General features: G+C 30.0%; 1 protein-coding gene across 1 annotated transcript in view; it reads left to right on the forward strand.

Annotated features, from left to right (window-relative positions):
* The first annotated feature begins 70,893 nt into the window (after positions 1-70,893).
* Positions 70,894-72,089, forward strand: part of LOC121113736 (A-type potassium channel modulatory protein KCNIP1-like) — a 201,907-nt gene continuing 200,711 nt past the window's right edge. The window contains exon 1 of the mRNA XM_071886821.1: positions 70,894-71,166. The gene's annotated coding sequence lies outside the window, so the exon portion shown is untranslated. The remainder of the gene's footprint in view (positions 71,167-72,089) is intronic.

Here is a 72,089-nt window from a genome sequence, read left to right on the forward strand (position 1 = left end):
TTGGGTGACCATATTGATTTTCGTTTTATTTGATTTTAACAGGATTCCACTGGATTTTCACCTTTCTAATAGATATTCTGGTAACCAAGGTTGATCGAATACAATGTTAAACTATAACGCGGATACGACTGATGTTTGACTTCCACCATACTTTTTAACATTGACGTCATGATGTATTAGTGTTGCGTGTTTTCTCAAAATCTGTTTTCTTACCCAGCATCCAGTACGACACATTAAATTGAAAATTCTAGCAATAGTGACGTCATATATAAGTCCTTGTGTGTTCTGTCAAAATCTTTCTATCTTGCCCAGTAGTCGGTACGATGCATCCAATTGGAAATTCTAGTAAGCCCGATTACATGATGGTCTAACCTTCTATTTCTATTACCAGTGTTGGTAACATAAACTAGGGGGAGTATGGGATAGTTCTAGAGTGGACGAGATATGTATTTATATAAATATATTTCTACGACACAAAAATCATTGTGATTACAAAATGACTTGGTCTGACATCAAATTTTTGTTCGATTCGGTATTAAGTTATTTCTTCTAGAACAATCTGAACCAATATATTTTTTTTCTAAAACGCTGTTTGGAACCATGCACAGTAAACAAGTAGATATAAAAATATAAACTAAATTATTTTTTGATAGATTGTAAAACCACTAATCCGCTCCCAAAGGAGGTTCATGATTTATATATTACCAATAAAAATAACTTAATAAATTTTATGTCTCCTTTTGCTGCACAAAAGCTTGATAGAAATGTTTTTAAGACCATAAATAATATTAAAAGAACCCTAATAATAAATATTTCTTTATTGTCAGTGTGCAATATCAGCTATATATTAAAGAACACGAAAAATTAATCGATGATTTATCTGGACTAGTACTGAATAATGTTCAATAATTACTTTTCCTATATTTATTAAAAAATTATCTAGATCATTCAAAGCCTGATTGAACATTCTTAACGGAGAGTAATCTTTACGATTTGTTGCGGAGTCAGTCTTCATTGGACTCAGAGCAAAATTGAGGATCAATATCGGAGTAATTCTTGCCCGTATCCTTGTCCCTTCTTCCCTTGTCACAGCTGATTGTAGCTTAACTATTGAGATGTCAACCATCTAAACTGCTCTCCTTCAAAAGATTCTTCACATGGTCAAAGTTACCGCGCTGATTTTCGGTTTCTTCTTTTTTAACATGACCTAAATAAAGGGTTTTTCATTAAACGCGCTCACATTTAAAAAAATAAAAAATTAAACGAAAACAGTAAAGATATTGACAATTTCTTTATTTGCCGTTAAAATACATTTAAGTTAATTTATGAATGAAATTCGATGTCTTTTGAATGACCACCACGAGCACGTTTTACGAAGTCTAATCGTTGAACTCAATTTTCGACTACTTTTCCGCATAAATTGGATGAAACTGCAGCAATTTTGCGTTGAATATTTGATATGAGCTCTTCTAACGTCAATAGATTATTGGCGTAGACCAGGGCATTCACGTGACCCCAAAGAAAATAGTCTAGAGGCGTTAAATCGCACGAGCGAGGCGGCCAATTGACTGGTCCATTTCTGGAGATAAGACGCTCACCAAACTTACTCTTCAATAAATCGATTGTAACATTTGCTGTGTGTGAAGTGTGTCTTGTTGAAACCACATATCGTCCAAGTTCATATCTTCCCATTCAGTCCAAAAAAATCGGTTATCATGGCGCAGTAACGATTTCCATTTACAGTAGCGTGGCGATTGTCATCGTCGACGAAAAAGTACGGCCAGCATACAATCCACACCAAACAGTAATTTTTTGGGGATGTAATGGCGCCTCAGGAATCACGTGTGGGGTTTTTTCTGGCCCAATAGCGCATATTTTGCTTGTTAACAAAGCCATTGAGCCAAAAATGTGACTCATCGCTGAAGATGACTTTACGTTGAAAATCAGGATCATTTTCGAATTTTCCTTCAGCCCATTTACAAATTCCCGACGTTTGAAGTGGTCAAGCGGCTTCAGTTCTTGTGTCAACTTGATCTTATACGGGTGTAGGCCAAGATCTTTTCGCAAAATTTCCCACAACAATGTCACAGATTTGCCCAACGATTGAGAACAGCGCGTAAGAGACAAATTTGGGTCATCTTGAATTGATGCACTTGCGGCAGCAGTATTTTTACACTTCGTGCATTTCTTTGTCTCACTGGCACAGGAACATTATGTAGCGTGTATGTGGACTCAAATTTTTTCGCCAAACGTTGAATTGTTGATTTTGCAGGTCGATTACGTAGACCATACTTTGGTGTTAACGCTCTTAAAGTTTGGATCAAAGACTCACCACTTTTGTAATAAATTTTAATAATTTGCAAGCGTTGCTCGAGTGTGTACTGCTCTATGATGAAACTACATTTATTTTTGAGCACAGCTGTCCAATAAACAATAACAACTATGACGTCGTTTTCGAAACGTAAACGTCAACGTAAAATAAGTCGTCCTTATTGAAAAACCCTATACAAACTATTTTCATCACTTTTACTAAAGCATTTTCTACCAATGGCGGGTAAAAAATATTTTCACATTCTTTTGGCTACACAAATCAAGGTTTTTGTGAATGCGATAAAATTGTTCCGGTCAAATACTAAAAAAACAAAAACAACAAAAACTAGATCTTCTTAAGTGTCTTAGAAGCTGAGAAAATACCTTCTGAACGTAACCAACGAATTTTGGTTCGTGCACTTTTGGATGCTGGAAAGAAACCAACAGAAATTGCAAAGCAGTTGGGAAGATTGAGGAGTATTTCTGGATTCTCACTACCACAAAGCACCCTGTATCTGTCATGTCCCTTGGATCTGTAGCATCAGATGGCAAGGCTATTCGTCCTATCTGGTTCCTGGTTGGATACAGGCTCACAAGGGCCGAATACGTGCAGGCCTTGGAGGAAAAGTTGTTACCAAGGGTCCAGACCAACTACCCGGACATGAACGTGGTGTTCAAGTAGGATGGTGCTCCTACACACACGTCCAAAAAGGCCCAGAAGTGGTTGGAGGACAGCTTGCCTTTCTTGGCTTTGAAAATGTTGCACCCTAACTCACCGGATGCCCAACCATTGGACTTCACTTTTTGTGTGCATGTTGAGTCCAAGTCTAAAAAGACAGTGAAAAAATATAAAATACAATAATTTTATAATATCTGGAGTAAAATTTACCCATGGGCACAAATATAGAGTTAATAACATATTTATACAAATTCAAACACAGTTTATTGGCTTTGATTTGATACCCATATCGGTGCTATACGATAAGCCATTGCGAAGCTATAGTCAAAATAATAAAAACAATCACATTTTTTTCTGCCTTTTTTTAGAACCACCAACAATAAATTTTCAAGGGCCATGGGGGTGGCTAAGTGCAGTCCAAAATCCAAATGACTGGGATGTTTTATTTCTATTCACCGTCGAAAAACGGTGAAAAAGTCAATTTTAAAAGGTTTGAAAAAAAAGTTAAAATTTGAACAGGTCTAAATTGTTCACTCTTTCCCTTGTGTCCTTTCCTATGTGTATTATAATTTGTCCAAATGTTTCGCCTACACACACTGCCATTATATAAGTTGGAATAATCATAAATCATACAATATAAAAAAAAAAGATTTATAGTGGATCATATATATACATATCTATGTCATTGAAAACTATGCAGTGAAACTATGCAAACGTAAGCTTTTCTTTTCTTTTTAAAGTAAACGTTGAAAGATATTCATTTTACAATATATTTACATACGCATGTGATATGTATATTAGAGAGTATCATAATTACAAAAGTTCGTGATTTAACGTTCTTAAAAATAGTATATTTTTTAGAATTTAAAAAAAGGTTTTTGTTGTCGTCTAAAAGGATCAATAGGCATACGAGGGTTTCTTATTTGGCATTAATTAACTCTGAAAGTATATTTTATAATAATGTATATGATACTTGGTATCAAAAAACAAGATCTGAGTAGAAAAAATTAAAAAAAAAACCATCGAAATATCTACGTGTAATACGCGATACCAAAAGATTATATTTATTACTTGTGACATCTTTAAGACTAAAACACTAATGCCTTGAGGCAAATTAAAGCCATCTCGTCAAAATATTATTTAAAGACATACTCTTACTTTACAATACTCAATTTTATAAAAATTATGTATCTCGATATAACTCGATAGTTTTAAAGAATCAACATGAGAAAATCATTTTTTTTTTGTTGATATTTTACAGATTTTCAAACCCAAATGTGTCCATAATGGACCTTTTTTTCCAAGGATATAAAGTTATTTTCTTGTTTATATGAATAAAATACAAAATATCCTGCGATACGAGTTCCGTAGTTTTGTCGTTAGGATACACTCTAATGCGCATGCATAATATATTGACCATCAATTGATTACTTTCTTCATATCCCCCTAAATGACTAATACTAGGCTATATACAAGATTCACAAGATGATTATCTCTGTAGAGATCAATTAACCCTGTGTTATCCAACCTTAGGCTCTGTACACATGTCAACGTTGCCTTTTTAAAGGAAAACGCAGTTTATTTTTCCGTTTTGCGTGTGCACCCACACAGGGGCGGTGCTCCGTTTGATCTTAAATAATATTATATAGGTTAAAAAATCGTACTTTTTTGTAATTGCAATATAAATAGTTTTCTTTATTTTCCAAGCTGTGATCAACATTATTTTCTTCTTGGAGAGGGAACATACTCCCAGAGAAATGAATTCGGTACAGGTTGGTGACATCTTCGATATATACCAACAAGTCAAATAAACCAATTTTTTACTTTTTTTCTACCAAGAAGCTGTGGAATATTCATTCAACATACTGTATCGAGTGAGACCTCTAATATCTATGGTGGAAAGTATAATAGCCGATTGGATTTGATATAAGTATCAAGGCGTCAGAATGGTTAATTTATCTCACAATGAAATGATAACATGGCTTTAAAGTGGAGGCGATGATATAAATTACTCTTAAGATAATATATGCCTGCAATTCAAAGAGGACTCCTCTTTCTGTAGATCTAAACAAAACATTCGTGAGATTAATGTATTTTTAAATTTTAGTACCGAGTGGTCCATTAAAATCGTAAAACTTTGAATTTTAAACTTCCACAAGATATAATATAGAATATTTTAAATGTGTGATGTGTGTCTGAGCTCTCTTAATCATTCATGTAGCCGCCCTTTACGGCAATGATGGCATCCAAGTAGAGGCAGAAGGCCTGGGACACGCTGCGGATGTAGTAATCTGTCATGGCGTCCCAGTTGCGGCTGACAATGGCTTTGAGGGCCTCTTTCCGTTACATGACAGACACTGCACCCAAAAGGTCAAGGGGGTTGGAATCAGGGGTATAGGGGGGGGGGAAGTTTCAAAAATGAGTTCAAAGGACTCATTTAAAAAAGTCTTGCAATGGAAAAGATGTTTTTCTTTCATTGATGGTGTCAAAAGTGGCTTATTCAAGGCCCTTCCCACCCACTTATTGGATAGCTTGCTGGACAGTGTGGTGTGAAATCACGAGCTCTGTTGTATGAGCCTTCATGGACTTGAGGAGATTTGCTTGGGCTATTTTCTTTAATTTCTCCGAGTCCGGTTTGGCCCTTTTGATATAGCCTTCTTCCTCTCGAACGTTTCGGACTTGTTGATGGCGTAGACGGTTGTTCTGGAGACGCCCAACTGCTTTTAGTGCGCTAATAGAAATTCGTGATTCACGTTCATGTGTCATTTTCTCGACTTGTATGTAGGCTAAAGAAAACAACTTTATTTTGTTTTCTAACTAATTGCGTATGGTTTAATTTATTGAAATATGAATAAATTTGAATCACTCAACCTTCATTAATTATTGAACTAGTAGGTGTTCAGATTTCAATGGACCACCTTGTACATAATATAAAGGAGATCACTGCCCAATTTTTAATATTTATATTAATATTTTAAATGATTTATAATAACTTGAGAAAAATCAAATATTTTTTAGCTTTTTTAATTGTAATTTTAAGCAATTATACATTTATATGTATACATTCACCCCATTTAATTATGTGAGCAGAAAGTAATGCCAATATTACATTAGGAAATAACTCTTATGATCATAAAGTAATCAGTAGGCGTGAAAGGCATAGGCTAACCTTGAGGGTTTGTTGCAGAGTTATAAGTATAAGTCAATGTTGGACTTGGAGTAATTCCTGCTGATTTCATTGTTAGATACGTAGCGGGATTTGGGTTTATTTCTCTCATCTCATAGCTGCTCGTAGCAAATCTAATTAAACGGAGTGACAGCTAAAGGGTGGCCATGTGAATTTTAATTATTTTTTTTAAATATACCCGTGGATTATATTTTAAAAATCTATTTGTATATATCCTGTTGCAACTTGTACAAGCAAATGTTGCAAATTATAACCAAAAAATGGGATGAATAATTTTAAATGAAGGATTTGTAGTACTTGGAAACTGGATAATGCAACAATTGAATGTACTATGGATGGCCCATTTATTAACGAATTAATTTTTGACAATTTTAATAAATACAATTGACTAAAATATCAGTACTATGTAGCACATTATTAAGTTCAAATGTCTACATTTATATCACTCATAAATACATAAGAACTATGTAATTTTAATAGATCAAAATAAAATGATAGGATCATTTAATAGTTGGTAATTAGAATGACCAATGTTGTAATTAAAAATCGCATTCTAAAACGAATATATTGGAACTTGTACAATGGGCTTATACAAGTTGCAACTCGTACATACATTGCAAATTGTACCCATTTATATATATATATAGTTTTTTTGTTTTTTTTTTACTGTTAAGCTTTCTTTTACAGTCAATGTGTTTCTTATCACAGAGTCATTTTATACACATTAAGTCCAGGATCTTCTTTAATGAAATTGTTCATGATGATCCTGCTCAAATCAAGCTCCTTGGTAAGGTCTTTGAGAGTCACATTCACTGTTTTCTTGTTAATAGTCTTCTTGACAATGTTCACTGTCTCCAAATACAATTTGATGGTATATCATGCATATGTGATGAAAACTATTCAAATACATATATGTAATTTTCATCTTAATTATGGTATACTGGGACATATAAATCGTAATAGACAATCATGACAAAATATGATTGTCTAAGTTCATTATCTAGTAATAATACATTTTTTTTTGTATTATGTGAAGAGAAATGTACTCTTTTTATACAGTATCAATACTTTTGATTTGTTGGGAATGAATGAATGTAGTGTCTGAATGAGGTTTGTGTATTTGTTTCTCAACTAGGATGAATGGTTGATATAATTTTTTTAAGCTCTGATAAGGACCGTAATATCTTCTCGTCTATCCTTTCAAGGCTCTTGAGTCTCCTCCCTCCAATTGAAACCACTTTTTCAGGGACCATAATATCCGTAACTAGAGATGAAGAGCAAAATAAATTTTTCGTTGTCCTCATAATGGTGATTATTTTAATTTTTGAGTTGTTCTTTATCAATAATATCTCCATAATGTCTCACTGTGCAATATAAATTGTATTCCACTTACAACTAGTGTTGGTCGGTTTATAGATACTATAGCACGACCACCGGATTACTGAATAATTTAAAACGGTACTTTACTCTATTGGTATTGGAATAGATACCCGCAGCGCCATTGTATCCTCAAAATTGTCTGGTCGATAATCTCCAACTTCCGATCACCCTTAGACTCATGAAGATAAACATTTTATCCTTTGTTCTAGGGATCCTACTTTGTATAGTGTTACAATAATTATTTAACTTGAATCCCAAAGTCTTTAATTTGTTTCTTGGATAAAAGGGGCCATTAGATAATATATAAATATGAACTGCTTTAATAAAACAAGATTGCTTCAAACCACTCACATATGCAAATATTTGAAGTATATGTATGTAATTCAAATTTGACTCTTAATGCCTTAAGTAGATGACTTTCTACTTTTTTTTCATATCAAAGAAATAGTTGTAGAGTCCTTGATTTTATATAATGAGATTCTGCCATATAATTTGATAAATTCATACTTCATAAGTACATTTTCTTATATTCTTTTTACCCAATAATGCTTATTCCATATATTTTCTATAAGGTCAGCAAAAACAACGACGTAATCTAAATACTACCGAGATCTGCTACTTAAAGAACACATGGCAGAGCAATGCAAATTTTATATAGAATGAAAACTTTTCCGAACTACCTATAATCAAAATTCAAAAAAAGTTGAATAATAATCCACCCTAATGTGGTATACAGGGTGAGGACTCAAAAATTAGACTTTTCTTCGAGGCCTTAAACCCTCAGTTCTAAAAATCTGACAATTTTGTACTTAGTTCATTCAAAAGAACAAGTTCATTAAATCTTGGTAACTAGTTAGACGTAAATTTAAAAATTCATTTATCGGAAAAAATAGTCTGATTTGACTTTTTTGTCTTCTTTTACGATCTTCTAAGATGATGTAGAATGTTTTGTTTTGCCCTATAGTTTGAATCAACCAAGACTCTTATAATGAAATTTTCTAGATGTGCAAAGCAGGGGTTTATCTTGAATAAAACCGATTTTTTCATTTTTTTCTTCAAAGTTGAGATGCTGGTTTGCTTGATTTATTGAAAATAAAAATTGTTTCGATCCGCGTTTGATGGAAGGAAATCTTTTATATGAAGGAAAGTAGGACCATAGACATTTACAATAATTATAACAAGTCTTTTAAGCTCAACTGATGGATTTTTTGAATATATATAATCTTAAAATGGTAGAAGCATCTCGTATCTTGCACTGTTCCAGGATGTTTTTCAAAAAAAAAAAAAAATTAGGTACATAATGTGGCCCCTTTTGTAAAATCTGACAAATCTGGACAAAATACTATTGATCACTTCTCAAACAAAATGCCATTGGAGAAACAGACTCCGAATGGCTAGTTCGGGAGATATGTTCCTGAATATAGTAATAAATTGATATTGACAGTTGTTCTCTTTTCCGTTATGATTTCAAAGCCATTGCAGGGCTTTATATGAACACTTGTCCGAACGTTTGGGACAGGTAAATTCTTCTATCTGATAGGTTAATAAAGTGTATATTTTTTTGGAACGGACAGGTGGTCTTAATTCATGCAAACTCAGTTCATTTTGACATGCGACACATTTGTGTTATCGTATAAAGTCATTTAATTCTGCTTTATTTTAACTAATTTACATTGACAACGATTATTTCCTGCATATAACTTATGTGTGTGGGTAAAGAAAAACTTTTTAAACTGCAGGTCAGTCAAAAAAAAAATAATGTAAAATAATTCAAGGCATGAAATTTCGTATCAGATCAGGGTACATTATATATGTTTTCCCGCATGTAATTTCTATCTCGAAATTGGAGACATCGACAGTAGATAGTTGAGATTCAAATATCAAAACCTAATTATATAACTTTGCTAAGAACAAAATATATAATTGGAAGACGAGGAGAAAGATCTCGAATTTTTTGAGATATTCGGACTATTAGCTATGTTGGAGTATCATGAAAGTAAATGAAAGGTCTCATTATATGGAGAAGGCTGTGAGTTTGTCTCTTATGAAGTATTCCAGGGGGTAAGGGGACTCGGAGTCGATCTGTGGACTCAGGAATGAAGCTGGAAGTGATCTCATCTCAATATGTAAATCACTACCACTTTTTCTTGTATCTAATACCGTTATAGTATAATTATAATATAAACAGAAAATTACCCAAATAGAAATATAGAATACAAACTCTAACTATGTCTAAACCTACGTGGAAACTTATTCAAACAATTGTGATGGATTAAGTCGAGATTCCTCTCCACCTACTCTAATAGTATCCTTAGATTTAGATATTCTTTCCTGATTGCTTTTACCTTAAGAAATATGAAAATAACCTTAAAGTCCAAAAACTATATTTTGGTGGTCTACAGACAGCAACATTTTATATCTCATCACTAAGTATTAGTAGCTTAATTTATATACAAAAATATTTTTCGAGAAACATATTTTAAATAACTATTAAAAATCAAATTATTTTAGCTACTTTCTTTTTTTAATTAGGAATTTGTACTTTTTCACTTTACAACCAATTATAATTTTTGTCATTGTGGTAAAAAATAAAAGAATTTATTTAATTGCCAAGGAAAGGGTGCATTTTTTTTCTACTTATAAGTACAAAATATAATTAAAATATATTTTTTGAATATAGAAACATGTACCACCAAACTCTATGTTATGACTTTTTCTTTTATTTTGATCTTCCAATGTGTAAAAGAACCAGTAAATTGTATTCGAAAAAATGTTCTTCAAAGAAGGACTATGTAATCCACAATAATATACATTTTGAGTTGAAAAGGTCATTTCCATGTTTCTCGGGGTAAAAACAATCAGGATCACAGCATGTCAATTACTTTTTTTCTTTTGTTATTCAACAAATACGAGACATGTGATCCCATTGAAACTAATTATAAACCTTGAACCTTCATATCCGACTATTTTTGACTAATTTAACTAATATACTTTCACAGCTTTAAGGCAAACTGATCTGTTCAATTATTTATTTATTTTAAATACTCTTATCAGATTCCTCAAATAATTTGAACAGATCCATTAGTCGTTGTGAACTATCAGAAAAAAGTACAATGGAAATATAAAAAACAAAGCAATAGGGAACATTTTGACGTGCTGCGTTGAGAATATTTGTATTGATCGGGATTTAATATAAAAAAAATAAAAACAAAATAACACAGTATTTAATTGATGAATGCTAAATAATGGATTTGTGATGTAAAACGCTCAATTCGTCTGGTATAAATGCCTTTTTTCATAAGTATTTATTCATTTTGTTTGATAAGACAAGGAATAAAGGATTATACTCAAAGCAAGAAAGGCACTGAGATTATTGCTCTATGTCTTTTATATGATTTTGGAAGGAGAAAAAGTATAAATTCTATAGAGAGCAAAACCTTTAAAATTTATAATGGCATTAGTCCAATTAAAATATTATATTAATATTTAAATACATTTATTAATATATTATGCATTAAAAAATTTAACAAAAATTGGCGAAAATTCATTATTCCGAGTAACGAGAACGGTATATTTAAAAAAAAGAACATAGTACCTACAGTTTTTCTATTTCTATTCTTAAAACTGTTATTATTCTCTACATTTTACCCATTGCTAATGACTAAGTGCAGCTTACAAATTTGACAGTCTATCAAACATCCTTTTTCTATCATGAGTAGTGTCTTGTCAGTCCTTATTTAGAAGCACGGTCCTGCTTAGTAGATCCTTTAATAAAAGTAACATATTCGGTAGGGTTAAAAGTTCGTAGGATGGCACATAAATGGCGACACTAGAATTAAAACACATGACTTTTAGTTAGTATCAATCTTCCATTGATACGTATTGAGTTTGTCAGCTCTTAGACATTTGGTTCGTGAGATATAGTATTATTATATACATACATGCCACATCCAGCCTCTTAATTTAGTTCAATTACAATTTTCCTCTATAGTAACTATATTAACAATCTGCTAATTAATACATTTTCTGTTTTTTTATAACTTTTTTTGCCATTTACTGAACCTGTAGTTGAATTGTTATCTAGATAACTTGGAAGAATATAGATAAATACATTTTACTCTAGCTTTTAATAATAATTATCGATTAGTTTATAATTTATCTTATAAGTTAATTTTTTTATTTACTAATGCACATACATCAAAATTATATTTTATCTCAATCTGAAAACTGGACAATGGATAACATTGTTTAAAAATTGATTTTGATGAAATTATATTGATTTTGGGTATTTTTCTTTAGGTGCATGTTAAAGAATATGACAATACTAGTGAGGAAATTGAAATAATTGAAGGTGAGATTTTAAAGCCACACTATCCATGGCAAATGTCTTTGTAATTTTTATTTAAATATATACCTATAAAGTTTATAATACAATGTGTAATTGAAAGTATGGTGAAATTGAAGTTTTTTGAGATTATTTTCAGCCAATGGGTTTGGAATTAGAAATAAAGGACATATTGTCCATCTAGTTCAAATATTCAAAGATAAAATTTTCTGGACAATTCAAGTTGCAGATGTTGAGAAGCTTATCCTAGGATTATATTTCCTCAAAAGAAACAATATAAACCTCGATATTTCACGAAGTCATACCATAATTCAAGACAAGAGAATACCTCATAAAGCATACGGAGAAAAATGTAGTCAAATATCCTCGATCTATTTAAATAAAAGTTTAATAAGAGAAGAGTTCCCCAAGCTGTATAGAAACTTTGCCACATTTATTAAGTTTAACATTGACAAGAATATATATCGCTGGATTGTAACTACTGGAATACCTTTACGATGTAAATCTCGAAGATTGAATAAAGAAAAATGTGATGCAGCCAAAGCAGAGTTTGATAAGTTACTCACTACAAAAATAATTGAAATATCAGATATCCCATGGAGTTCACTTATTCACATGATAAAATAGTGTCTGACAGATCATAGAGAATATACAAAGATTATAGACTTTTAAATAATCGAACAATCCACGACAGCTATGCACCTCCTCACATTCATGATCTTGCAAACTCTCTAGCTGAGTGAGTACTGTTTTTTCTAAGCTGGACCTCGCAAAAACATACCCTCAAGCTTCCATACTTCCTGAAGATAGAGATACACCTACAGTTTCGACCCCTTTCGGTTCATTTCGATATTTTAGAATGTCTTTTGAACTAAATAATTTCAAAGCAAGGTTTCAAAGATAATGCAAGGGTTGGACGATTTATTAATATCTAGTTAAGCAGTAAATCATCAACAATTGCTTGGACTGGTATGCAAGCCCCTAAAACAAAACAATCTAATAGTGAACATTAACAGGTGCGAAATTGGAAAGGGACAATATAATATTTGGGATACAATATCAACAGATTTGAATAGCTTCATCAGGTGAATAAATAAAGATATCAGTAAGTTAATAGGACTAATTAATTATTATAATCGTTCACCCTTATGAAAAGATGAAATGGGATAGGTTCCTTTCAGTTCAATGATTGTACTGATTGATTATAAGTAAACATTATATTACGAGTATTACAATTACTCCATCAGTCCTAAGAATTGTCTTTTAAGTCCATATACAGAGATTCAAATAATATTAAAGGCCGGTATGTTTATAAAAAGAAACCGAAAATTAACATGGTCACCCTAGCAATTTGAAGAATGTTTGGGAGTAGAGTAGCTTTGCTTTCATGACGTTTCATAAAATTAGCTACGAACAGTTATAAAATGAAGGCAAAGACACAAATCCCACTCCGTATTTAGCAATGATATAGGCAGGAATTACAATGATAGCTTAGTAAAAAATAAATATATTTATCTAGCTAGTAATTTCAAAAAGAGCGCGATCTTCAAATTTGATATACATACATATAAAATATATATTTCCTTCTCTAGGATCAACCGGGAAGATAAACTACGCACATTGAGCTCCAAATAATAATTTCCGGCGATAATAGCTACGCGGCATCATAATTCTAATTCTTGCATTGTTTCGTAACGTGATTTGAATGTGATAGGAATAGTTCCCCTTCTTGGATTAGACGTAAAATGGAGGATAAAGGGAACTTAAAAAATGATGCACATTCCAGAGATTCTCAATAATCTCCCCTATCTCAAATAAAAGGTCTTTTATTTGTTCTTTCTATTTCTTTCGTAAATAGATCTTATTGTTTGTGAGAATCCTTATTACAAGTAATAAATTATAAAAGCACGTTTTGACGATCTAATTTATAAAAGTGTATTCTTATATCTATTTATATTACAGCATTAATGTTAAGTATATATCATATAGTTATTGTCTCTTATATATATAAGGAAAATAAAGGCTTTTCTGAAACAAATATATATATTAATTATTATTTAAAATATGGCGTGCATTCATTGAGCGAGGTTATTTTCAGCGAGTGTCATTTAAGCGACCTTTCAGTTCAGGGAGAGTTTATTTGGGCGAGTTTCTTTTCAGGCGCATTTTTAAATAATATAAATTATAAAATGAAAGTCGTCATAAAGAGCTCAAACCCTGCCCCTAAAATCAAATTGAGTGATACATTTTAATTTGTTCCAAAATTATGGCCAATAATACATTTTTTACGTTTTGTGTTAGCTTGACCTCTCAGAATTTAATGACCTCTTACAGTGACCATATATAATCTTCATACCAAGTTTGATCATAATCGATCTGTAACTTTTGATGTGAAATCTAACAAGAGCCTTAGTTGCTCCTTCTAGACTTCTTCTATTCAATTTTAAACATATCACTAGTGATTAACGCCGCATAGAGGTGTATAAAAAATGTCCTAGGATGCAAGAGCCGTTCTTGTTAGTTGGTAATCGGAACATATTTTTTTATTTTCCAAAGATGTTGTCATTATTATTTAATTTTTGAAGACAGTACATCCAAATATACAGTGACGAAGAGTAACAATGAGGGTTTGCTCGGAAGTTATTTGTGTAAGTCCTTTTTAGTCTCAGAGTAGAATTGAGTGTCGGCATTGGAGTCATTTCATCTTATATGTCCTTGCTTATATATGGTGTGGGATTTGTGTTTATTTTCTTCCTCTCACATCAGCTTGAGCTGATTTAAAAACGTCATGACAGCTAACCTCCTCTCCTCCCAAAATTTTTCAAACTGTCAGGGTGACGATGATAAATGTAAAATGTACATTTAAATGCTAAATGTACGAATAATTCCTAAACAAAGCTTTATCAAGATAAATCAAAAATCTGTTTTAAAGTTGAAGTATGGGCGATAAAATGTAGATTCTAAGGAATAAAAATCATTTTGATATCAATCTTGAGGTGCATAATATCCAAGTTCTTTGACTAAGGGGTAAAAAAGGAATAAATATTGACATATGATCATTTATGTTTAGTAATAACAATGTTATTTAGAGAGTTGCTAATCCTAAGCACTTTTTAGCATATCGGTTTTGTTGTTGTTGGCAACTGAAAAGGTGAACAGTGTTTTTTTTCTAAAGTAGTTATGACTTGTCGTGACCAATGCAAATCCAGTGTGCTTTTTTAGCTGGCCTGGTTTTTTTTTTCGGAATTGGTATCATAAAGAAGGAATTTTCTTTTGCATAGCAGTTGTCATTATTGTTTAATTCCTGAGTAGTGAACATCCTTTCCTATATACACTTAATTACATTCAAAACCTGATTGAACATTTGTGTGTACCATACAAGATTGATTGCATAATTATAATTGTTTGCCCTTGTTGGACTACAAGTAGAATTGAGGATCGAATTAATTCTTGGCATCTGAGAAATACTCGCCAATGTCTTTGTATTTCCTTCTCCCCCCTCCTTGTCACAGCTTACTGTAGCGGATGACGATTATTCTTTATCTACTTCAAGACATTCTTCAAATTGTCAGGATAACCATGACGATTTTGGGTTTCTTTTGTTTTAACATGCCCATTCTATACTGGATTGTCATAATTGATTATCATTATTCTTCAACTTTTGAGGAAAGAGCGTATACCGTTTAACAACAAGTGTGTGTACTCATGAGGATTTTTTAAGGAGCCATCTGTGTAAGCCCTTGCTCGACTTAGAGAAGAATTGAAGATGGACATTTACGCAATTCAGAGTGTCAGAGGTATTTTGTGGTTCCTTTTTTTTAGATATAAAAAATGCTTGAATTTTAAAACTCTATTTGTACATCTCCTTTAATGATACAGATTGGTATTTTTAACACCCTTCATATAATATTGCTAAGAAGGGAGCATAATTATAAGACATTCAGAATATACTTATGTACATTAAAAAATATTATTATTATACATAAATATTAAAGCAACTGTCAAAGGGGAAAAGGAAGACTTTGATGAAATATATGGTATCATGTTTCTTCAAAATTCTAATAATTCCTTCAGCATTCCAATACTAAAATTAGAGTGTCAATACTTTCATTTTTTGTCAAAAAGTAAAAATATAGAGGCTTAAATGTGTTCATTTTTATAAAAAAAATATCATTAACAAAGTTTGAAATATGAATCTTTAGAGATAATTTTCAGGGTTTAAATTTTTTGAAATATTATATTTAAACGTGATTTGGACTACAACAACTTAAATACAAATAGATTTTAATAATAAATCGAAGGCATTCATTTGCATTCAAAATCTTGAGTAACAGTTAATTTTTATGTTCATAATTATTGGTTTTTTCTAATTTATTCTGACATTCCCAGCACCAAACTATGAATACTTGTTATTTTTTCAGCATATCCAACTAAATATTAATATTTTAAATTACAAAAAAATAATTTAATAAAAACGAAGTCTTCTCCAGATATTTAAAAACGCAGGAAAGACTTCCAAGTTATTAAATATGGTGTGAAAGTCCCCTTTATAAATTGAGTAACAGTTTAAAAGTCAATGGAGTCCATACATCTCAAAACTGTTGTGTTAGAACCTCCAAGACATGAAATTCTTTTTGATTTGCACGCATACATTATCGTGAGAGTCTTTGCTATAATAGCATCCACTTGTAAGTAATTTTTTTACTCATTGTACATAGGAGCAATGAGCCAATCTGACGCCTTGAGATATATGCCAGAACTAGCCGTAATGATATTCTCCACCGTAGATAATAAAACATTCTACCGCTTCATTGCAGAAGAAACATCCAAAGTCGGTTTTATTCGTATTTTCATAAGGATTTCATATTTATATATTTTTTTCTTATGGCTAAGCAAATATGTAGAAATGGCTATTGTATTATTATTAACATTTTCTTCTTTGTGTGAGGCTACAATCATCAATCGTCTTTAATCCTTTTATGTAGAATATATTGCAGTTGTGCTTCGTAACTCGGTATTAGGGTGAATCAGAAGCCCCAAGTAAAAACCATTTGTTTGGCAGTATGTGTTACATATAATAAAATCTCACCGTATGGAATATTTTTAAATTTGAATAAATTTTACCCGCTCCACATTAAGAATATTCAATGAGAACATTATTATATATGGTTATATTACTATGGGAAGCAATACTAAACATTCCTTTTTGCTTTTTTCAATAATTATGTGCTCATATTATTATTGTTAACTTGCAATTTTTCAAAAATATGCTGTTTTAATTTCAGTTAATAAGAAATACATCGTTACTAATATAGAAATATTGCTTTAATAACTTAAGAGAGCCAAGAGATAGAGTTGAGAAGAAATTGAGGTCTCTGATATTACTCTTGTTTTGTTTCATTAGAAGCTAATGATTATTAAAAGCCATACATAAGAAAACTTTTTAATCATTGAGGAATCTGGGGATGACTACTGCAAGATAGCTGTTTCATATACTACTTCACGCCATGGAATTGGAGAGAATATTGACACTACATTGAGAGGTGTCAGAAAATTGCTTCGCTTCACTGGGATTAAAAACTTAAGGGTACTTTGGCAAATAAGGTTGTTATAAACCAGGCACTGACCACGCTCAGGAGAAATTATAACTGAGTTAATGCTGAAACTATAGAAATGTGAAAAATCAGCTGTATCGATGGTGTTGATACAACTGCCTCTACCACTGACCATGTTTTCTGGTGCATTTATTTGTCTTCAACATGAATTAGACTGTCGTTACTCTGGGGAGCATGTCGTCATTACATTGGTGAAGGGATTCTGACACAGATATTCAAGGATATTAAAATAGAAGCGTCGAACCAGTATCCGACTTCAAAAATTTTTGAAGCATTTTTGAATGTGTAAGCTGCCTGAAAAAACAAAACAAGGGCTTATCCTCTTTGATTTAAGTTCATATTATGATGAAATTAAGACTGTGGTACAATAATGGAGATATGAAGACCTTTAGTTTGCCAAAGTATCTACACAACATCAACGTGATGACTACAAGGAATTCTCTGAACTTTTCGTGTTGTATTTAGATGGCCTCAACAACAAGGATTTTAGCTTCAAGCGTCCTGATACATGCACAAGACCAGATTGATGTTTTAAATTGTTGTATTCAAACAAAATTGTTCTTTTACTACACAATATCTTATCTTTGTAACCTGGAACCATTTATACCAAATATCAGAGTAACAAGTTACATGTCTTTGTCAATTTTGTATGTTTGATCTAGAGTTCATAGTGGAATACATGTACCACAGTCGTGGATGCTCCTTGGAATGATTTGTGTCTCTACACGTAATCCCTGCAATATAAGAGAATAAATTTAACAGTGTCTAAGAGTGCTCTATCTCGTCATCTGCAGTATTTAACTGCAGGCATGGTACCGCTTGCGCTCTTCAGTGATTTCACTCCATCAAGTGAGCGACACACCTTGGCTAAGAGACTCATAGAAATGAAACATGAACGCAGTGACAGACAGGAAATACCTACATATCGCTTTGAAGGACTGAAGTTTTGCAAAACCATGTTTTCCAATTGACATAACACAGTCTTCAAGGCTTCCAGATTTAGTTTATGTGACTCCTGGCTCATCTTTAGAGTGCTGGGCTTAAAGACTGATTTCCTGACCAAAAAAGTTATGGAGCGGAAAAATAGGTTATCTTGTATGTATTCCAAATCAATGTTCAATGTAACTCAGGTAATAAATGACTTTACAGAAAGAGGTGTAAAACTAAACTCACACTTGACTGGTTTTGCTAAATTAGGAGAAAATTTTCAGAATGCGTTACAAGTGGTAGAAACAGATAGGAAGAAGAGATTAAACCTACGCAAGAGAAAATCAATGAATTAGTGAGTAAACATGATCTGCTGTGAAGATTATCACTTTATAAATTATTTAAGTCCCCTTTGATTGGTTCATTTCGGACTTTGGCCATCAAAAACCAAATTCTAGTATTTTTTCATTAAATGGTGATGCACCCTATTGGTTCTTAAGCCACTATATTCAAGACAAGCTTCTAAAAATCCTATACAACGATTCTGACGAATTCTGATTTAAAGATCGATATTTATTGTACAAATGAATATTTTGTATATAATATAATATAATATATATAATAGTTTTTTGTGGGTTAAGTAAAAAATCTACTTATTAACAAATTTTGATATATATCAGTCAAATTGTTTGGCTGTGATACGCTAGCAAATAGATGTATATATAGGAGGATACATTACGTTTAAATACTGTCATAAGGTTTTTTTAAAACTGATTGACTCTCCTCTATCCTGAGGTTGTCTCTGACCTTTATAATTGTCAAGATATATTTGTCATTGATGTGGTCTAATAAATAATTACATTGTATTCCAACATGAATCATCATCAAATATTTACTCTATTTTTTTTCGGGAAAGTGTCCTTTAGCCAATGTGGTTATTTGCTTAAGTGGCTTTCGACAATAAGGTTTTCGGTGATGTGTCCTATAACCCTTTTAAACAAGTAAATATTGAGTGGTCAAAATAGTTTAAAAAATACTTTTGATAACAATTTCATTTAATAAAATTTTCTAGTTTGACTAAAAAGCTGAAATGTGTAGTATACGGACGATATTAAAGCCCAATCCTTTTTTTTTTTGTAAAATGTCAAAATTTAATAGCCTTGAAACTATCTTTAAATATTGATAAAAATGTTTAAAACTTTGTTAATCGATTTTTTTTCTTCAAAAAGAACACTTTTAAGCCTTCTTATCTTTATTTATTTCATTATTTAAAAAAAAAAAAAAAATGCTTGACACCCTAACGGAAAAATTATATTATTCCGAAAATGCATGATTAATGACTTATTTGTACTCACACACACACACGGCATGAAAAATCCTATATTTAAGAGGAATTCTACAACAGTCCTTTCTTTTGATCATAAACAAGAGTGACGTCATTTTCCTTTAAATACAATGCTAAGCAAAAAAGTATAGGCATGCCATACAATGTAATTCGTGGGTATTTAAAAAAAACAAAACTAAATGCTTAGTAAAATAAATTACGTGACATTCTACCAAGAATAAAAAAACATTATATAAAGTACTACACTCCAATTATCGAGTGTATATATAGAAAATCAATTATTTTCTAGTAGATGGCTTTAATAGTGTGTATTTCACAGGGATTCAGTGCAATCGGTGTAGAGTAGAGGGGGTTAGAAGGATAAAATTTCGTAATATACAACTTTTTAGACAGTTTTTGATTACTTTAGTAAGTATTGTTTGAGCACGCGTCAACGATGGAAATCGACATAGGGAAAATATGACATATTTTAGATTTTTTCTTAGATAAAGATTTAAAAAAAAGCAGGTGGCTGAATATGGGAATATTGTCTTGAAACTGTAACATCCAAATACGCACAATTTCGTTTTGTGAATTCTGTTCTGATAATTTTGATGCCAAAGATGTATCCGATCTAGAAGACCACTTGTCAAAAATGTGGATACAATAATGGAAATCGTCGAGTCCCGCCGTCATGTAAGCACTGTTTTGATTGCCAAGGTGATAAATATTAATGAAAACAAAAGTTGTAAAAAAATCCATTAATAATAATGGCTAATATATATAAATATAAACTTTTTTTTCTAAAATTTCTTTAAATTATTCTCCTTTTTTTGCTCGAAAAGTTGAATTTAGGGATTTTTTAAAATTAATTAACTAAATAAAGAATTTTGTTCTTTTTTCAACTTTGATCGATATGTACCTCCTACAAATAACGTTGCAGAACCATTTAAGCTAACTATAATATTGTTCCCCACATTATTTTCAACACTCACCATAATCGAAATTTGTAAAAAAGCTAAAAAAAACTCCTCCCTGTTGTATTTACATATAAAACCACTGATAATTATCTTAATGGCTGTCCAAAATGAAGAGAAAGAGTGGTGAAAAATAACGTTAAGGCTTCATACCCTTTATTTTATAATACCTAATGGATTTTACCTTCCTGATAAAGTTGTGTTTTTTTTTTTCACAACCACTGTTAATGTATTTATAATGAGTTTGATTTAACAAAACATTGTGCATGTTTGTATTGTTTGAAATAAAGCGTAGTCGTGTGTGATAGATAAAATTTTTTCCTTCATGGATTCAATATTTGATATCGATCCATAAATAACAATGGGGTCTTAAAGTTTATTTTGTACAAACAAAAAATGTTCAATTTATCAGCTTACATCCAGCGTTTTCTGGGTTAACAAAGGGATATATCATGTAGAAAAATCACAAAAGCCATACACATAAATCTTATGACCTAAATTGTAAGATAAGATCAACCAGGTAGGAAAGGAATACTGACTGAAAAATGGAGGGATGTATTTGTTCCAAAATATGACATGTTGTCCTGTATCGCTCTAACCCCTGAGGACGCTTTCTAGGTTCTAATTAGACCTAAAAGACGTCTCATGTAACAATAATTGCACATTACTTTATACCTTAATTCAGGAGAGAAATATTTGAAACTTGAGATTTTACTAAACTAATTCAATTGGTCAATTGATTTGAATTTCTTTAAATTAATATTTGTGATGATGAGAAAAGAAAAAACAAGAGAAAACGGGAAAAAATATTTAGAAATTACTGAATAATTATTCATTTAACAGAGTATCTCATATTAAAAACAGTTATTACGCAAAATTCCTAAATTTTGCTGTTCTAAGATTTTTATTGCTAAAAATTGTTGGAGGGGATTTGTTTAAGAAAATGAAAGTAATAGAAAATTCAAAAATTTTGGGCCTGATTCAGCCTTGAATGGACTTTCAATGGGTCATTAATTCCAAAATTATTGTTTTCGTCCTTAAAAACTGCTGATTTTGCTTTTTAGGGGGGAAAATATTGGTAGTAATCCACAAACTTTGATTACTTACAAACTCTCCTTAACCTCCTTATTCATGGATTCTTCATTTTACCAATCCAGCTGAAGTATGCATACACAATCAAATCCAGATAAAAGAAACTGCTATTTTTCAGATGAAAAGTTGACTCTTTCCAAAGTATATACAAAATTCCTATTTCGAGGCAATCCGTATCTGATTAAATCCTTTTTTTTTTTGACAAATCATATGTATAGAAGTTTAACTTATCTTTCAGCAAAATTGGGATCACTCATGGTATGTATTCGTATTGATTGAAAACAATGATGAATGTATTTTATAATGAAACATACATTCAAAAATGTATTCTCTAAAAAGGAAAAATCCTCTTGGGAATTCTACATTCTTATGAATACCTATAAAATTGATTCCCAAAAAGTGGGGGAAAAGCTGACTTTATGCATATTTTTAACTCATAAAGTTTTTTCTATTTGAAATATTTTATATCTTGGAAAATTGATATCTGAGAGAACATGGACTATAAGTGTATTATTTTTGGATTTTACTGTATAATATATTTACTTATTTTAATCACACCTTAATTGACAATTATCATCATATAAATTATTTGTATGATCTTACCCACAATATCACTGTAAGTATATTCTTTGTAATCCATAGAGGATACAAATTTTTATTTTTTTATATTATTAAAATGTGGGTTCCTCGGTTTAGAGCTTTAAAGTATTCCATTTAAAAAGAAAATCACAAAAAGACATGTATTGTGTTATAAATAATGAATTTTATAGATTAATATGATAGTTCATATTCCAAAAAATTCAAGTATCAAAATTAAAATGTTTATTTTTTTTTGCTTCACTATGCCAACATATCACAATTTTGAGATGTATCTAATACTAACGACTTAAAAGACTCATTGTTTGAATAATAAAGTGTGCGTCATTAATTTGAATAATGAAAGAAAAAAAACATTCTTCTAACTTAAAATAATAGTATTTATATCTACATACAGCTATTTAAATTACAAAATTTGTGCAATGCTTCCTACAATTAAACTTAAATTATTTTTCTTTATAACTTAAAAAAAAAAAAAAAAAATGTAATAATTAAATAAGGATGGGCTTCGGGTATTTTTTTATTTTTATTTTGAACCTGGTCGACGCGCATAATTGAACCTCAGCCTCAGATAGAGACGGGTATTTTAATAGGTGAGAGTAATGTCTAACTATGTATATACCAGGTTGTTAATTGAAATCTGAACACTTACTAATTCAATCATTAATGAAGGTTGAGAGATTGAAATTAATTCATATTTCGATATATTAAAACATAAACAATTAGTTACAAAACAAAACAAATTTGAGCTCTCTAGCTTACGTAAAAGTCGAGAAAATGACACTTGAACGTGATCGACGAATTTCCATTCGGTTACTCCAAATCTCTTTGACTACACCTTTTGGGTACATGTCGATTGGAAGATTTTAGTGCTCTTTATCCAATCACCTATACCTCAAAGCCACTCTCAGACAACACTGTGACACCATCACAGAGGACTGCACTGGTATTTTTGGAAACAGTTTTGCAAAATAAAAAAAGCTGATCAGATCGCCTACTAGAAAAAACCACTCCCACTTTCTAGGACATATTTTATACACCTCCGGTGATAAGAGGTAACACGAGAAGCAAATCGCTTATTGTTATGTTTGACGTAATTGTAAACTTTTTGGCCGAGTTTTCAAGAAAGGTGATGACGTCAAAAAAACTATTTAACAATTTGTTTGCTCATTCATCACTTGTAAGTTGTAAATAAGTCCTCATACAAAAAGTATAACATGTAAATACATTTTTTTTAATTTTACGCACTGCTGAGTAATTACTCACAGAATATCCGTTTATGATGAAATGTATTCCTACAGCTTAGTGCTCTAGGTACAAGTTTTACTCAATTCCATCTCTGTCATTAAACCATCATTGCATAGCAAATCTTTTATAAATGGAATGTTTACTTAACATTCTGTAGAATACATCTTTTATACTCACTTATTAATCAAATTAATATATATATATATATTATGTTTATTAATTGCTGTTGCTTTTCAAAATATAAAATGATAAGTTCTAAGAAATGTGGAGAAAATGCATTGAATTATTGTTTTTTCTCATTACGTCTATAATATTGCATTTTTATAAAAGTAGTGAAAAGGATTACTTTTAATTGCAATTAATGAACAACGAGAAATAAGTGCATTTTAAAATTTATTGTTGATTAATAGTTTCAAATATGGATTATATGTCATATCCTAAGAAAAATAAAAGATCACAATACAAATAATCTTATACTCTATTTAGATTTTAATGTGTTTTTGATCGCTTACTAGAAAATATATATCATATCCGGACACAGTAAAACCAAGGGATCTACTGTTTACACAATTTTGACGTATTCTATAGCACTCTTCTAAATCCTATTGATACACCTTAAATAACTTCCTCATGTATATCAGTCACTAAGGTCATCATCCATCTATCTGCATGAAAATAATAAATATTTAAATTTGGCCTAAATAAAGAAAAATAGGACACTATTTCTGTGCATGAAACATACTTAAAATTTTACCAAACTAACTTAATTGGTAAAAATGATGCCTCTTAGAAGGTTTACTGAAATTTTTGGACTTTTTAACAGGAACAGGGTCGATTTCAAATCCCATTTAAGACCATTTTTCCAAAAAATGAAAAATCCGCTGTAAATAAGTAGGAAGACAGTCGTAACCTTGTTTGCTTTGAGTACAATTACTGTAAGCTGAGTTGAATTGTCATTTCAAAATCGAACACAATCTAATAACATCTGTTTTTTATCAAGTGAATCTATTGATAGATTATGCAAGTTTGTAGTTTTTTTTTACAAAATAAGGTCCTTCTAACATTTCAATTGTACCCTTTCATAACTGCTAACAAAATGGAATTTAAGTTTAAGAATAAGACGGTTAGATTAAACAATATTTTTTTGAATAAATAACTAGACTTTTTCATGTATTGAGTGATTACTTTGAATATTGTATACCACATTAAGATATAAAACACTTTGATTAATGAATAATAATATTTAAATTATATATTGGTATTATAATTTCACTTTACTTAGTTTATATCCACTCATTGAATAGCCGGGAGCTTCTTTTCATTAAGAGCTATGCAATCTCATTTTTTCCCCATGTAAGTAAGTTTTGAATAATTATAAGTAATATGAACTGATAGCAAAGGAATCAATAATTTAAATGTCATAGTTTACAGGAAAAACAATTAAATATTGACTACATTATTACAAAATATTTCTAAATTTCAAAAGATTACTTGTACCCCTCAAAATTCAAACTTATCCCAATTTTCAACCAAAATTGTTGACTTTTTTCAAATAATATCATAATATTATGATTTAAATTTTGGTGCTCTAGCTGTTTTTGGCTTTGTAGCAAAAGTAGTAGATTGCTACTGCTCGCGGTCCCCTTAACTTTTTGTTTCTGAACAAAATATGAATAATAGTGAATATTAAAGAGCTGATTTCTGAATAGAACCCTAAAAGAAGTAAAACTCTGCGTTCATTTTTCTTATGAAGAGTTTTATTCTTCTTGCAGTATATGCCCATTTACATATACTTGATATTTCATTTTAATTTAACAGGAAATATGTTACTTATGTTCAATTGTATGCCCTATACTATTTGTTAATTTACATATGGTTCCTCAAACCTACGCATAGAAAACTCGAGGACTTGATAAGTTACAAAAAACTAAGTATATTATTGTATTTGGAAGATAAACATAACCCATTAGGAGCAGGTATCAATCTTAATTAACTATCGAAGTAGTCAAATTTGTCCATTGAAATCTAAAAACTTATTAATTCAATAATTAATGAAGTGATTGAAATTAATTCGTATTTCGATCGATTAATGCATAATAAAACAAAAAAACCATGAGATTTCTAGCTTACGTATATATCCAGAATATCAAACCTGAACGTGATCCAAATCCGAAACTTTGGCGAGGAAGAAGGACTCTATCAAAAGGGAAAAACTGGACAGCCTGGGCCAATCTTTTCAAGTCCATGAGGGTCCATACAAGAGATCTCGGGGCTTCACACCAAACTGTAGCTAACAGTTCTTTTATAGCTTATAGCTATAAAAAAGTGGGTGGGAAGAGCTTTGTGATGGTTTAGAGGATACTTATGACACCAGCAATGGTAAAAAGCTGGAACTCTTTTTTGACAATTTTGGCCCTTCTAAAGCCTGATGCCAACTCTTTCATCCGTCATCCAAACATCATGGCCCTCAAAACCATTGTCAGCTAGTACTAGGACGTCATGACTACATCTACAGAGGGTGCCAGGCCTTCTGCCGCCGCCTGGGAGTCATCATTGCCGCGAAGGATGGCTACATTTATGATGAAGAGTGCTCGACACAAATTCATTTATAGTATTCATTTTTAATAAATTATATCTTGTTGAAGTTTAAAATTCAAAGTACTGAAATTTTAATGGACCACTCGATATAGGGTATTTTCATGAATATTCATGAATTTTCTTCATTTTTTTTGGAGGAAGGTACTTTCTCATACAAACACTAAACCAATTTTCTAATCCAGGAAATATATTTTTTCACGTCTTTTATCAGTATATTTTAATACAAAATTACAGCTCATAGGTATTTATTTATAAATATTAGTGCTTAAAATCGACATTATAAAAAAGTAATTCTATATGCGACTATACTCGTATATAGGCGACTTAGAGATGACTAAATTAAGAAATATTGTATCTGGTAGTTTTAAATGAGCGTTGTGACCTGTGGTTAAAATGTACGAGTAAAGTTAATTTTTGAGCAATTACAATATTTCTCAAATCACTAGATATCATAATTTAAAAATATCTTAAATACAATCCGTTCAGGTAATCAATTGGTTGAAATTATTGTCAGAAAATAATGATCTTTTTATAATATTTATCATAGTACAAAAATGGCAGATTATAACCATAACTCAAACGTACTTCAATAATCATCAATCATTTATCTTGGAATAATTAGGGATGAACATTTAGTAAGTGCAATTATAAGGCATGACTGAGCCTGATCATGGTTAGTTGTTCCATAAAATATAGCCTGAACGCGTGTAAGATCTTTTCTAGTTAGTCATCTGAACAATATTTTTTTAAATTTTCTAAAGTTATTATCACAGTTCTTTCATTCTTAAAAAGACAACATCTTAAAGTACAAATTTAACTATTTGGGCTTGTATTCATGAAGTCGGAGAGTATCACTGATGATTTTTGAGGGTGTCATAATAATAAATCTTGCTTGGGCTTGTACTATAATTGATGATTTACATGAGAGTAATTCCTATTTCAGTCCTTTCTAGATACAGAATTTAATTTGTCTTTATTTTCTTCCTCTCACAGCTGCTTGTAACTAATCCAATCAAAGGTCATGCCAGCTAAGTAATATTTTATACAACTCTATACATAGTACTACAAAATAATACACTTATTAATATTAGCTGCCTATTATGTTATTTCGGAGGGATAATTATAAGGAACGCGATCGCCATCATAAGCCTTAAGAGATTGCAAAATATGACAAGTGCCAAAGCTTTCACAATTTTATTAGTCAGGCCCCTCGATCTAAGAATAGCAACTGTATGCCTTTCACCACATATATGTAATTTACTAAATTGAATCTGCAATATGTACACAGACGTCTGTCCAAAAATATTTTGTTTCAAATGTATGTGGAAGTACACACCTAAATACAAATAATTGAATTAATATCAAAAACTTTAAATAAAAACGTTGTATAACTTGTGCTTCTATTATAAATTACTTAGTAAAAGAATATATACATAACTACTAAAAAATATAATAGAATTTACTTTGATAGATAGTTACTTTTATTTAATACAAGATGTTGTTATTTGATTAATACTGATTTTTTATGTCTAGTTTCATATATGAGAAACAAACATTAATAATATATATAGAACATAAATATATTTATTTATCAGTATAATATATAATATAAGTACATATATATACTCGCATGGCTCCAAGATAAATTTTAATGATAAAACGGATTTGATATGATATACTTTGGTATGATGTATTATGTATAGTAATACTAGTCAGGAATTAAATTTTGGATCTTTAACTTAATCAAACTCTAATTCCTTGTGGCCAGGTATATTAAGAAATTAGTATATTAATAAATTTTTGATTAGTGATACATCGTAAACCAAAGCAAGAGTAGGCAAGTATAATACATCATAGAAAAACTTTCGAGTAGGTTATATAAAATATATATTATATATATTTTTTTGTTATAAAAACCTTAGTTTAAAGAAATATAAATTTTAAGGTTGGTGATCATTGATCACTATTACTACGCTTAAATTAATCAAAATGCTAATTCAAACGAATTCTAAATAAGTTAGCAAAATAGTTCATTATGCAAATAATTGTTCGAAATGTGTCATGTGTCCTTTATATGAATAATTACTTTGATAACTACTTCGATTAAACTTATAGAAGTGATCGCTCTTTGTAGACAGTACTGATCAATTAGAATTAATATTGAACTATTTAACTCTCCATTACTTTTATGGCGTATTTGAAAATTATAGTTTTTTAATAATTTTTTTACTATCATGCTTTTAGAAAGCCTTGGTCTATATTCAAATGCATAGAAAGGAGTGTAATAATGAGCTCACCCATCCAACCAAATCCTGTTCAAACAATTTTGACTCTCCACTTTTTGTTTTGATATAATTCATAATTTTCTTTGATGAAGATAGCGAGATAGGTGTTACGAAATCGATGTTAAAAGTTTTGCGCCAGTTTTGTGTAAACTTTAAAATCTATATTTTTGAAAAATTCGGGCTTTTGGGGATAATTTTCTATTCTTTACTTGAGTCGACAACAACTCAACAGCTATGAAACGCTTATATAATTGAAAGTGTGGTGCTGTATATTTACTAAATATGATATAAAACTTTCATTAAAAGTTTTTTAGAAAAGTATTCTATTAATGTTTTCACACGATCTATATTGCTAAAATTAGTTAATTTTTGTGAATTCTCTAATATTGAATTAGTTGGATTAATAATTATTGGCCATCATATGGAGATTTCTGTAGGAAAAATAACAAACTTGATGTTGCATTGTAGGAGTCTGGAAGTGCTGTCATAAAAATGAATTATTTTCTTCAGTAAATCAAACCATAAATTAAATTAAAATGTAAAAATCATACCCTCCACATAATAAAATTTGAACTCCAACCATATTCAAATCATTCTTATCAAATATTATTTTCAGCTTCCCCTAAATAGCTCGTTCTACCCTAAGTATGTTTTTCTTGATTCATAATATTTTGGTATAAATATGTTAAATATAATTTGTTAAACTTATATTTTTAGAAATAAATGTTTATTTCCAAATTTATGAAGGATCCTCCATCAATCAAAGCTCAAATAACGTTGGCACTGACTTCTTTAGTGTAATAAAAGATTACATGGATATTGTACATTTGGATTAATATAAATTATAGCCATGGTATTTATTCTTAGTATATTTGCAATGTAAACAGTGTACCGAGTGCGATAGGGAAATTTTCCACGTCATTAAAATTATTTTTTGCACAAATTAAAGTTGCAGGTGACATTTCAAGCTATATTCTGATACATGTTTTGTTTTTATTGCGCATTGCATTAATTTGATCAAAATTGGACGAAAAATGAGTGAACAGGAATAAAAAAGGCAGAGGGTTTTGAATATTCTCTACGAGGATGTTAATCCGAAAAGAATTCCAGACATTGTCGGGTAACTGTGAGAACAATCCAGAAAATCAAAGAGAACAAAGAGAAAAGTTAAGTCAAAAGGAAGGTAGAACGAGGAGGGAATAGTTTGAACCGAAATGAAACATTTTTCAAATTCCTGGAGGCCAAGATTACGGAAGACCCAACAGGTACGCTACTTGGCAGACGAGTTCAACGTAGATGAGATCACCATCAGGAGGTCAGTTCATGATGACCTCGGCCTTAAGAGCTTTATTATGACTCGAAGACATCTCCTAACCGACATGATGAAGCCTTTAAGGCTGTAAAGATGCAAAAATGTCCTTAATTACTTGAAGAGTCATCCGTCCAAAACATTCTAATTTTGAGTCTTTGCCTCTGATGGGAAGAAAATGGAAAAATCCTTTCTTCTTCAAGACCAATGAAAAAATCAGGGATGTGGCCTAATGTACTGAGGTAGGAAGTCGGTCCCTGACTGAAGTCTAACTATCCTGAGAACAACTATTTGTGGACCAAAGACGGTGACTCCAAACATACCACCTTGAAGATACGGAACTTCTGCAATATGAACTTTGCTGACTTCTGGGACAAGACCTTCTGATCCTCTTCCAGTCCTGATCTCAATCCCCTCAACATGAGTATGGGGAGCATCTCAGATAGTAAGGCTGGGAAGACATCACACAGAAATGAGCAGGAGCTTAAGGCCAGCATCAAAAAGTAATGGGCCAACATGGTTGCTGATTATATTGTAGCAACCTGCGGCAAGCTCTGATCTCGTGTGGAGGCTGTGATATAGGTTGGAGGTGACCATATTGAATAATTCGTGGCAAGATCAATTGCTAAAAGTTTTTTTAATAACATTTTTAGTTATACTTTTCTAAGAAAAAGTTATTAAGGTTTTGGTTTTGATCGCGGAAAATTTCTCTCTCGGACTATGTATGTATGTTAGGTTAAAAATATTTTCCATTAAAGATAGGCATCCACAAGTCACGTACTATTTAGTTGAATCTAACGGTTTAGAATTTCACACAGTATTTTTGCTTTTACATATTTTAATGTTTGGGGTCCTTTTCCTTTTTCATTTTTAAGATGGAATCTTTAAGAAAATCTAAATAATATATGTGGAACCCTTTCCTTCTTTTTTTGTTTCATCAAATGACCTTTAAAAAAATATTCTACAGAGGCCTTTTTAAATTAATGGTATGTTTACTTTATTGAATGACTTTCTTTAAGAAAATATTTTTTTCCTTCTTAAAGTGACCTTTTTTGTAGAAAAGATTGTTTATTGCTTAAGCCCTTGATACAAAATTAATCCCAATGTATATATTTAAAAAACGAAGCACAATGCATGAGTGGGATCTAGTAGCTTACACTGGATCCTCTTAAACCGGACCTACTCCCACAAACATTAAGTCGCAATGTGTAGGCAAAAAGGTGTACTGGTTAAATATATCGCTAAAGTTGTGGAAAATGAACCCTGAAGGAGTATGTAATGGCATGACATCAGTTAGTAGTTTATGAATACATTTTTGGGACCTTTTCATTACAGTTCAGCAATAATTGAGATATATAATGATGTACTTTGAGAAATATTTAAAATACGAAAACAATTTAGTAAGATAAATATCAATAATGCTGAAATTTTGTTCACTATTGTTTTTTATTATTTGATTAAATAAATGACATTTTGATTTTGACAAATAGATTTTTTATTATTTAATTATTTATAACAAACTCTAGTTTGTGTTACAAACTTGTTAATAAAATGTTTTACAGCTGCAACCTTTTTAGTTAAATGAAATTGATATTATAAAGAACTGAGTTGGACCTTTTGACTCAGCTCGCTAAAATATATTTTCTTTGTCATATGAGTATTTTAGGAAAAAACTTGTTTACCCCTTAGTATGATCTCACAGGTGAAATTTTAATCTAAAATATATTAATAAAAGTTTCAATATCAAAAAAATCATTTTTGTATAATAAATAGGATATTACAGACATAGACCCTAATCACTTATCAAAAAATAGACAATAAAATACTGTTGTACAATAAAATATGTCTTTAAAAAAACAGAACAAATTGAAATTTGCAAACAAACAAAATAGAACTAAAAATAAAATACAACCACTGTGTTTGATGAGTAGCTAGTAGGTAAAGTTGGCTGATGCTATTTGGGGCAACAAAAATCCCAGAAAGTCTACAATATACACCGGAAAAGTCTCTATATTAAAACTTAAATTACTCTTAATCTTAAATTTCAATTTTTGATAAGGGAATCAAGTAGAGGTTTGAAACATGTTCTGATAATGTAAAAGACAAAAATCATTCAATGTGTCCGCCATCTTCGCCAATCATTCTTTCAAAACCAGATTTAAGGGATTTGTAGACCTTGAACACGTCTGCAGGAAGACTTTGTCCTAATATTTGATGATGGAGGTCTTCAAGGAAACGTTACTGTTGTTTGAATATGCGGAGATCCATGGGTTTCATATCGGGAGAGTAAGAGGCCCAGGTTTGGACTCACACTCTTCTTTTGGCTTAAGAAGATGGGACCCATGACACTGCCGTTGCTCCCAATTATCCCAGGGGTTATCACGCTGGGTGAATACTTGTTTTTAAAGAAAGGGGGAACGTATCCTATCTCTGTGGCCAACCATATGTCGTTCTGGATGTTGTGGGATATGTTGACAGTCTAGTGTTTCTCATCCAAATAATAGACCATTCGGTTACTATGGACTTCATATCGTCTAGCAATTTTATTTTGTTGGAAGCCCAGGTGGCCTTCATTTTGTCTTTTGTAGAGGCGGCATGCCTCCAGTTAAAGATGGTCCAGATTTACCTAAACGTCCCTTTATACTAGATTTAAGCTGATATATCAGATCTAAGTTGAAAATAACCAACATTTGGTGTAAAATATTGCCACCAAGAAAGTCCTTGACAATGGAGTAGAAAATATCAAAGTCTACGAAAATGATGTCCTCAAATCTCATACCATGAATGGAGAAGTTCAAGCTCTCTAAAAGGGCCGTTCTAGTGGTAGAAAATATAGAAGACTCTCTAGGGCACATCCTTATGAATCTGCTTTTTTAGTGTTGTTTAAAATATAATCAACACATATATTGTTTCAGTTCAAAATTTATTTAGTGCGACAACTAATACAACAAAAACAAATTGAGCTAATCAAAGCATTCTATGACTGAAATCAACGTTTTTTTATTTTATTTTAGAAATAGTGTGGTCTGAAATCGTGATAAATAAGCTTTCCCATTTAAAAAATGATATAATAATTATGTTGAATAATAATAATAGCATATAGATCCGCTTCTTCTAAAAATCTTAAGACTAAATAAATAGATGACTTACCGAAAAAAAGTATTATGAGGATTGTGAATAATATGTATAAGTATGAAGTTAAAAATAAGAAGAAAAAGTGTGCAATGAAAAGGAGTTAATTCATAAGAAAAATAAAAGAGGATGTGTGGCTCTTCAAGCACTTCAAATCAATCAATATCTGTGTCGTAAACCTATTAGTTTATGTTAATTTGATTGTATTTCCTTATGATATCCGTGATAACCGTATATATTTTTTAATTTACTTATTCTAAGATATATATTTTTCTAAAAAAAAAAAATGATTTGATGTAAAGTAGATCGTCATTCTCATTTTTCACTTTCCTTTTAAATCTAAATATTATAAAATAAAGGGATTTATCACAAAAAAAAAAAATATATATATATAGATTTGGCTTAAAATATTCAAAATCTGCCTCATATATGTAAGTATTTGATAATATTCTTATATATTTGCTTATGATATTTTATATGATACAAGCAGACAAGAAGGATATAAATAGTTATTGTTTAATTTATGTTCTTTTTTGACACTTTTGGCCCTCCTACAACCCTGATGCCAACTTCTTCGACTGCAAATTTTGGGTGCATGTCAAAGGGAAGACCTGAATTGTCCGTCATCTAAACATTGAGGCCCTCAAAGCAACTGTCAGAAATATTTTTTTACAAAGTTTCGAAAAAAAACAACTTTTCCAATTGAATAGAGAATATCTACTATCGTTGTACATTTATGGATTGAAAAATTGATCCCTCAACAAATTGAAAAAAAAAAGTTAGTTATTGAAAAATGTATAAAGACCCTCCACTCGACAATAATACAAAATTATGACTAATGAACATGATAGTACCAGAAGAAAATCAAGGTAATTCAGTTTTTTGGACAGTTTTTAGACCATTTAAAGTAGAGTTATATTTTTTTCTCCTTTCTTCTGCGAGTGTTTTAGAGGTATGATATAACCTGAATATTGTATTGCATTTCATTTGATCCAAAGACACTGGCCTCTCTATATAATCGAATACGTGAGCCATTCTGTAGATTACTATCGCTTAAAATAGTATAATTCCTAAGGGTTGAGATTTTCAACAATAATTCGTAAATATACAGATAAAATTATCATGCGGAATTGTATAATTAAAACTGCCCATAAACCCGAATATTGATGTACGTTGGCAGCCTACACATTGTGGAGGAGTTGTTATTATTTTATTTTATTTATTTGCTGTTCTTGTCATATCATTGCTCCAATAAAAAAACGAAAATATCTTCAAAAACAAACTGTAGTAACACAATTGTTGTATGTAAAAAAAAGAAACAAAATGGCTTTATAAATACACATTTTATGTTACTTAGTATTACTTATTATAAGTGAGTTATTTTGGTTGGGAAATTAAATTTTTTATTAGTATTTTTCGCACATCCCTATTCAGTTTTTTACAGCTCTATTCAAAGTTATATAAATAAAAAAATGATTTGAGTCTTCACTTTTCCCTATTTATTGTCTTTTAAATGTACTTTCTCACGCATTTTATATTATATAAAGTTAGGATCTGGACTGGTGTCTACTTTTCTGTGAATTCTGTAGGTTTAAAGTTCAATAATAATAAACTAAACCTAGTGTAATATCACTAATTAAAATGTACATTTATTCAAAAATATTGTCATTTATTTAGAGGCTATCTCAGGAGTTTTCTCCTTTGGATTTCAATACATATTTATAAGAAGTATCCAAGTGGCATATAACGGAGGAAAAATGAGTTTTTTTTCTTCTCTCTCTCTTCTACAATCCTTTCTCATAGGTAATATTTGACAATGACATTGATTGAGACTGCTTGTGCTTCAATCACTAGAAAAATATGGTCATACCTTGCAGATTTTAACGTAGATATTATGGGTGTTGCTAGCTTTCATCATTTGAGGGGCTTTGTTCCAAAAATATATCAACACCGTTATATATTTACTTATCTAAATAGGTCTATTATATAAATATATGATAAACAATTTAGGGGGTCTTTCGAAACTAGGCTTGAGTTCCCCAAATAGGGGCTAGCGATGCCACTGGCGAATATTATGATGCTGATCAAAAATATCACAAGATGTTGCTATTCTGACATCAGCTGTTGATTTGCAGTGACGGTAAATGTAATGCATAAACATTTGAAATATACTCGTTTGTACATCATTTGGCTGCGCTGCTAGAAGGGTATCATATAATCATTGGTAATATAAATCAATAAATTATTGCGATGTATCTATTCTCAATAAAATTTTATAGGAGTTAGAATAGCGTTCACATTGGAAAAGTTACCAGACTTATTATTAACATATTAATGTTAAATTGCTTTGTTTTGAAGCAGTACAAATACTTTATCATTGCTTTTTGATCATGAACTAGCCGATAAAACATGTATGCACAATGTACATAAACTCTAAGAAGTCACGTAGTTGATTTATGAGGCCCCCAAATACTGATTAAATCGTTCTACTTCGCATTTTGAAGCTTCTTTGCAAATATGCTTATATCACACGATTAATGTAGGAACTAATGACCTTGATAAGTGCTAAACAAGGATTGAACGATAAGGGAATTTTAAAGAACATATGATTTAACAAAAATATTTCCTATCAAATTCTCAGGAAATATACTCAAACAAAATTAATTTTACTAGGTTACTAAGGAAAAACTTACAGGAAAAATAGAGAGTAAATTTATTTTTTGCAAACAGATAAATTAACAATATGATACCTGCTTTCATTAAGTGTTATTTTTTGTTATAAATATCAATAAATATTATTTAATTAAAAGCTTTCTGTAAATAAACGTTAATCAACACCAGTATCTTACCTAACTATTTAATGAATCAAAACATTTACAAACTTTCCCAGTCTAATTTGAACTTTAATCTTTATTAAAATAATCCATTTACGAAGGAGGTGTAACAAATATATGATAAAATTACCAACATCGGAAATTCACCCTCAGTTACTTCCATTGAGGGTTTATTTACCCCAAATTTTAAATATCCTTGTAATATCTTGTTTATATCATCTTTTTGCCTCTACTTTCTGAATAAATTCTTGATTAGTCATATACATCCTCTATCCTATTTTGTTGTAATGACTCTTTATTAGTTTCTGAGATACTTTCATATTATATAATCAAATATTGAGGTTTCAAATAATTTTTTTATTAGTTATTTATCTACCTACACAATTAATAAGGAAAAAAAGAGAGATGGATTTTGATTCTGTCTTGTTGGTTAATAAGGTAAAAATATTTTATTCTTTTCGGTTTATAAAATTTAGTACTCTTTTCTCCAATTACTATTGGAAATTATAAATTCACAGATATGAAATACAATGGTTGAAAAATTACTGATCCTTATATTACGTGATACAACTCCCATTTAACAACCAACACGATTTGAAAAAAAAAAAGATTTTCTCCTATACTAATCATCCAATTTTAATAAAAAACAACAACAAATAACATTCTGCCTGCGCATCTGCTAAAAGTTTTTATTTAAATGTTCCTTTAATTGGTCAGATGGAGTTGCACTGACTAAGTATGAGTAAACATGATAGTATTACAATTATTCAAATCTAACCTAGGAATCTTGTGGGAAGTCCATATACATAAAGTATATGGACTTCCTTAGGAATAACCGGGGCGCGAACTTACACACATTGAGTTACAGAGAATAATTTTTCCCAAGCGCGTTGTCCATGAGCTTCGTAGATTTCATTGCTCAAAGTTCGCTATTAAACAACAGCTGTACATTGTACAGTATGTAACAAAGAGGCAAATTAATTTATATATAGTTGGAATATGGGTAAAGACCCTAGTGCAAGTACATACTTGCACTAGGGTTTGAAGTAAAGAAACAGAAAGTAAAAGAGAGTGTCAATCTTCATAAGACCATTCCTTTAAATGGGACTATATTAAATTATTCACAACAAATAAATAAATCATTTCTAACGATACTTTTGTATATATGTATCCAAGGCCCTTTATCATAAAAAGAATGTTTATGTATTAATTACCCAAAAATACTATAATTAAAGGAGCAATGCATGGAAGGAAATGATTATTGTGTCTAATTAATTATTTAGACAGGAGTCAGAGTTCATATCTACGTGAATGATGAATGATTAATTTTTTTATTAATATGTATAGTAAATGTCTCCATAAATGATGGATAAGGAAGTAAGTAGCTTACAAGACCTCTCTAATTAATTGCTTATATTCTTTTATATAGGAAAATTAATGCATCTAAAAAGGGATTTTTGTATAATAATTAATACAACTCTCCAATGACATCGTGTTAAACAAATATGTATATGTGTAGGTAACTAATTTGCAACTTATTGGTGCATGCAAAAAAGTTTGACTTTAAGTAGCTTATAAACGTAATATATATGTAGGTAGCATAATTTATTTTTTGCAGAAGATGTTTGAAAAAAAAACCAAACTCATATTGATAAATACTGTAATATATGGGTTCCTTACATTTCAAGTGATTTATAGAAAAAAACTTGGATTTTTGTAAATAATTTTGTAAATTACGTGAATATAGATTTGTATGTATAATTTTTGCACACATGAATATATAAATACATACTCGTACATCTTTTTTGCAAATAAATCAAAATATTATATTCATATGTAATTTAAGTGATTTTTCCTGTATACTGAATAGTGTTGTCTAGGCAACAGTTACTATTGTGGTACCGAGATTCTAACGTATTTAAAACGCTACTATATTAAGTGGGTATTAAACCCGGCACATGCAGTGTTATTTGTTCAGAAATATATTGGACTGTTGATGTCACATATGCCTAGGAGATGAAATTTCTATTTTTAACTAAATACTAGCAGAATTACCTGGCATTGTTCAGAGTTATTAGGCGTCGATCAACAGACAAACATTGCATCAATAACATTGATATGTAATCACTTCTCCCTTCTTTTCTAATAGTAGGCGCTGATCTTTAGCTACACACCCTCGTTGGAACATTCATCATTTTTTTTATGCCTCCCCTTTTTCTTTTTTTATATGAGGTACTAAGCTTTAGATACACACTCATTGCTAAACCTCATCTAAAGTCACATGCATTATTTTTATATATACTACATTTTTTTTTTAATTTTCAAAATGTGAAGCAATGAGCTTTAGCTATATACGCTCGTTGTTAAAAATGAATCTTCTGCATACATACGTACAAACTTTGGTTCATTGATAGAGATTCTAAAAAAAACCCTGAATATATATAATTGATTTCCCCCATATGCCTAATTTGGAGATACAATTGCTCTCTCCATCTCCTACGACTATGTCTCTACTCCATACCTATATACATTCATGCCGGGACTTGATTAAAAAAAGTTTAAGCATAGAATAACTTTATTTATTTAATATCACTAGAATAGATCACTTATTTTTCAATTTTGATAGCTCATACATTGTGATGTAAATTGTGTTTATTTTTTATTTTATCCATTTTTTGGAATTGGTTATCTGAAGAAAGATTTTACTAAGCTGTTGTCATTATTATGTAACTCCTGAGTAGTGAACATCCTTTCCTACTATATTCAATTATATTAAAAATTTGATAAACTTTTTTGTGTGCTCATAAAAGACAGAAAGTAACCTTGAGGATTTGTAGCGGAGTTATAATTGTAAGTCCTTGTTGGAGTCAGAGACAAATTGAGATTCGACATCGTAGTAATTCTTGCTTATATCCTTGTTTATTTCTTTCTCGTACTCTTCCCTCGTCACAGCTGTTTGAAGGTGATGTAATGAAATGTCATGATAGCTAGGCTACTCTCTCTGTTTAAAAAAAATCTTCAAACTGTACCGGTTAACAAGTTGATTTTCGGTTTCATTTTTTAACATTCCAAAAATACACACGATTTTCATCACTAGCTCGTACACTAAATCCCACATACATATAACTGTGTACTCCAATAATTTAAAAAAAAGAATAAAAATTTATTTTTACTTTTTTCAAATACTATTTTTGAGGCCCCCTTCAATAAAATGTGGCCATTTTATAACCTGGATAGCCCATAAAGGCATTTTTCTTTGATATTTTCTTCCTTAAAAAGTATTGAGAGTATCGAAATACAAAGCTTTGGTTCTAGAATTGATACGAAGAATATTATTATCCTCATTATTCTTTGTAATACATATGAAATATGAATATTATGCTTCTTACATTAATCAACACGTTGTTGTAGGACCATCATGACAGCTCATTAAACAGATATTACAACTTTGATTTGTAGATAACAGTTAGTTGTTGTTTTGAATGGTATAAATAAAGAGCTTCTATCCTTCCTCTCTATCCTTAATATGTACTTCATATAAATTTGGACATTATTATTAATACAAATTCATAAGTCATCAAGTTTTTACGATTTTTTCCATAAAGTTTATTATATGTACTTGGAATATTTAATATAGCGTTTATTAATGCATTGCTTGACTGCATAGAACCATCATGCATAGAGACCATTGCAAGAAAAATGTCCCTTGTTGCATATATATTTAAGAGCTTTCTACAAACGTCAAATAATTATATATGTTTATTGTATGTGCATGACCTTGAATCATTGTTTCGGGTGAGTTCCAGCCTACTCATCAATCAAACTTTTTTGCTATTGACACTACTTATGCAACACACAGTTCGAAGGTAGTTTGTATAAGTCAAATTTAACTTTTTCCGTCACAAATCCATTATTTAGCATTCGTCAATTAAATTCTGTTTTTGATTGTATTGCTCTCTGCATAGTTTGAGAAACACTGCTACATAATATCTGATTAATCATTTATGAAAATGACAAAAGAATAAAATTACATACTACATATATTTTATCCATAATCTTGCCGTATAGTTCATCCAATTCACGACAAATTATTCTACCCCTTACATAAACACAAATGTGGTTTGTAAAAAAATATTTAAACTAAAAGAAAATAAAATATTCAAGACTCAAACCTATTTTTAAATATTATACAGTGCGTATAAAAATGCTGAAAATTTACTTGCCCACAAATATTGGCGAATTCTTGAAAGCCATAATACCTAGAAAGTCAATTTTTACAACATTTAAAAGAAATTAAATATATCTTTCTAATAACGCCACATTAATTGAGATTTAACCTCCATGACACCACTGTCCAAAAGGTATATGCTCCCTAATACGTTTAAAATGTAATTAATAACGAGCCAAACCTACGACTGAGTTTTTCTCTAAAACCACAAGTTCTTTTATTTTGTACACAAGGACCTTACCTACGTGACGAGAGTCCTGACGCAGACATGCGTGTGCAGAACCCTGTTAAATTAAATTAAACCTATTTTAAAAATAATTTAAAAGTTGACAAAATTCTTACTGGGTATGAATAAATAATTAAACACATGTAATAGTTGTTTGTAATTTATGTACACGAAATTGCAAATTTTTGTTTTGTCCTTGATTTGAGATTTCCGATTCATTTACCTCAATAAATATTAAATTGACCCTTAATGACCAACATTTCTAGTTTTGTGGCCTACAAGTTATAAAGACAATATGTTTTCTAACATCTACATGGTTTATTTTTCGCCTTGAAAGCTCTAAATAACAGAAAAAACAACGACATAAAATATTTTTTTTACGTACGTACTTGTTTTCAAACTCAAAAATATATTTCAATTATTTCTACATCTATTTCTAAATAGGAGAAATTGACTTGTAATTACAAAAAATGAATCTTTTCCTTCAAAGTCTAATAAATTCCTCTTTTTCGGTCACGATGACAAAAATAATAGATTGTCTTTAAGTGAAAACATCCAACATACAGCTTTTCATAACATAAAATGAACACCCTCAAAATATTAATATTTAAAAGTAATTTAAGATTTTGTGTTTATTTTATTTTTATTAATCTATCGACGGTGATTAATACTTGAGATGACATGAAGTGTTGCACTCTGTAGACCACAAAAACTAAAATTTTGGGCTATAATAGTTATTTTCATATTTTTTATTGTAAAATCAATCTGGAACGCACGATTATAGTCCAAGGGTAAACATTTATTGTCTTGTTTAATCATTCACCCAAGCTATTTGAACATATTAAATTATGTTGACATTGGAAATAAATTTTTTTACTTACTTTCTGTTAAAAACCTTTTCTATCACTTATTGGCTGCATTTTTGTACAATTTTTTTTTCTGTTTTTACAAATGAGATGTTTTGTAATTATGTTAAAATAAAAATTACTAAGAAAATTTTCCTTTCCTTATATTTACTTGTTTCCATTTAAAAAAAGTAACATTCTTACGCATTCTTTTGTCTTGACACTTTTTGACACGTTGTGACGTTGAAGATCACAATGTAAATAGAGTGGATCCTTGAAAATGATATTCTTAAATTACACCTACTTTTGCTTTCTTATTCATTATACATCACACAAGTAGAACAACATAAGTGGTTATTTTGAAACTTGATACTTTTTGTCAGAAGATGGGATTTTTAAAAACTTATTCATCAACTAAAGTCAATTTTAAGCTGCTGTCAATCTATTTATATTTTAATCATGCTCATATATTTTTTAAGTCGGGCAAGTTTGAGTGTGCAAGGCTTACCGGGGATTTCACTTTTTTTCAATATCTAATTCTTAGAAAAAAGTTGGAATTTCCAGTGAGCGTAAAAAAACAAAAAATTGGAATGTTTAAAAAAACATTCCATACTTTTATTTATTAATCCATCTCGCTATAGAAAACTTTAAAAGTCATCAACTGTCAAGAAGTACTATACATAGTATTCTTTGTTAGCATATATATGGTGCGCCAACATACAAACAATCTTTAACAACATATTCAAATTACATTCTTTCTTTATTTTATATTTACATATGTGAAAAAACTATGAAAAACCAGGCATTGAACAATAAATTATAAAGAGTACTCTTTTATGATATTTGATGCATAATTTTAATATAAATTAACATATCTTTATAACGTGATATATATTATGGAAATTCGAATGAAATGTATTAAAGTACATGTATGCTGCGTCAACATAAAAACAATCTTATAAAACAATCAAGAAAATACAAAAATACCAATTTTTATTCTTTTTCATATACCCATACATTCAGCTCAATATTTTGCACATATATTTCAGTCAATTATAGGTTTTTAGACTGTCCCTCATATAACATATTTATAAATTTTTTATAGTGACAATCAATTTTGGGTATTTTGTGTCCCCTCCAACAGCTGAATAAGTGTAATTTATTGATTCAAATAAACGATAATTAGTATCTTGTCGATTCCTGGGATTCAACTATTGAAAAGTTCAATTTTTGCAGGTTTCTATGTTTGTACTTTACTCTGATAAATAAAATCTCTATTTTGTTCATATATTTTGATTTTTCAAAATATAAAATGAATTAAAAAACTTAATCATCTCAATTATTTAAAAAAATTAATACTCAAACAAAATTCGTCAATAGATTGGATTAATGTATTTAAAATTAACTGTTTATGTATTATAAAGACTTCAATGAAAGGTAACTTGGATTTCAAAATAGATTAAGACATTCAATGATGAATTTCAATAACATTATATTGAATGTAAATTAATGAACTAGAAAGTTAATGTGATTGGCAAACTGTAGTTTTATGTATATTTTTATTACTGCATCTTCAAAGAACGTATAAACAAAATCTAAGTATCAAGAAAAATTATTTTTTTAAAGATATAGAAGATATAAAGCTTACATATTTCTTAAATGTTATTTAAAACTATTTGTGATAAATACAGAAAGAAAGTTCCTATTAACTATTTCATGTTAGAAGCATTCGATATACAACTTCAATATAGTATGAGAATTTATGGTGATATTTCCCAATTAACTTTTATGTTTTCGGAATATTCAATATTTCAAATATATTCACTACATAGAGAAGATAACCCCACATAGAGTTACTTAAAAATAACAAATAGTATTAAACTTCTTAAAATCAGTAGACTCGAAAACTTATTTTGTGATTAAATTTATGTGAACTTATCAAATCTCTTGTGTTACGAAAGTCTTTTAACTCTTTATCTTTTATTCTACAGTGACATATTAATCTTATCTTGTTTTAATAATTTTATTTATTAAAATCAGAAGATTTAAAATATACAGTACAGGTCAACATTTTGAAACCAGAAGTACAAAAATTAGTAAAATAAATTGGTTGCATAGCTCATAAGTTAATTGGTTAACGAATTACAATCAGAAACAAATTATCTTCAAGACGATATTTGATTAAATTCTTGATAAAAAGAAAGTCAACACTCAGTTAAGTCATGAATCTAAACTTTCATATTGAGTTTCCCAAAAATTGGCAGAAAAATAATTTAGAGTGTAAATTTCCCATATGATATATATATATATAAATATATATATGTGTATTAAAGTTAGCAAAGTTTTCATTATAAGTTATTTGATTGTAGAATCACTTACAAGAGTATATTTTTATTTAATGCAGTAAAACTGTCAATTATGTTGTCATGGTTCAAATAGTTAATTTCTTCTTTTTCAATAAATACGAAAGTAAGATTTGTGAATTCTTGTCGGACCCATTGATTGAAAAATCTATGTATGTAGGCGATAAAAAATTGATGAAAAACTACTTAGAGGCTTGAACCGCTTGGATAACTGACTTCAGAGAGGGAAACCTTTCTGAATCGAGGAGATTGTACACATCTAGGATATCTTTTGGCAGAGATCTAGCTTCAGACTGTCAATTGAAAAAGTTTTTTGACCAGGAGTAGCTCCTCAGTTATGAAATCAATAGAAAAATGACTTGCTAGCTCTCTTTTAAATTGTTTTCACTCAAAAATGGATATCATAGAGGACTACATGAGTGAATAACTTTTAATATGTTCTCATTAAGACTACTAAGCCTTTTTCAAATTCATTTATCATTTCATCCAGATAGGGTATAAATGAAATGATCTTTCAATGTCTTAGTTTTTGTCAATTCAGTGTGAAAGGCTACGCATGTCTTAAAAACAAAATCTTCTATTATCCTCTGTTTGTTTCAAGACTTGGTAGTATTTACTGAATTATTGTACCGCTTTTCATAATTTGGGAACGTCATTAAAAATTCATAAATACAAATGGGCAAGACCGAATTTCTTTAATGAACCAAATGAGTTGGGTGCAACAAATACTTTAATGTTCTCTTACTGGGAGCTAGGACTTCCAAACAGAAACCTAACACTATAGATAACATTTTCAAAGTTCTTATAGATTCTAGATCTAATTTTTTTACTCTTCAAAACTCACAACCGTTTTATGATATGGATAAACAAAATATACAATTCCATTGGTTGTGGTAAATTAAATTCAAAGGAACTCGTTAGGCTGATATTAAACAAGTAATACTCGAGTCATTCAGAAAGATATTTTTACGTCATTTGGAAAGTCCAAATATAAGTAACTTCTGATTGATTAAAAGTGAAATCGTAACATTTTATCTACATATATGTATGTATAAGATGATGATTTATTGATACAAAGGCTATGTCACGACCTGTTTAATTTAATGTTAATAAAAGCACAGGCTAACCCAAAATAAAATATTTAATTTACTGATTACGAAATTTAATTGCGATTAACTATTTCAAAGTGGTTTCTTTTTTGTCTTTTTGAATCCTCTTTCGCTTTTTTTGCAAAAAAATTGAGAGTGAAGACATTGAAGTAGTAACTTTATTCTTTCAAAAATAGAATGCTAATTTCAGATACAGATTTAGAGAACACTTATGAACAGTTTTTTTCTTTCTATATTTGAAGTAGAACAAAAAATATATTAATTTATTTTATTTAAAAAAAAAAAAGAACTATGATAAAAGATGTCTAACTCAGCAGAAAGGTTTCTCCTTCACATGGTATTGGCAATAAGCCGTAAATAGCAGACAAAATTACGTATTTACTTTTTAGATCCCTAATGTCGTTTTAGGCACCAACAGTTTTAACACGACAGTTTAACAGTTCCCCGAATTTGAACAACTCTTTCTATTGAAATAATATTTTAAAAAATCAGTAATGAATCTGTAACTCTCAAAATTTTCAAATATATTCTCCGACTATTACTTAACAATTAATTATTAACATGCAAAAAGGTGTGCCATAATTTTTTTTATTAAAAAAGAGATTCTTAATTATTGAAGAACAATATACAAATCGATTATGCCTCCCTCATATGGAAATTATTTAAAAAAAATGGATTTAAGATTCTCAAAATGTATAAATGTATCTCCTTGTTATTATTCTTAGATATTGTATAAAAAATATATGTATGTCAAAAAAAAAAGAAAAAAAGAAGTCAAAAAGGTTGTTACACTACATTCAAAATGTGAGGTGCGCCATTTTTGACCCTGCTCTTATGAACATACCTACAAATATTTTGGAAGTACTTCATAACTAAAAAATAATGTATTATCTAGCCTAGGCAAGCTACTTGGAAAGGGGCTGCGGGCAACGGGTAGCTCGCGAGCAACGTGTTGGAGACCGCTGCTCTAACTATTCAGCTCTAAATAATAATCTTAAATAAAACGGGAAAAGAAAAAAAAGAGTGTATCTATATAATCTATCTATCTATATAATATTTTTTGGACTATCTAACGCAACCTTCCTTACTGATGTAGATATATTGATGTAATGTGATATAATGTATGTTTTTATATCATGATATTGCATTAAGTAATCACATCATTTTTTATGACAATCATGCCATTATTATCATTTCAAATCTGACATTTATTCAATGAATATGCACATGGAACATTACTTAGTAAACATTGATTAATATATTTTTAAATCAGCTTTGGTGACATTTAACATAAAATAAAAAGTATTTTAAAGTTCAAACATTACTTTGTTAAAAAAATAGCATACTCCCTCCTATATCCATAGAACTAATAGACAAAATCTTATTAGCAATACATATTTTCATATGAAAACCCAAAAAATATATGTATATTTTGCAATTCACATATATACATATGATAAATGATAAAAGTTTTGTTATTTATTGAAAAAAAAAAAAAAACATATTTTTTAAGATAACATGGAAATAAAAATATTTCTTTAACTTTATAAAAACATCTGCTTTCTAAACTATTCTTATTGACAATATGTATTTTGTATATGTGATAATGTTGTTTATATATTAGCAAAGAAACAGCGCTTGTCTTGCAAATATTTTTGTAAAATTAATATTTACTAAAGCAATAATTTTTATTTGTAACCAAGTGTTGCTTTATGTGTAGATACATTATAAGATTTTATTATTATTTCTATTTCCAACAAACTCTTCAAATTTGAATTATTTCATCATTATTTCAGGACGCCATTAAAAATCCAGAGCTATATAGGATGAGGACTCAAAAATTAGAAAATTTTAAAAACCGTTTTCACCATATTCACCATATTTTTATTTTGTGCCGCTTTTATGGCAAACTTCTGCTGCATAAGTTAGTATTTCAACAGTTTTCTATACTTTTTATTCAATATGTTATCCTCTATTCTGAATGATGGCTTCAAGACAGAGACAAATAGAAGCACAGCTGGCCTTGATGAAGTCTGGGGATAATTTGTTTCACTCTTCCATAATCACGGCTTTTAGGGCATCTAAATTCGGGTGAGAAGTCTTGTTCAACTTGTCCTCCAAGACCCACTAAACTGTGAAGTCCCGGGCGTTCACGTCGGGTAAGAGCACAGGGCAGAAGTCTGCCGGCCAAAGGGAACCATGTTCTCCCCGCAAAAATGCTGCACCTTCTTGGACGTGTGTGCCATGGGGCTGTCTTACGTATACACATAGTTATCCCTGGGGAACGTACTCTTCAGCTATGACAAAATATGGTACCTGAGGACGTTCTAGTAGACATCCATGTTGACTTTCTCGTTGGCCTTGAAGTAGTAGGGAGGCTGGAAAGCGAAGTCGTAACAATTGATTCGTTATATTGGTGTTTCCCTCTATCATTTATATTCCTTTTTTTAATATGTCTCCTTCTGATATTGCTGTCGTTTTTTCTTATTATGTACACGAACGAGTAGCGCTCCTATATATATATATTACTCGTCGTTGTGTGTGTTTGAAGGTGGCATGTGGTCGCCTTTAATAAAATTAGAATTACAGTCCACTAATTAATTTGTGTTGTGAATTAGACCAGTCCTTGTCTCCAAAGGAAAGAAAACGCTCAGGAGAGGTTTTATTCATGGTCCTTTGATCCAATAGCATAGAGCAATATCATCTGAGGTCGTTAGTGTAACCACACGTATTGGTACATATATTAATATAAAAATATACATGTTTTAAATATAAGATGGTTTGGAGAGTATAGGGAGTGTTTTGAAGAGTCTCTTCAAGAGCAGACTGATGAAGTAAAGGATATATCCCTGACTTAAATAGAAACGAAGAGTTGGATGAACATGTTTGTTGGGAAATGTAAACAATTAAAGAAATTCTCAGCCAAGTTTGACACCGATGAGGATCAAGATCTTTGTAGTAAACAACTCCGAGAAATTCGTTTCAAAAACGGCAGGGAAAGACTATCAAGGCGTCTCGAAATTTGCATGAGAATTAAAGATCAATAACTTGAAAACAGAAATAAAATATCAGAAAGCGCTTCTATATATTAAAAAGGGGTTTTCTTCACTCGTTGAAGAGACTAAAATAGAAACTAATGAGTCCCTCCTCATGTTACGTGTACCCCAATTGGAATTACCGAAGTTTGACAGGGAACTTACGAATTTTCCGTCATGAATCAAGACTTTTATAGCAAATGTTGATAATTACAATATCAATACCATGACGAAGTTTACTTTTTTGAGATCCGCACTCCAGGGTACGGATTTTTCTTCCTGTGACCAAGGAAAGCTATGACGAGGCTATCAGAGTATTAAAAGATAATTTTGGTTGTAGGCAGAGTGTGATATCCAAGCTGGTCCATAGATTTGTTGATCTAAATCAAGTAAGAAATAATGCTAATGATATTCACCATTTCCACGATAATATAATTACGATTCGACGTGCTGTAAAGGCGAGTGATATCGATTTGGAAGATCCTATTGTAAGAAGATTTTTTCATTCCTCTTCTGGAGAGTAAAGTGTTTGGCTTCCTTAGGGATGTATGGGAAAGATTTGTTAGTGAAATTCTAGATCTAGATTTGATCTTTATAGAAAAATTCCTATTGCATGTTGGAATTGCAGCTAAGGTTGCGGAAATTCGCAATTCAATGAAGAGTGATGGAACATCGCAAATCATGAAAAGGGTTATTAATAAAAGTATAGTAAATTTGTATCAGTGCCTAATAATTGTATAGAACAACATTCACTTGATGATTGTGCGTTGTTCAAGAAGAAAACTTACAATGCCCGTCAATTACAAGTCAAGAATCTCGATGTTTGTTTTAACTGTTTGAAAATGGGCCATCGTCTAAGCGAATGTTTACCAATTAATTCATGTCAAAACTGTAATGGTAGACACCTTATCCTTCTTCATTGAACATCTTGCTGCCGTCGTACGCCACAACGCCGGGGTCATGATCTGAGCTGGACGTTTGGTCCTGAAGGTTCCTTTGACTAGAGCACTCGATTCGGCCAAGAAACAATAATTTATCCTGTTCAGAAATTAGTCTACTTGTCGACTTGTGCGTAGTGGAGATTGCACACCCTCTGCCGTTTTGCTTATTACTCGGACATTTTTGATCGCACAAAAAGAAAACAAAAATAAAATTGTAGCTTTACGTCAGTTCTTTCGAATGGCCCCAAGTACAAAATCGTCAAACTTTTAGTATTGTGGCTTCTAATTTTTGAGTTCTCACACTGTATATTTTTGAATATTGATTAATTATATATAAAAATAAATTTTTAGTAGGAATACAAAAATACTAAAAAAGTACTTGTTAACTTCTTCCAAAAATTACAAAAGAAAAAGTTTTGGGAAAAAAATATTGATTATATGGGGAAATACTAAGTAAATAGAGTATTATATTTATTTTCAGTCTAAGTATTTAGTATTTCAGCTGTCAATAAATTTTTTGTTCCCAAAAGCTCTCTCTTAATAGGATTACTCTCTTTATATGCTCTTCATATTTAATATTCATACAGGTATATAATAAATATATTCTTAAATTATAAGTTACTACATGTGTTCATAATTTATAAAAAAATAACAAGATTTACTCAAGAAAAATTAAAAAAATGTCAAAAAATATAAATCATTCCTATATTTCTATAGTTGTATATGTTTGCTTTGCCCTATAAGTTCCAAAGCAAATCGAAGAATTTGAAATATTTTTGGCATATAAGTTCTTTCAGACACTTTGTCGAAACAATGACAATTTTTTCTGTAATTAACATCTGAATGTTTTTAGGTTGTCGTTAAATATGATTTTTTGTTTCAACTTAAGTACATTTTTAAAACTGTATGTTTATAAATCGACGTAGCACATCGGACAACATGCCCCAAAGAAAGTTGTCTATTCAACTCGTAGGCTTATTCACTGTCTTTCCTAGGGGAAAAAATATTTATAATATATATTGACTTATAAGACCTTTCCAAGATCAGATAGAGTAGTTATAATGCCATAATGTTTACATATACTTGATCAGCGAAACTCTATTTGACCAATTACAGGATAGTTTTTTAAAGTAATTTATTTACTTAAAAATATTGGCATCAGAACATTATTCTTGTTGGAAAATTGAGATAACTATTACAAAAAAAGTATTAATTCACACAGAATATACGACTAATGTTTCTTGCCACAAGCAACGACATTGCCTCTAAAAGAACTAATTTTTAATGTAAATCCCTTGGGTATAAGATTAATTAGTACAATAACGGAACTTAAAAAGAACTTACTCAGGGTATGTAAATGTTGTGTATGTTTCACACACTAGTAAAAATTATAAAACAATTCAAAGGTAGATCAATGAACAACGCGCTGCAAGAAATTGAAGTCAATTTAAGTAGGTTCACACCTTGGTCGTTCCAAGAAAAGGAAATATACTTAATGTATATGGACTTCAAGAAGATTTCTTGGTCATACGGAGTAAATGTAATACTATAATGTTTACATATACTTATCTCCATCTGACCAATTAAAGGAACATTAATAAAAAAATAACGCGTCATTCATACAGTAAGTGATTTTTTCCCCACATAATTCCTAACCCCTTACCCTGTCATAACTTAATTGGTTTTTTTCTTTATTATCTCCCCAGAACCAATTGTGTTTTTTATAACAACCCCCTCCCCAATAACACAAATTAACTTAAATATTTAATCTATTTTTAGAAGAAAAAAATATTACTTAAAAGTTGCATTTTTTGGCCATATTTTTCAAATGAAAGTTTTTTGTAAGCGAACTTTTAATTTTTTTATAATGGTCCTTGTATGCCATTTGTGCTATATTCCTATATTATTGAGGTCTACGTGGTATTAGGTATGCCCCTCTACCACCTAAGAAACCACCTGGCTCTGGAATTACCCCTAAAAATAGTTTAATTAAAAATATTTATATATTTAAGAAAGAGTTTTTTAAAAATTAATGTTATTAATAAGAACATATGTCAAAAGTAGCTAATATCAAACTAAGACTGTGTTTAAAGCCATTGAGTTATAATTATGTCATAAATTTATCCGAGTGATTTTTTCCTTGGGAAGTTTTATTCTAAAACCCTCTCTAGTGCTAAAAGATTCTAAGTTAATAAATTCCTTTTACATCCGTTGCATTTCAATATTGCAAAATCTATAAATGCATTTTTTTAATAATGTCAAGGAATGGATATCCTCTTTTTTAAACAAACATACATGAAAGTAAATTTATTATTGTGGCATAATTTTATTCCCCAATATATCTCCCCTAAAGTCCCATCTGAAATTTGCAATTAGGCAAATTTTACATTTTAGACGAGAGTTTCTTCAATGGCTGCAGGCGGTAATTTATTCCTCTTATTTTGGACAGTGGCTCATAGATTTTCTATTGGAGACAAGTCCAAAATGAGGCCAAGTTAGCCTGAAGCCATGCTTGTGCCACATAAGGGCTATGAGCAGAAGCTATTCTTTCTGGAAAATGGCTGTTGACATGTCTGGTAACATTTTCCACTTCATATTAGATCCGTTTTCTAGGCTCCTTTGCATCTCAGTGGTCAATCACTATTTAAGTATTTTCTCAAAAAAGCATGAAGATGTCACAGCATCTTCCTTCTTACAGGCCCAAACGCCATCAGTTTGAAGATTGTTATGGTGAAATAGATCAAATGGGATTTCTTCTGAGTCTCCGTCAGTTTTAGGTGAAGTTTGTAGCCTGTAAGGCAAGAACTTCAGCGTTTCGTTCGTGTACTTGCAGTCAGTCTTATGTGACACTGGATGTCCATTTGACGTCAATCGGATTGCTAATTTCTGTAAGGATTTGCCTTTTTTCGTACGACTCCTGGGAATGGTTGTTTTTAAAACTCGCGAAAGTTTTTTCTTCCTTCCATGTCCACCCTTGTTCTCGAGGCTTCCCCGGAAAGGGTACAGATTCAAACAGTATAGAATGGTTCGTACCAAAACGCCAAGGTCCCAAGCGACATCAACCTGCCTTTTCCCGGTCTTAAGTTGGCCTGCGCCCCTGCTTTCGATGCTTAAGGAGTGCTCCTTCTCCATTTTGTGACATCATGTTTTTTGAAAAGTCATGTCTAATTTTCAGCTAAGAAAAAGAAATGTATAAAGGTTGCTTTCTTAACCTTAAATTTGGATTGATATAGATTTGTAAAAGTCTCTAAGCCCACGTGCTTTTGTTTTTATTTTTTCATCTTTTCATTTTTGAATTTCTTTTTAGAGGCATGGTAAATTAAAAAAGAGGACAAGAATTTTTTTATAAACTGTACATTTATGGAAACATAAAAAAAAAAGAAGAAAATTAACGAAGTAGAAAATAAAAGGTTTTCTTATTATCGAACAATGTCCAAAAAATAATGATTTGTCTTAATGAATTACCCCTATTTTAGGGAAAAGAATAATAGAACATAATAATGAAAATAAATGTTAAAATTGCATTAATTAGGGTCATAAATTTGACCTCAATAAAATGTTACTCATTAGATCATAAAAAGTGGTTCATCAAAACATGTGCAAGCCGAAAGAAAATATAAAACGCTGTTGTGACTTTATTTCTTAATTAACTTTACTAAAATTTCCACAAAAATCCACATTATAACATAAATGTCCCTGGAAACGTCCCACTGGGTAAAGTCTGGAATGTACTCCGTATATCAGCTTTCATGAACGTTGTGGTGCAGTCATGACAAAAAATTGAATACAGGGTTCAATTTCGGCAAGTTAGAAGGCCAAGAACTCGGCAGGACGTACATCACATTCTCAGAATCAAGGAAATGGAGTGTTATTTTCCTGGTGTGAGAGGGTGCTTCGTCTTACTCCTGATCCATGTAGGACTTTCATCATGCTAAGGATCCAAGAAATACTTTGGTGAACAGAACACCGATGTAGACCTTGGCATTGACCTTCATACCCTGTAGTGACATTTGTATTGGACTTAATTTGAATTAGTGTGTGTTTGTATTGAAAATGGTCTATAGGGGAATGGAATGAGGACAGAGGCAATTGCAAACGTTTAAAACAACTACCCTTTAGAAAAATAATAGGTAATAATATATATATTTTTTTGAAACCCTCTCTTAACCATGCTTAATGTGGTCAAATGAAACTGTATCGCCTGCATAAGCAACAGCTTCTCAGCTAGGCTACAATGGCCAAAAGATTGAAATGGGCGAAGGTTTTTCTGAAATCTCTCAATTCTTGTATGTATGTTTCAATAATTTAGACTGACGAGGAAATTTTCACCAAGGAGCTGGCTTACATCAGCCACAACCACCTGTTGCTGGGTTGGAGCATCGAAGATATTCCTCCAAACTAGCACAGTGTGCTCAGGGGCAAAAAATCAGCCTCGTTGATGGTCTGGGTGGGGGTCATTTCTTGTCGTATCAACGAAATCTTCGTAAAGGAAAAAAACATGGATACTAAATAATGAACTACTCAATCACACAGAAGTGATGAATGCATTGAGGGAGAGCATATATGGGATTCAAAGGGATTAGGTGCTGGTTATGAAATAAGAGAGGCATTGTATATGTTTTACCAAAGTGCTAGGAACATACTAACTGTATTCAGAAGATGCAGGACGAAGAAATGTAGACGTAATGAGAAAAAAATTAGGAAAGAAGTAGCTCTGTGATAGAAGATACCACGTGGAATCAGGAGTTGGAGCTTATTTAAGAACACAAGGTCTTCTACATGATATAAATTCAAAAAATTATAACTTACTAAGATGCTTTGAAGAAAGAAGAGGAATAACAAAGATGAAATCATTGTATCATGGGAAGGAGGAATTGATCTCAAAAAAGAAAAAAAAAGTACGTACAGGGGTATTTTTTGTTATTTTAATATATATACGTAGAACAAATCGGACTTGTATCAGTAAGTAGAGAAAAACTATTTTGACCTAAAATATATAAATATAAAGACACTCTCAAAAATATTCACAGTGAAAGCAGCATGGCAGTTGGTTAGAATAAAGTTAAAGAAAGAAAAAAAACCATAGATTGTAGGAGTTGACTGGATAATTCTACCTGAGTTGTCAGGAATTTTAGCGGAACTTTTCAACGGAAACGTCTTGGGAAAAGGGTTACACGGAGCTCAAAAGAGTGAAAATATATCTTTGTTTTCGCAGAAAAATAGGAATATTTAAAGCATTAGATTGTACCAATCCTGGAAGTATAAAAAAAATATATTCTGGGATCTTAACAAAAAGACTGAGACCTTTCTTAGATAAAATTCTTCATGAATTTTATTTTGAGTTCAGATCTGGTAGGAGAACGAATGATGTTGTTATGCCCCTCAATGCAACAATAGGGGTAACAAATGGTTCAGGTAAGTCCATGGCAATTGCTTTATTGGATTACCAAAAAGCATTCGATTTGTTCGAGCATGTAGCATTGTGTAGGGAAATTGAATGTTGGGAGTTTCTTCACACTTTTATAGATACAATCGAGAATGTACTAACAGGAGATATATCAGTGATGGATATTGATTGTGAACTATAAATATATATTGAGAGAACACACGCCAAGGGGATCCTATCAGTCTATCTCTCTTCCCCATAGTGATAAGTCCCCTACAGTAGATAAATATCTACTAAGAACAAAAATATAAGGAAAAAATGCTACAAATTTTTTACTTGCAAATGATCTTAATGAGTTAAAAGTTAATTGAGACGGATTGAAAAGGCCCCAACAGATTCCTTAATATATTCAACAAAAAAAAAATTGGGTTTGAACATTAATGGCGAAAAAACTCAAGCCTTGACGAATATGGAAGCACCCGAGCAACTTTTCTGTAAAAGAATCAACAATATTAGAATATGTCATCTCCATGGACAACGGAACTCTAAAAATGTTAAAAAATACAAACAATAAAATAGAATCAATGATTTTATCAATTAGAAAACATAACCTCAAAACTCTTGACAGAATCAAATATTGAAATACAACGAGCAAACCAAGCAAAATCCCTATTATGAGATATCTACCTATAAGGAAGAGTGTACAAAACAATGGAATAAGATGGGTATTGATTATGTAAATGTTCCAAAATACATTGGACATAGGAGATTATGAACTGAGAAAAGGGGGAGATGGTTTGGTTATTATAGTTGTTCTCTTTGTTCTCTTGGTATAACAGAGCATTTCATGTCAATTTTCCAGGGAAATTCTTTGTTTGAAGCCTTTAAGGGAAACTTCTTTGATACTATTAATCAAACACCATTGGGAAACTTCGTACCAGAAACGAAGATCAAGAAAATATATGGTAGATAATGGGTGCGAGTGAATGAAACACAGATGTTAAAATTTACTTACCTAGAGAAATACTAAGAAATTGGGCCCTTAATAATCTTAGTGATGTTTTAAACTGCAATAAAACTACTCACCTTGCAATATCAATGCTGAAGCGGCCTTTCAGCTCTCTGTCAACCCGATCATAAGACCCAAACGTGGCTATGAATGTTCCAAAAGAATGCACCAACAAAACATGAACTACTTTACGTCTTCTAGCCTGAAAACCAAAATGTACCTTTGAGGATTGCGTCCAAGACAGTAGCAAAGTTGCAGACAATGGTGTCGAACGGGGCGGCATTCCTGGGATGTCATATCTAAAGAAAAGGGGTCCAAGTTGCTACATGATTGCTACTGTTTTCTTTTTGTCAGTCTGCTGTAGTTATAACGATATACATTAATATATGTCTTTAATTGTTAAAAACTGTAGTACTACTTTCTAATCGGTGCAGCAGTTTCTCCTTTTCTATTTTAAAGCGTTTGATTATCTATATTATTATTACTGTTATCCTTAATAATTTACGTATGAGTATAAGTGAATCGTTTTAAGATTATCCTGGAAGATTATATATACATTTGTTATTAAATTTTACGTATTACTTATTATTTTATTTTATGGATTGTATTTATTAAACAATCATTATATGAGAAAACGGAGTTAATATTTTTGAAATATTGTGTATTCATATTTATCTAATAAAATTATTTATAACATATTGCTGCTTATATTAAAATAATTATATAGATATCCCTTTAGGCGTTAAAAAATAGTCTGAGATAATTATCTAAGTTTTATTAAGAGGAAAAAGATAAATCCAATCATAAATAGGTAAACAATGGAGGTCTTCTACATTATTATATCAATTTCTTATTGATTTATTCCTTAATAAATTGGAATCAAATAATATTTTTGATGAACTCGACTCTTTTGTAAATATTTTTTTTATTATTTGCACTCTTAATTAACTCTTTTGCTGTAAAAACAATTGAAAACCCAAAGAATACTCCTTTTAAAACAAAAACATTCAAATATGGTTGTTTTTTAGCCTTCAAATTACATTTTTTAAAGATTAGATGATTGCATATAAAATATAAACACACATTTGAAAACAACATGAAATTGCTCAAAAAATCTGAACACTTTGAATTTTAAACTTCAACATTATATAATTTATTAATTAACAAAATTATTTCTACAAAATTAATTCAAGAAATATTTGTGTGTCTGAGCTCTCGTAATCATTAATGTAACCACCCTTCGGGACAAGGATGGCTTCCAGGTGGCGGCAGAAGGCATGGCACTCGTTGCAGATGTAGTCCATCTTCCACGGCGTCCCAGAGCTGCCTGAGAGTAGCTATGAGGACTACGATGTTTGAATGACGACACTACAGGCCTTACTCTCGACATGCACCCAAGAAGTGTAGTTGAGGGATGGGCATCAGTCCTGTAGGTGGGCCAAAAGTGCCAAGAAATAATTCAAAAGAACTCATAAGATCCATTCAAAAGAGACTTGCAACGGAAGATTTGGCTTTCTTTCATTGTTGGTGTCAAAAGTGGCCTCTCCACCCTGACAAGGATCTTTACAGCCTCTTTTTTAATAGCTTTCTGGACATTCTGGAGTGAAACCTTGAGTTATCTTACATAGCCCTCATAGATTAAAAGGGATTGGCTCGGCTATTTTTAAGTGACCCCTGGTAATTAACAATAACATTTGCAAAGAATTTAGTAATTCTAATTTGGATTATTAATTTTTTTCCTAAGTAAAAGTGGACTCAAACCTATGAAAATTCAAATCGAAAATGATGAAAAACCAGAATTGAGAGGATAAACATAATTACAGATTCGTATAGTTGTGTAAAAGATTTTGAAAAAGTATTATAAAATGTTGACGTGTGTAATTCCTCTATCATGAAGGTGTAGTTATTTATTTGTCAGAATTGAGTCCAATTTTCTTCAATTCTGTCTGTTCTTGAGTTTTTTATCTATTTCAACCATACTTGGTTCAGAGATAGTTGAAAAATTTGATGACTCACATGAAATACAATTTAAGGAGGGAAATACTAACTCGAATTATCTTTAAATATATATAATCAAAACAAAAGTTAACATATGTTGCTGGGTTTTATATATTTTAGCGTGTCTAAGTCCTGATAGTCCCAGTAATTCAGGAAAAAGCTCAAAGTATTAAATCTTTCTACTTATCTCCTTCTACTTTATTCATTGAATTTTTTTTTTTAAACTCGTATTTTTTTTTAGTTGTTGGAGTAGAGTTAAGCTACATCAAAATATATTTTTATAATTATTTCATATATCACAAGATCCTTAGAATTTTATTTTGCTAGATTTAATTTGAGACAAAAATATTTTTATATCCAAATGAATGCGTTACACATTAAATTCATTGAAAATGTTTTATATTTCAAGATATGCAACATCAAATATATGTATACAAAATAAACTTTTTTTAAAAAATCTATAAAGATATTGACTAAATTTTTGATTCCTGCCCAAAATATGTAGATCAACTCTAATTAGGGGATTTAAAACTAATATATAGTGGTATATATTAATAATAAAAAAACTAACTTTAACTCAAAAATAAAACTCAAGTAGGTTTTCTTTAGTTTGGGGCTTTTTAAGTAAAGCACATGAAAATAGTCTAATACTTTTTTTAATCACAAACAGTGATGATTTTTTTATTATTATTTTTGCATTAACATACATTAAGTGCTAAATAGACAAATTGAATTGTCTATTATTTTTTTAATTAATATTGATTAAAGGAAAAAGATCAACATTATCCAGTGAATTTAATTTAATTTTATTGGGATTACTTTTGATTGTGGCCATTGTTCTTTATGTACGTTTTTAATAAATTTGTCAGTGAAATATTTGGAAGTAAAAAATTTCCATACCTCTGAACAATTACATACAGGCATAAAAAACTGTAAAGTTTTAGTTTAAGGCTAAAAAGTTAATGTAAAAACATCAATTAGAGATTGGCAATTAATCAAATTAAAAACTATATCATCTAAAATATATTTTTCTAAAGCAACCTTTACAAAAATTCTTTAAACTATAAAAAACTCTAATTTTGTTCGAGGTTCCATAAAATAATTTATAAAAAAATTAATTTAGTATATAACATATATTTAATGAAAATGAAAATTTAGAAAATCTATGTAGGGTGTTTTTTTCTGCCTGAATATCGAACCTTTACAACTAAAAGAAATCATCTAAAAAAATATTTACCTCATAAATTTTGCGTTTCATTTTTTTTTAACTTCACATTTTAATGTATTGTATTTTTGTACCAATTCCGCTACTCAAGTTGGTATCGATATTTCCGTACTTTTCAGAACATTTTGATTAAAAAAGTTAAACAAAACTGTTGTTAAGGACGAATCACATACTCTTACAGGATTAACCTGATTCACTTTCAAAATATATATTTGTTGAAGGTGATGACAAGCTAAGAAATTGGGAGACTATTCTTTATTACATAGATTAATTTTATTTTTGAGAGAGAGGATTACATCATTGATTGGTTAATACTTTTATTTCATAATGGTGCTAAAAGTACCAATTACATTGCCAATTTAAAATACCAAGTGTTCCTTTGAAATCTGAACACTAACTAATTCAATAATGAATAAAGATTGAGTTCTTGAAATTAATTCATATTTCGGTATATTAAAGCATAAACAATTAGTTACATAAAAAAGAAAACTTGAGCTCTCCGTCTTAAGTACAAGTTTCCAAAATTGACACTTGAAGGTCATCGACAAATTTCCATTCACGCAATCCATGCAGTTGGGCATCTCCAGGACCACCGTCTACGCCATCGGTAAGTCCAAAACGTTGGAGAGGAAAGAAGGGCTCTGTCAAAAATTGCAAAACTGGAAACAAAGGGTTTAAAGAAAACAGCCAAGGCCAATACTCTCAAGTCCATGAGGTCCCATGCAAGATATCTCGGGGATTCATAACCAATTTCCAGGGAGCATTAAAAAAGTAGGTGGAAAGAGCCTTATGAGGGTGGAGAGGGCACTTTTGTCATGTCAATGAAAGAAACTAAGTTGCACAACTCTTATAATGAGTTTTGAATGGATCTGATAAGTTTTTTAAAACTATTTTTTGATACTTTTGGCCCTCCTACATCCCTGATGCAAACCTCCTCGACAACGCCTTTTGATTGCATGTAGAGGGGAAGGCCTGCAGTGTACATTATTCAGACTGTCAGCCAGCACTGGGATGCAATGACAGATGATTACATCTGCAGCGGGTGGCAGGCCTTCCTCCGTTGCCTGGAAGTCATCATTACCGCTAAGGGTGGGTACATTCATGACTAAAAGAGCTCAGGCACACATCTACTTATATTATAAATTCTTGTTGAAATTCTACTGTTAATTAGTAAATCATATCATATATAAGCTTAAAATTCAAAGTGTTCAGATTTTAATGGATCACTCGGTATTACCATTTAAAATGTGTATCAGTATACCAAATAAAACTTTTATAATGTAGGAATCATTTTAGATCTTTCACTTTCTTTTTGAAAGATTAAAAACATTAAACTAATTGACTATAATTTTATAAATATTTATTATCACCTATTTGATCCTGGAAATTGACCAGATTTCCAAATCTAAAAACGGGTTCCTGCATCTCATTGAAAGACAATTTCCAATGAAATGAGAACCTCTAATATATAACCATTCAATATGTTAATTCTACAATTAAGAGTCATGCATAAAGTTGCATAAAATAGACTAGTGCGATACTTTATATATTCCAAAGCCGTCCTAATTATTATTTAGTTCGTTAAGAAATAGTATATAACTATAAATTAATAACTACTGCGTGTACACATGAAAGACTTGGAGTAAGACTGTAGATAGGTTGGAGGAGTTTATGAGTGTTAGTCCTTGCTGAACTCCGAGTAGAATTGAAGATCCCTGTGTCTTGTTGAGGAACTTCATGCGAGCAAAGCTCCTCTTTTACAGAACATTCTTCATATTGACAATTAGTGAAGGGAAGATTAAAAAAAAAAAAAAATCACGATGCCAATTCTGGTACGATTTTCGTAAAAACTCCCAATGCTCATTCCTTAATATTTGAAATAATAAATAAAAAATACCATTTTGCTGAAATTTTTTTTGGAAAAAAAATCAAATATTTAAAAATTTGAAAAATTACATTTTGTTAGTTATTATTTTTTTCCAAAAATCCACAGATATACAAAAAAATTAATTAAAATAAAAAAAAAGTTCTGAAAAATTAAATTTTTTGGAAAAAAAATTCAAAAATCCACAGCTGTTCGCTAAAAATGAAATTAAAAAAAAATTAAATATGAATTTATTTAGAATAAATTTCAAAAATCTCCAGCTGTTCTCAAAAAATTTGGCAAATTAAATTTGTAATATAAAATGTTCTACGAAAAGAAATTCAAAAATAAATAGTTATTCATAGAAAATTATATTGGTTTGTAAATAAAATTGAAAAAATGAATTAATGTAAAAAAAAATCAAAATTTCTAGTAGACGCATAACACAGAAAAGTAATAAATAATTAAATAACAGTAGTAAATAAGAATAGCAAATTAAGCAATAATTTCCCAATGCCGATTCCAGAAAAATACACGATTCTCTTATTCATGATTCCAGAAAAAAAAAAACCCCATTCTCTGATTCCGATTAATTTTGATTTTCGATTTTTTTTGTACACCGGCAGTTCCTATTTTCTACATCTATAGTCATGTTTGTGGAGATAATGCTATAAAACAAACTAAACTGAACGACAGACTTGCTGGTTTGAAACAAATACTCTAATAAAAAAACAATGATTCTTACAATAATCTATTTGTAATATGTACATGAAAAGAATAACAACCTTTCATTAATGAGAATAATGCCTGAACCCATCTGGAGTAGAACTTTATGCATGAGTTACACACTCGATGAAGCAGAAATGGAAATCATTTGGAAGTTTTCTCTCGTTTTATGGATCTAAAATTGTACATAATATGACGAGTTATACCTAGGTACATTGAAGGATAGATAAATCCATTGTTTGAAAAATTGATCAAGATCTAATAAATTGATATAGTATAAAAATAATGTTATTTGATTTCCTTAAGTCACTTGAATATCTATCTGTGGGACTATATATTTTTTCTCGTCAATAAACAGACCTATTTTGTCGAAAATAGCCAAAAGTGCCGTAAAAATATCTTTTTGAATATCTGCAATCATTTTGCCGCTCATTCTGAATAACATCAGCTAACAAATACAATCTTATGAATTCCTTATTCAATTCTAATATTACTTGGTGTATTAATAACGAATCTGTTATTAGTTTAATTAGTAATGTAATTAAAAATGGTTTTCCAGAATCTTTAGTTAAATTTGTTTGAATATTTTCTATTCTTATAAAGGTTTGAGACAATTTTTGAATAAACAAACATTAATTATCAACATAAGTTCAATCAATACAAAATTTTCTTTTAATTTCAAATAAGTGCTTATATTTGATTTGATTAGAGTCAAATACTTATTTTTAACAGAAAAGTTTTAAAAAAATGATTCAAATGTACTCATTAGTGTAAAAACAAATGAAACACCAAACCATTATTTCTTTTTAAGCAAATTCTTAAGATTGCATATTGCCCTTACGGATTGATCTTTTTTTCAAATCCATGGCACTTTCTTGGGGAAAGAAATTCTATAAAAGAATGTTTGTTTTTGTACAACATATTTTACAGGGGATATTTCGTTTCAATGTTTACTTTTTATTTTTGTGGTAGACGTAACATTTTGTATTAAAATAAAAAATTAGGTAATTTAAAAAAGGGGTAAATTTTGCGAGTATAGACAAAGGAATTCTTAAAGATAATTAATCGTTATAAATTGAATTAAAAATAATTAGTTCGCAATATTTCAAGCTGACAATTAGATTAGTGTGGGAGTTCAAACAAGAAGAGAGTTCATAAGCTTCAGGAACTCTTTGAAGAGAATCCGTATTTTGTATGTCTTTGACGGGGATGAACGAAATGGATTTATAGATTAGTTTAAAGATTTTCAGAGGATCAATCCATTGATTGATCTTTGGGTCTTCGAAATTGTAAGGATTATTTGTTTGCAACAGATTGATTATGAAGGATGAATCTTCAACTCTTGTAAGATTCAAATATCGTCAGCAGATATGTTGTATTTAGGAATCATGGTTACCATATTTATTTTATATTATTTCAGGTGTATGTTGTACAAAAACAAAGATTCTTTTATAGAATTTCTTTCCCCAAGAAAGTGCCATGGATTTAAAAAAAAGATCAATCCGTAAGGGCAATATGCAATCTTAAGAATTTGCTTAAAAAGAAATAATGGTTTGGTGTTTCATTTGTTTTTACACTAATGAGTACATTTGAATCATTTTTTTAAAACTTTTCTGTTAAAAATAAGTATTTGACTCTAATCAAATCAAATATAAGCACTTATTTGAAAGCAACATTCAATTTTTTGAATGATAAACTTATTTTCATGTTGATTGCTTATTTTTCGAAAATTTTGATATTGAATGATATTGTGAACCGAGGAAATAAATTTATCCTAATATGAAAAAATTATAATTGTAAAAATTGATATATCATTTATCACATTCTGAATCAGTTATGTTTTTCGAGTTTTCTCGAGTGTTTAAATTCTTTAAGGGATCTTTCCATCCTAGTAATCCAAACTTCTGATATAAAATACTTTCAAAAATAAATTTTTCACTTGACTGACTTGTTGCACAAAAGGTTCCTTCAAACTGAGTATTAGAAATAGGAAGGTGAAGCCTTTTATTAGCTACACTATTCAGGCTATCCCTAAAATTTTCATTTGAGAGGATTATGGGAGTGAATGTTTAGTTCAAATTTTCCTACTGTTCTCCCATTTTTTCTACTGAAATTTCATTTTTTCATATAAAATGACTTTTATTTAGAAAATATAATACATAAATATTTTGCCCTTTTTTTAGTAAAATTTTTAATTTTATTTATTGACTTACTTTTTTTTTTTACAAATTCTGGAAATCGATCTTTTGTTTAGTCTTTTTACTAAATTGCGTCTATATTTCATATTATGACTTTTTTTCTACAGAAATATTAATTTTTATTTTTAGAATGCTTTAAAAAATCAAATTTATTTTCAGAAAATACTTTTTTCATTTTTTCCGATCAAAATATGAAATTGTATTATTTTAAGAAATTTTTCAACTCTATTAATCCTTGAGGAAACAGTTAATACTACTAGGTTGATTTCTATTAACTGTTATTCTTTCCCGATTTATATTCGTTAATTGTTATACATACATTTTTAGAATTATTTTTTTCTTGAATTATGTATGTTTGTTCTTTTTGAAATAATCTTTGATCAACCCAATTGAAATTAATAGATGGTATCACTTCAAAATACATCAATTTACGCCATTTACATAAATTAGCTAGTGTGAAATTATTGCGCCGATTACTTCTAAAAATAGCCAAATCTGGTCACACTGATATGTAAAGAAGTCATTCATATCTAACACATAATTTAATGTATATATTCCATTCTTAAATTTCCTTCATATCTATGATAAAGAACGATACTTATCTGTGTACTTATAATAAAAGTTATTAAAGGGTTTTTTTACTCTGAAAAAGTTTTTTTTTTTTTTTTTTTGCAAAAGAATTAAAAGACGTTGTTGCTATAATAATACAAATTCCTTAATAATAAATATTGAATAATATATACTTTTAAAAGTATTTTTATGACATAAACAAAGTTTTGGTTTCATAAACTATTTTGTAAAGCTATAAATGAGTGTAATTAATTTGATAAAATGCGTAATGAAAAATAAACAGATGTAAAGCTTATATAAACCTTAAAAACATAAAATAATGTCCTCGAATAGAATATGCAAAACATAGCGCTAGTGTGAACTAGGATGGAACAATCAATTTGTCACTTTGACGATTAAATGGTATTTGGAAAATGCTGTTAATTAAGTTATAAAAATAAAAGCAATGTTCATATTTCAAATTACAAAAAACAACAACAAAAACTACCCCTTATTATTAATACTTAAATAGGTAGATGAAAAAAAGTACAAAAAAAAAATAAAAAATATTGATTTAACTCGCACGAAAGATCTTAAAGATATCCTATTAAAAAAGATTTCATTTATATTTAGCTTGTTTATGTTAAAATTCAAAAGTAAAACAATCTACTTTAAACTATAATTATATTATACGTAAATATCTATTGTAAAACCTCCTTGTATACATAATTTTTTGTGTTTGCCATGTTCCTTCTTCAACCATAATGAAGATTGAAGATATATACTAAGATTAATTTTCTAATTCGTTCCTTCTTGTGCTTTACCCATAGACCTAATTCCCTTTTTTTTTATAAATTCGTATGTAATAAGTATACTTCCTTATTTAAATTGATCCATAATTTGTTTTTTGGATTTATTATTTTGTTCCTGCATGTTCAAATCTACAACTTTAAAACATGGAAAATTGTTTTTGTTTAATTAAAAAAAAATATCAACTTATTAGCAAAAAATCAAACTTACCCTACAGAGCCCAAGAATCTGGTCTGATCAGAATTGAACATAATCTTACGTCTTCATTTGTTGCATTTATCATATCAGCATGCTGAGTCAGCAATATTTTTTTGTTCAAGAGATGATTCCAGCTCTGTACCTCAATTTTTTCAAAAGCGAGGGTTGATTATGCATTTTTGACCCTTTCTGTAACTTTGACTTTGCAGTTTATGCTTTATGAAGAATATTGATTAAATTTACATAATTACACTTATTTGAGTTCTCCACCTCAATATATTTTCTAACTTATTGTCAATTATTTATTTTTTTGTACTTTGTGAAACTTTGACCTTGGCCTGTAAATATATATTGGTCCCTTATTTTGAACATAAATAATGTTTGTACCAAATTAGATTAAAATCGATCTGTAATTTCTTTTTATTTTTATTTTCACAAACAAATAAACTAACAGAGCAAAAAAATAACTTCGTCGGTGGAGGTAATTATATTCATAATAAGCTTATAAGAGTAATCATCTTCCTCTTTCAAAAGCCAGAAGGAACTTAATGAGAGATTGTAAAGGGCTAAGGAAGTCCTACCAGTGAGATTTAAATGTGTTACTGCCATTTATTGGAGTTGTTTAACTATAATTTGTATTTAATTGAATATTAATAAATAAAGAAGACAATTAATCAGTAATCGGCAAAATTGCTTATCAGTGCATTCCTAGTTTGTACGTTACACTTTGTGTACCGATTCCTCTCCAAACTTGTAGGTTCTAAAATTCTACACGGCAAAGATTAATAATTGGTTTCCAAAAAAACATAAGTTTTAACATATTCTATCAGTAAATGCCATTGCAACAGGAAACAAGACAAGAACTCAAGAGAGTGCAAGGAAATTAAATTGATAAAAGAGCAATTGTCTCTAGTAATTCGTTAAAAAAATGCTTTTTATTGGATAACATGGGCCACTACTGAATCATACATAGAGTTGTAAATTCTAAAGATTTACTGGTGTATTAATTTTTGGTAGTTCGTTGTATGAGCAGTGTTTTCTTCTAAATTTCATAGCTGCTACTATTATTATTGCATTCTTGTGGTGGATACATCGAAGTGTAAAGTACTTTCATAGGTTGTAGTGTGGTTATGAAAGAATAAGAGTTATACTGATTATTTATTGGAGAAGTATACGTGTAAGTCCTTATTCGACTCGAAGTATTATTGAGAATCGATATCGGAGTAATACCAGCCTACATTTGTCCTTCCTAGATACGGAATAAGATTTGTATTTATTTCCTTCCTGCTATAGTTGCTTAGAGCTAAGCCGCTCTCCACTAAATTTGCAGGGCTTTCATGCCATTTTATACTTTTTCCCTTTACTACCGGCATTGTTTAGAATTTACAACTCTAATCATATCAGTTCACTAAGGGCAAATTGTATAATACAGAAAAATATATTTAATAAAAGCTGTCACCATTCATTCTTAATTATAATGAACAGTGATCGGCAACTATTTTATTGGGCCATGAACCCCTTATATAAATATGGTTATATCTAATACTAAAGTAATATTTTTTTACTATTCAAGACAGGTAGTACGTTGACCACTAGCTGTCGGCGTGTTTGGTACTCATCTGTCCTTGCATTTAAGATTCTAGAACCATCGACTAATGTACTTCTCTTTAAGTATATAACACCATCTCATGAGCACTTTTTACAAAAAGTTCTTCTTTTTAATACATAAGCTGAGTTCAGCTTATGTATTCAGAAAAACTCTTTTCATTTTGAAACAAGATGTGGAAATTTTTGAAGGCACTTAGTTTTGGATCCAGAGAAAAAAACCAGTAGTAAATGTTGTTTATCAGCTCAGCCATCACAGTAAAAAAGTAAAATGATCATCATTGTAGTTTTTTTGTTATTGATAAATATAATAGAAATTCTTTAAGTATTTATTTCAAATTTTTTGGCTGAAATTACTCTTAAGAATTACTTCATCCAGCGGGTATTCTGTAAATAAAATTGACATAAAATTAGAATAAACCAATATGTAACTTGACACCCAATAAATTTCCCAATATATTGTCATCCCATATGAGTTACCCATGTATCTCTATAGATTGCCCATGTTAAAACGTACCGTGAAATTCTTGCATTTTTGGTGGAAAAAATGATAATGGAATATCTCATCAATCCATTTTATATTATTTATTTACGGACAATAAAGCTTCATCTACTTAAGTTTGTTCATTGCGAGGCCTCAAACATTGAAAAAGTAGTTCCGGTGTGTTGACATTCTGCAAAGACTCATGTAAAATACCATCCAAATATGAAATTCCTTCAATTTTGTTAGTATCAGAGAGTGGATCAATTATCATGAGAATTCTATCATTCTCACTCCCCCTATTGGTTCGATGAAGTTGGGCCAATTAGGGTTAACATTTTATTACAACAATAAATCCATCTGACCTAAAAAGCATGTTAGATATAATGTGTATACTTCTTCCTTCTCTAAGAGTGACTGAGTATCGAACCTACGCATATTGATTTCATGATAATAACTTCTACGTAACTTAACGTATAAATATCAATAATTTGGTTTTAAATATATCAATTTTTTGTCTTTTAAACTCCATTTTAGTAGATAGTGTTGAAGAATATTGTGTATTTTGGGCTGTTAAAAGAAGAAGACATCGAAAATCAATATGGTAACACTGATAATTTGTAAAATTTTCTGAAGGAAATAAACTTAGCAGCTCTCATGACGTTTCATTCGATCATCTATAATTAGCTATGAGGAGGGAGAAAAGGAAATAAACAAGCAAAGTTGTAATAATTACTCCAATGTCCTTCTACATTTATACTTTGAGTGCACAAAGAATGTTAAATCAGATTTTAACTATAAATAAATGTAGTAGGGAAATAAGTTAATTACTCAGGTGTTAAATAATAATATCAACAGCTGAGGAAAAGAAAATTCATCCTTGGAATTAGCAATTCAAAATAAGTGTGCCAGCTGAAAAATACACACAATTTACATTACTAGTGATACACCTACTAAATAAAAAGTTATGAGCCCTTAATGTTGGGGTTATCTAACCAGATATTTTTGCGTTATTCCCGTACGTATTGATCAATAGGTAAGCAAAATAGAAAGGACCTTTGCATGATTATAACAAATTCAATCCTTCCTGTAAAAAAAAACCCTTACAAATAGTGATTAAGCAACAAGCTTACTTTTAGAAAATACAAATATTTATTAAGTCCCATGACATGACAAAATATTTTTTGATATAGTCGCATTTAATAGGCTCAGGTAACTATTACACCTTATTCTATAGTTTAAATAGCTTTTAAGACCGATTATATCACTACATTCATAAATATACATGGTAGCTGAGTGTGTTTGTGTATATCGTCTAATGCATAAAATAATTGTACACTTAGGAATAAAACCATAATGTATAAGGGTATGCACCTTCTTGCAAAACATTATATGGATGTATAAATAGTCTTTAAATATCATGGGGGGTTCATTTATTGATAAAGTTGCTATATATTTATTCACAAAATGTATTTGTTCTAAGAAATTGATATTTTTTCATTTTCTTTTGTTTTATCATATATTTACAGGAGTGTCGATTTTATTGCAAAATAAGTGCAAAAAGGTTTTTTTGCAATTTTCTTCTTGAATTTCGATTTGGCTTTTTTTTTACAAAAAAAAAAAATGGACTTCTCATCATGGTTAATTTTTTCATGCATATTTGTTGATATCTTATTTGAAGTTTATAAAACAAGTTTTTTTTTTTAAATTCATATTCTGTATGCGTGTATATATGGTATAAATGCAGTTGGAGTATGTTTGTGTGTCCTTTAATGTTTTCCCACACAGTTGAACCTAATTGAAACTTTGGATGGGTGTCTCTTTTGAACTTGGCCAGGTTAAGACAGAGAAGAGGACTTTTTTTTAAGGGAGGGGGGATATAAGGGGGACTTATTCTATACCCAAAATGCTTTTTTTTTTAGCTTAAGGAGACTACATAAGGTTTTGAACTAATGATAAAAAAATGACTGGCATTAAAAAAAAAAAAACTATACGAATAATTAAGTTTTCTATATTTATTCAAAATCAAAAAAGTTATGGAAAAAAAAGGTGAAAATTACAGCTTCGTTTTCTAGGTGCAAAAAAATAAATTTCCAATGAAATAATGGATTTGTAATTATAATAAAGTTTGTAGATATTTGTCAGGAATTGTAATTTTTTAGTGTACGATTTATCAGTTAAACATATTATGCACCGTGTTTCTAATAACTTGAGGGGCATTTTATTTGCGATTTGTAATTTAACACTAATTGAAGTGATAGTTGTTAAACATAAAAAGAAGGAACATTATCTTGTTTGTAACACATCAAAAATACCTCTGAGAGGCTTCAAACATTGCAAACGTCATTTCCTTAATTGCCCGCAGAAGAATAGGTAAAAGTGAAGATGAGAAGAATATTTATACCTCAAGGGACAGTCTAATATACTTACAATACGTATATCGATTAGCAAATTATAATTTGCGAAAGTATATATTTAAGGGGCTTTATCTCTTTAAGAAAATGTTATACAATACTTTCATGCGTATCCATATTTTTAATAACAATTTTGATGAGGAACTCTTTTTTTCTAAAACTTTTTCAAAATTTAATTGAACTTCTTGCAAACTCAAACGCATATAATAATATTTTGCTATATTTATGTATCTGTTATAATACTATGACTACTTCAAGGATATAGTTTTGACATCTCAATTATATTTGTTTCATAAAAAATACGACTTACATTGTAATTAGCAAATGATGAATATATTATAAGTAATAAGCAAAACAGAACAACTTGGACGATAATGAGCCCTTATTATTTTTTCCATTGATTAGGAAAATAAAAGTTATAATTTGATATGTGAAAATTGCGGGAATTCTTGTGAGCATAATAACTACGCCTATGAGAGTGTCATAAATAATACAGTTTCTCTGAGAGACAGTATATCCGCTGACAAAGATTCCTTTAGTGCTCATTACCTACAGATCCTATTAGAACTTTCTTATATAGGGAAGAATATTTAATATGAGCATAAATATTTTATGGGTTACCAGCATAAATTTTATAAAATATTTTCGCTTGTTGGGATTTCTGCAATTTTTACCTCTCAAGTTAAAACTTAGAATGATCCATCTTGGATACCAAATATGCAGTTCTTTGTAGTGATGGAGTTCTCTTGATGAACAACTTTTTAAGGTCTTGTCTTTTTCTGTATCTTGTTTTGTTCTCGGGTAAAGGTTCCCTGTTTAACCAGAGATATAAGATATTATATTATTCTTTTTTGCCCAATCATTGATATTGGGCGTTCTTGACTACTTTTGCTTCGAAAAATATGAGAACAACCTATGTAAAAAATAATTATTTTTATGAAAACTTATTATAATAAAAATTTATGAAACTTAACATTATTAAAGTGAAATCAAAAATTAGCATTTAATATAGTGAGATTTTTAAATTTTTCTTTCAATACTTTTGGCTTTTAATTATATTAATTTTTGTTGTAGCCCAAATAGCGTTTCTCCTCCACCCCCTGCTAATATTTGACTTCAATTTTCAATTCTTAACCCTTAAATAAACAAGAAGTAATTATATTTCCGTGAAATATAACAGTCTAAGAATTTAAACTTATACTTGATTTTCATGAGAACATTTTGAACTATGAAAATGAGAATAATTACACTGAGGTTGTCTGTTCAGAAAATTATTCACATATCGTGAAAGAGCATTATAGAACATTAATAGATAATTATTCTACGAAAGTGCTAAAGGATTATAAGCTCGCTAAAAAATGATGCGTCACAACTTATCACCGAGTTAACTAGCCCCACTATTATCCTACCCTGCACAATTTTACAAATTGATTTTATGCTTTTTGTATGAATAGTTTTTAGGAATAACTTTTTTTACAGGTGTTTTAAAAGATTGTTATATGTAGGATCCTAAAAAAATGCATTTTTTCTCTTTAAGACCATCTGCAATGATGTAATACATACATATCGGAATCACGCTTTATGAAGCTTCAACCATTCTTGTGTGAATAAATTTCATTGTACATACTTGTTTCATCGTTATTATGCCTTAAATTAACCATAGAACAATATGTGGTGGTACACTATTCAACTTTTGTGCTGTCTCAAAGAGAGAGAAGTTCTTTGATAAGAAAAGAAAAGTATTGAAGAGCTGTTACTCCAAAAATGAGAGGGAAGGAAAAGGAAACAAATAGAAAACGTCGTAGGAAAGAGCCGGGAATTACAAAAAAATAGGAAAAAAGAATCATTTCACGCGAAAAGATACACACAAGGTTTCATCTCCTTCCTCAGTTTCCTATGTTTGAAATGGTGTGAGGTTTGATGTTTGCGAAGAATTATTTTGTTTTTTCATTTGTGGATATTTACTACTCAGTTAGAGGGATCTACCTGATTGGGAAGAACGGAATCAAAAGAGACACAGTTTTGTTTTGATTGCATTTTGTATAAAATAAATAAATAACACTTGATTTACCTCTTCATAAATAATCACCAACATTATTGAACTTTAGGAAATAAAGGTAAGATTTTTTTCTACATTATTCCTCAAGAGTTTAGAAAGAATAAATTGAACACTTTTTTAATAAGTATTAAATAGAAGTTTAAACACCTGATCCGTAGATTATATTTACTCTTGACTGCAGAGAAATCGTGCATTATATGTTTAATACAAATTGAACCCTTTAAATTTAAATTATTTCTAATATCTTTTCTAATTAATCCATGGTTGAAAGGAACCTTCTTGTATATATATATTTCATGAATAACACAATTTTAGCAATTTTTATGTAGTTACAAATTTCTTAAACTTGATTTTTATAGATTGTATTGACTATTTTGGAAGTAAAAGCTTTGTTTCTATTTTACTAAAGGATCTTTCATCACTGAAAAGTCATATACTGTTGTCTATAACTTTTTTTATAGGAATACATTATTTTTTGACAACTGATGTCAAAACATTTGTTTTCACTTCAATGTACCGAAGAAAAAGACTGCTTTGGTAACATATAGTTTTGAGTTACTTAGGTATTAGTCTCTTTCCTATCTGTTTTGAGCATGTATTTAGCTTTCGATTAGTTCTAAATAATTTTTAAGATTGAAAAAAATAACAACTAATAAAAATGATTAACTTATAACAGCGTAAATGTTATTAAGACTATCTTAAGTAGAGTACTGATTTTTAGGATCCATAAAAACCCATTCAGACAAATATTTAATCTATTAATTTTTTTGGTATAAAGGAAAACATTAATACAGTTTTTTCTTGAATAAAAATCCATTAATTAGACAATTTTCTCTGTGTGTATATATGAAAGTGAAATTTAAAGTCAATAATCTATTATATGCACGTGAATTATAGCTCAAAAAAGTATAAAGTAAATCTGACAATCTTTTTAGAAATAATAATATTTATTTTAGCTCTAGAGTAGTCTTCACTAATTCT

This window comes from Lepeophtheirus salmonis, chromosome 2 (assembly GCF_016086655.4).
Source record: "Lepeophtheirus salmonis chromosome 2, UVic_Lsal_1.4, whole genome shotgun sequence".
NCBI lineage: Eukaryota > Metazoa > Arthropoda > Copepoda > Siphonostomatoida > Caligidae > Lepeophtheirus > Lepeophtheirus salmonis.